We start from the raw sequence: 72,089 nt of genomic DNA on the forward strand, positions 1-72,089 counted from the left end.
GGAAAAAGAGGCAAGGAGATCCTGGGGTTTGCTTGCCAGTAGGTCTAGCCACATTCATAAGCTCTAGGTGAAGAGAAAGACTCTGCCTCAGAAACTACGTGGAGAATGAGAGAGGAAGACATTTGACACCAACATCTGGCTTCTACATATACACATGCACAGGTGCATATGAACCTTCACACACATGCACACACACACACACACACACACGCACACACACAAGACAATCTTTATAAAAGGAATGAAGAAAGAAACCTGCTGTAGGATTTAGGGATGTTTCAGGAAGCTCTAGGTTGGGTGCAATGGGGAAATGACCCCTCAATTGTTAAATAGCTCAATAGATCCCATTTATAATAAGTGGACAGAAACATAAAGCTAACTCTGCAATTGATAAAGAAGTAGCTGTCACTGGTTTTAACCAGAGGACAGACACCAATTTAGATGGCAAAATGATCTTGTGATGACAATCTCAGGATGATGGTGCCTAATGTTCATATTTTGTGAAGTCATTCATTCCAGATAAGGCATTCTGGCCAACCATGAGCAACAGGGCAGTTTGTTAAAGTGGGAACTGCTAGTTCTAGCATTCAAGCCAGTCCTAAGGTGTCAGCAGCTGCTTTGATCTTTAGAATGGATGTTCCTCTCACTTCTGCAGCTACAGGCAGTTGTGTTCTTTCTGTATGTCATGTGAGGTTGGGTATCTGTCCTCAAAATCTCTCTTCTTCAGCCCTTGCTCCTCTGAGGATGCTTGCTTATGTGGAATGCTTGGGCTTTTGTGACAGTTGTCCCGAACTCTCTATGCACCCTTAGCTGTAATCTACAACCGGATCACAAAGAATTGTACAGTTCTACTGCATCAACCCTCACTTCTTCCCTGTCTTCTTTCTTTACAAAGTGATTGCTCAGTCTGCGGTTTGAATTTCTTCCTTGGCTTTCAATGTTTCTACTATTTACCATCTAATTTGCACAAAGTTAGGTTGAATTAGGGTTAGAGTTAGGGGTTAGGGTTAGATTTAGGTTTAGGCTTAGGGTTAGTGTTAGAAGATTTTGTGTTGCCAAAAGAAATTTATGTTTGCAATTTACTAAGCATGTGACCCTGAATCAGAACAAACAGGAAGTGGGGATCAGCAGTGGAAGATAATAAGTGAGGCAGAACCTGGGTTCAGAGCTAAGGGTAAACTGAAAAGAATACTGTATTTCTCATTGTATCTTCTCTTCTTGTTAACTGTGGCTGAGGTCATGTCCCGGGAGTCATTGGAAAAGAGCCAGGGTTTGAATGCGTATAGGAAAAGAGAAATTAATTCCATCCTTACTGAAACATATTATATTATGATGGGGACTGTGTGTTTTTATATGTGTGTGTTTGTATGTACACACATGTGTGGGTGTTCATATGTTTGTGTGTATTCTTGCAGGTGTGTATATTTACATGTGTGTGTGTGTGTGTGTGTGTGAGTGTGTGTGTGTGTGTGTATAGGCCTGATATCAACCTTGCGTGTTCTTTGCCAGAGTCTGTCCACTGTATTTGGAAACCAGGCGTGTTCTTTTCTTGAAACCCTGTAGGATAAGCTATAGGCTGGGCTGGCCGCTGACAAGCTGAGCCCTAGGGATCTGACTGTCTCCATCTGCCCAGGGCTGCTATTAATGCTCCACCAAGCTCAACTCCTTTATTGATCTGGGCATCAAACTCAGGACCTCACACTGCACAGCAAGCTCTTGACCAGATGAGATGTCATCTCAGCCCTGGGCCCTTTTTGATACAGCAGTCATTCTAGCTGAGTACTTTAATGTTTGAAACTGGGACCTTTCCTTCCTCCATAAAACTATGCTCCCAAGATACTTGGAGAAATAACAACCCTCTAATTCTTTCTCATAGCTCAGATTTAATGTAAACATTTCCTTGTTTCTCTCCCCTACTAAACCCACAGCTTTAATCCAAGTATTGCATTTATGATTTAGCTTGTTGGTCCCAAGTCATGGAGTAACCTTTGTTCATTTTCAAATATTAGTATCACAACATGAAAGGATATAAGGAGCAGATTTTTAAGGAAACTAAGGTTGGGTTTACTAGTACTACTAATGTTGGAAAGAAACACCTGAGGGCAGCGTGGGGCATCTCAGAAAGAACTTGAGCTGGGGAGGTAGCTGAGTTACTAAGGCATTTTCCATGAAAAACTGGGGACCTCTCATTGGATCCCCAGCATCCATAGAAGAAGCCTAATGATGCAAGTCCTGTAATCCCAGCACTGGGGAAGAGGGAGATCCTGGGGTTTGCTTGCCAGTAAGTCTAGCCACATTCATAAGCTCTTGGTGAAGAGAAAGACTCTGTCTCTGAAAACTATGTGGAGAATGAGAGAGGAAGACACTTGACATCAACATCTGGCTTCTACATATACACATGCACTGGTACACACGCATGCACAGACAAACACAAAACAATCCTTTTTTTGTACTTTATTTTATATGTATTTTCTTTTTTATTAGATATTTTCTTTATTTACATTTCAAATGGTATCCCATTTCCTGGTTTCCCCTCTGAAAACCCCCTATCCCCTCCCGTCTCCTCTGCTCACCAACACACACTCCTGTTTCTTGTTCTTGGCATTCCCCTCCACTGGGGCACAGAGCCTTCCCAGGAACAAGGGCCTCTCCTCCCATTGGTGACTGACAAGACCATCCTCTGCTACAAATGGGGGCTGGAGTTCCATGTGTACTCTTTGGTTGTTGGTTTAGTCCCTGGGAGCCCCGGGGATACAGGTTGATTCATATTGTTGTTCCTCCTGTGAGGTTGGAAACCCCTTTAGCTCCTTCAGTCCTTTCTCTAACTCCTTGATTAGGAACCCTGTGCTCAGTCCAATGGTCACCTGAGAGCATGTACTTCTGTATTTGTCAGGCACTGTTAGAGCCTCTGTCAGCAAACACTTGTTGGCATCCACAGTAGTGTCTGGTTTTGGTGACTGTATTTGGGATGGATGCCAGGAGGGGCAGTCTCTGAATGGCTTTTCCTTCAATCTCTGTTCTACACTTTGTCTCTGTAACTCCTCCTATGGGTATTTTGTTCCCCCTTCTAAGAACTTTTATATTACTTCTTCTTGAGCTTCATGTGGTCTGTGAATTGTATCTTGGTTATTTTGAGCTTCTGGGCTAATATCCACTTATCAGTGAGTGCATACTATGTGTGTTCTTTTGTGATTGAATTATCTCACTTAGGATGATATTTTCTAGTTCTAATCATTTTCCTAAGAATTTCATAAATTCATTGTTTTTAATAGCTGAGTAAAACTCCACTGTGTTAATGTACCACTTTTTCTCTGTCCATTCCTCCATTGAGGGACATCTGGGTTCTTTCCAGCTTCTGGCTATTATAATTAAGGCTGTTATGAAAATAGTGGAATATGTGTCCTAGTTATATGTTGGAGCATCTTTTGGGTATATGCCCAGTAGTGGTATAGCTGGGTCCTTACATAATACTATTTCCAGTTTTCTGAGAAACTTCCAGAGTGAGTTTCAGAGTGGTTGTACCAGTTTGAAATCCCACTAGCAATGGAGGAGTGTTCCTCTCTCTCTACATCCTCACCAGCATCTGCTGTCACCTGAATTTTGATCTTTGCTGTTCTGTGTGGTGTGAGAATCTCAGGGTTGTTTTGATTTGCATTTACCTGATGACTAAGGATGTTGAACTTTTCTCTAGGTGCTTCTCGGCCATTCGGTATTCCTCAGTTGAGAATTCTTTGTTTAGCTCTGTACCCCACTTTTAATAGGGTTATTTGGTTCTCTGACATATAACTTCTTGAGTTCTGTCTATATATTGAAGCCCTCTATCAGATGTAGAGTTGGTAAAGATATTTTCCCAATCTATTGGTTGCTGTTTTGTCCTATTGACAGTGTCATTTGCCTTACAAAAGCTTCGCAATTGTATGAGGTCCCAATTGTCAATTTCTAATCTTAAAGCATAAGCTATGGATGTTCTGTTCAAAAATGTTCCCATGTTCCCATGTGCTCGAGGCTCTTCCCTACTTCTTTTCTATCAGTTTCAGTGTATCTAGTTTTATGAGGAGGTCCTTGATCCACTTGGAATTGAGCTTCGTAGCAGTAGATAAGAATGCATTGATTTTCTTTCTTCTACATGCTAACTGCCAGTTGAGCCAGCACCATTTGTTGAAAATGCTGTATTTTCCACGGGATGGTCTAGCTCCTTTGTCAAAAATCGTGTGACCATAGGTGTGTGGGTTCATTTCTGGGTCTTCAATTCTATTCTATTGATCTATCTTCCTGTCAATGTACCAATACCTTGCAGGTTTTTTTTTTATAATCACAATTGCTGTGTAGTGCAGCTTGAGGTCAGAGATGTTGATTCCCACATAAGTTCTCTTATTGTTGAGAAAAGTTTTTGCCATCCTAGGTTTTTGTTATTATAGATGAATTTTCAAATTGCTCTTTCTAACTCGATGAAGAATTCAGTTGGAATTTTGATGGGTATGCATTGAATTTATAGATTGCTTTTGGCAAGACGTTCATTTTTACTATATTAATCCTGATCATGATCCAGTTCATGATCATGGGAGAACTTTCCATCTTCTGAGATCTTTGACTTCTTTCTTCAGAGACTTGAAGTTCTTCTCATACAGATCTTTCACTTGCTTAGTTAGAGTCACACCAAGTTATTTTATATTTTGTGCCTATTATGAAAGGGTGTTGTTTCTCAACTTTCTTTCTCAGCCTGTTTATTCTTGGAATAGAGAAAGGCCACTGATTTGTTTGAGTTAATTTTATATCCAGCCACTTTGCTGAAGTTGTATATCAGGTTTAGAAGCTCTGTGGTGGAATTCTTGGGGTTAATTAAGTACACTCTCATATCATCTGCAAATAGTGATAGTTTGACTTCTTCCTTTACAATTTGCATCACTTTGACCTCCTTTTGTTGTCTAATTGACCTGGCAAGGACTTCAAGTACTATATTGAATAGGTAAGGAGAGAGAGGGGACCCTTGTCTCATCTCTGATTTCAGTAGGTTTGCCTGAAGTCTCTCTCCATTTAGTTTAATGTTGTCTACTGTTTTGCTGTATATTGCTTTTACTATGTTTAGATACGGGCCTTGAATTCCTGATCTTTCTAAGACTTTTATCATGAAGGGGTGTTGGACTTTGGAAATCCTTTCTTGGCATCTAATGAAATGATCATGTGTATTTTTTTCCTTTGAGTTTGTTTATATAGTGGATTACATTGATGGGTTTCCATAAATGAACCATCCCTGCATCCCTGTGATGAAGTCTACTTGATCCTGATGTTTGATGATTTTGAATTGTTTTTGGATTAGTTTTTCGAGAATTTTATTGGGTAGTTTTTGTATCGATATTCCTAAGGAACATTGGCCTGAATTTCTCTTTCTTTGTTGGTTCTTTGTGTGGTTTAAATATGAAAATAATTGTGGCTCTATGGAACAAATTGGGTAGTGTTCCTTCTGTTTCTATTTTTAGGACTACTTTAAGGAGTATTGGTATTAGGTCTTCTTTGAAGGTCTGATAGAACTCTGCACCAAATCCATCTCATCCTGGGCTTTTTTAAGGTGGAAGACAATTAGTGGCTGCTTCTATTTCTTTAGGGAATTGAACTGTATAAGATCCTGATTTAACTTTGGTACTTGGTATCTGTCTAGAAAATTGTCCATTTCATCCAGATTTGCCAGTTTTGTTGAGTATAGGTTTTTATTTTTTTAAAGTAAGACATAATGGTTTTTTGTTTTGTTTTATTTTGTTTTTTTGTATTTCTTCAGTTTCAGTTGTTATGTCTCCCTTTTCATTTCTGATTTTGTTAATTAGGATACTGTCTCTGTGCCCTCTAGTTATTCTAGATAAGTGTTTATCTATCATCTTGTTTTCTCAAGGAACCAACTCTAGGTTTGGTTGACTCTTTGACTAGTTCTTTTTGTTTCTACTCATTTGATTTTATCCCTGAGTTTGATTATTTCCTGCTGTCTTCTCTCTTGTGTGTATTCGCTTCTTTTTGTTCTAGATCTTTCAGATGTACTGTCAATCTGGAAGTGTATGCTCTCTCCAGTTTCTTTTTGGAGGTACTCAGAGCTATGAGTTTACCTCGTAGGGTAGGACTGCTTTCATTGTGTCCCATAAGTTTGGTTATGTTGTGGCTTCATTTTCATTAAACCTAAAAATCTCTAATTTCTTTCTTTGTTTCTTCCATGACCAAGTTATCATTGAGTAGAGTGTTGGTCAGCTTCCATGTGTATGTATGCTTTCCATTGTTGATGTTGGTATTTAAGACCAGCCTTAGTACATGGTGATCTGATAGGATGGATAGGATTATTTAAATCTTCTTGTAGATGTTGAGGCCTGTTATTTGACTGGATATATGGTTAGTTTTGGAGAAGGTACTGTGAGGTGTTGAGAAGAAGGTATATTCTTTAGCTTTAGGATAAAATGATCAACAGATATATGTTAAATCAATTTGTTTTATAACATCTGTTAGTTTTACTGTGTCACTGTCTAGTTTCTGTTTCCAGGATCTGTCCATGATGAGAGTGGGGTATTAAAGTCTCCCACTATTATTGTGTGAGTTGCAATGTGTGCTTTGAACTTTAGTAAAGTTTCTTTTATGAATGTGGGTGGCCTTGCATTAGGAGCATAAAAGTTCAGAATTGGGACTTTTCTTGGTAGATTTTTTTTTCTTTGATGAATATGAAGTGCCCTTCCTTATCTTTTTTGATAACTTTAGGATGAAAGTCAATTTTATTTGATATTAGAATGGCTACTCCACCTTATTTTTTTTTGGGGGGGGGGTGGACCATTTGCTTGAAGAATTGTTTTCCAGCCTTTTACTCTGAGGAAGTGTCTGTGTTTGTCACTGATGTGTGTTTTCTGTATGGAGCAAAAGGTTTGGTCCTTTTTAAATATCCAGTCTGTTAGTCTATGTCTTTTTATTGGGGGAATTGAGTCCATTGATATTAAGATGTATTAAGGAATAGTAACTGTTGCTTCATGTTATTTTTGTTGTTAGAGTTGGAATTATGTTAAGATGGCCTTCTAATTTTTTGGTTTGTTAAAAGATTACTGTCTTGAGTTTTCTAGGGTTTAGTTTCACTCCTTTTGTTGTAGTTTTACATTTATTATCCTTTGGTGAGCTGGTTTTCTTGAAAGATATTTTGTAAATTTTTTTTTATATCATGGAATATATTGGTCTCTCTAAGGTAATTGAGTGTTTTGCTGGGCATAGAAGCCTGGGCTGGCATTTGTGTTCTCTTAGGGTCTGTATGATATATTTCCAGGATCTTCTGGCTCTTATACTCTCTGGTGAGAAGTCTGGTGAAATGCTGAATGGTCTGACTTCATGTGGTACTTGACCTTTTTCCCTTACTGCTTTTAATATTCTTTCTTTGTTTTGTGCATTAGGTGTTTAGATTATTATATGACAGGAGGAATTTCTTTTCTGGTCTAATCTATTTGGTGTTCTCTCTGCTTCCTGTGTGTTCATGGGCCTCTTTTTTTTTTTTTTTTTTTTTATTTTAGGTCAGGAATGTTTTCTTTTCTAATTTTGTTGAAAATATTTACTGGCCCTTTAAGTTGGGAATTTTTGCTCTTTTCTATACCTGTTATCCTTAGGTTTGTTCTTCTCATTGTGTTCTGGATTGCTTGGATGTTTTGAGTTAGGAAGTTTTTGCATTTTGCACTTTCTTTGACTGTTGTGTCAATGTTTTCTATGGTATCTTCTGTACCTGAAATTCTCTCTTCAATTTCTTGTATTCTTTTGCTGATGCTTGAATCTATGACTTCTGATCTCTTTCCTAGGATTTATATCTCTGAAGTTTTCTCCCATTGTGATTTCTTTATTGTTTCTACTTCCATTTTTAGATCCTGGATAGTTTTGTTCAATTCCTTCACCTGTTTGGTTGTGTTTTCTTGTAATTTTTTAATGGATTTTTGTGTTTTCTCTTTAAAACCCTCTCCCTTTTAAATCTGTTTTCCTGTATTTTTTCAAGGGAGTTATTAATATCTTTCTTAAAATCTTCTATCAGCATCATGAGATGTGATTTTAAATCCAAAACTTGCTTTTCCAGTTGTTGGGGGTATCAAGGACTTGCAGTGGTGGGATAACTGGATTCTGATGATGCCAAGTATCATTGGTTACTGTATGTAAGGTTCTTGCCCCTGCCTTTTGCCATCTGGTTACCTCTGGTGTTAAATGGCCTTGTAGTCTCTGGCTCGAGCTTGTCCCTTCTGTGCATCTGTAAGCCTGTGCCTATACTCCTTGGAGAACGCTCTATCCTGGATGAACTTGTGTACAGAGGGCTGTGGAACAGCCCAAGCTCCGGGAGTAGATGGTGACTGAAGGGATCCTGTCCCAGCTGCTCCACTGTTTCTGTGCCCTGCACACCCTTGCTGGTCATTCCCTGGAGTGTTAATGGAGAGAAAGTGTCTACTTCACCTCCCAGCCCTCGAGTGAAAGCACTCCTGGGAGAACAGTTCTTTCCTGTGCTGGCCTTTGCACAGCTGATAATCTTTATAAAAGGAATGAAATAAGGAACTCCTATAGGGTTAAGGAATGTCTCAATAAGCTCTAGGTTGGGTGTAATTGGGAAATTACACTTCAGTGATTAAATAGCCCATTATATCCTATTTATAATAAGTGGACACAAACATAAAGCTAACTCTGCTATTGGTAAAGAAGTAGCTGTCACTGATTTTAGCCAGAGGACAGACACCATTTTAGATGGCAGAATTATCTTGTGTTTCCAATCTCAGGAGGATGGTGCCTAATGTTGATATTTTGTGAGGTTATTTATTCCTGATAAGACATTTGGGCCAACCATGAGCATCAAGCCAGCTTTTGCAAGTTGAAACTCCTAGATCTAGCAGTCAGACCAGTCCTTAGGTGTCAACAGCTGCTTTGATATTTAGAATGGTTGGTCCTGTCACAGCAGCTACAGGTATTTGTGTTCTTTCTGTATGTCATGTAAGGTTGGGCATCTGTCTTCAAATTACCTGCTTCAGCCCTTGTTATCTGAGGGTACATGCTCATGTGGCATCCTTGGGCTTTTGTGACAGTTTTCCCCAACCCTCTATGTTCCCTAGCTGTAATGTATTCAGAGATCACAAAGAATTGTACAGTTCTACAGTGTCAACCGTCACATCTTCCCTGTCTTCTTACTTTACAAAGGGATTGCTTGGTCTGAGATTTTGAATTCCTTCCTTGACTTTGAATGTTTTCACTATTTCAAATCTTATTTCTACAAAGTGTTTGGTGTTGAAAGCGAGAGGATTTAGCTTGAACTCAACCTGCAGTGTTGGTATGGAATAACCAAAATTTTTTGTACCTTTCTCTGGGTTGTGTTCTTTTGAGGTATGGTAGCATGGTCAAGCCTTTTTTTGTCTTCTACAGAGTCTTGGATTGGAACTACTTCTTAACTATATAAGGATTCCCATTGATAGCTTATTTTGTGAACACTTATTTTGTCGATTAATTTTTTTGTCAATTCTAAAAATGAAAAGCTAGGCATGGAAGTCCATGGATGTAGTTGAAGCCACTTAGGAGGCTTTGGTCAGAGAATGATTTGGACCCACAAATCAGGGCAATTGTGGGGAGGGAGCTATTTCATCATAATTAGTTAGGGTTCTCAATAGTGTTTTGCCATCTTTTAGCAAACTACAGGAAGAACTCCTTTCATGTGTCCTGAGTTGAACCAATTTAATCTATTGATCTAGGGTCCAGGGTATTCTATGGAAAGCTAGAAACCTTTTTCTTTTTATCCAATGTTACTCTAATTACCAAACCTACCCCCTCACTATGTCCTGAAAGTTATTGAGCAGGCATAGCCTTAGAAATATGTGTCTCTCCTTTGCTGTGTTGAAAGAGAAACTATGGATGTAGGAGTCATACAGCAAGTGTCATGCTCCCGAGGTCCTCATAAATCACTAAATCAGGAGAGCTAAAGAGCAGGCAGTACACATCAGGGCTTGGGATTTCTGCAGGGGAGCCAAAATCCAGAAACTCAGGTTACATTTGGGGTCATAAGGAAGGATCTTGGTTACAGGACCCAGGAGGTCCCCTCATTCACTCACTATCAGCCCCACATTTTTTCTGGACATAGAGACATATATTTAAGTGCAAGGGTAATCATTTATTGAACAGGAAGAGGAAGAAATTCATGAAAAATTGTCATGGGTATATCAAAGAGAAATTTAAAGAAGTCTTTGATTCTTGATGAGGTATCCTAGGTAACATGTGGATAGACTGGAATTGGACTTCTCAGTGAGACAGGATGGAATGCAGATCACAGAATTTATACTGGGGATGCTGTATGGATAGGAAGGGATGATGGTGGAGTCCTGGTGAGAAGTCTCCACTCAACACTGTAAGCCAGGAAGAAAGAATATAGAAACTCATTAAACACTTCTTGGATTGACTTCGGGACAGTGAGACATTCTATTATATAGAACAAAGGGGATGAAGAAATGGATCTTCCCTTGCAATCTAACTGGAATTATTGGCCAGAACACAGGGATGAAAGTCAGAATAAATGACCGTAATGGAAGATCTGAGGCTTGTTTCCACCACCTTTGTTATAAGAAGCTCTGAAGAATGTTAGGTAAATTGTAGAATAATGATAAAAGCCTTGGCTACTTTTAAAGACTTCACACATTATATGAGTGATGTCTTGTACTACATGAGAAAGGAGGGCCATAGCAATTTGCTCTCCAACCTGTTCGAGAAGTAGTGATCAGGGACCTCCACTCCCAGGTAAGAAGCCAAGGTTGTACAGAGTTCAGATTAAGATGTTATTATCTCGAGTGGGATGGGGGGGGGGGTCCACAGACACTAAAGAACAGTTATACCACAACCTTCCATTCTGTGTCTTAATGATATTGAACCCATCGCTGAGCCATTTTTATACAACCATACATCAAATATGTAAAACTCAAATCCTTGTTTCATTGCCTAAGTCTTGGGTCACATTACTTCCAAGCTCAAAGTAGGACTAGATCACAAATCCAGACAATTCAAAGCCAATCTTCAAGCTTTCCTAGAAGATTCTTTATCGAACTATTTTTTAATGTAATTTGGGTGCACAACATTAATACTTTGGGAAGGGCCTCTCCATGACGACCAACCCCCTCCTTGCTCTCTTTGGATATTGCCCACCTGGAGGCTCAGGCCATTCTTCATTCTCGGGCCTGGAGGCAGCGATCTGTAGTGTGAGAACAAGAACATGTTCAGGTACCAGGTCCACTTTATTTCCCCAAGAATAAGGATAGGACTCACCAGCATTCAAAAATGACTGGTAGCCAACTAGGTTTGTTTCCTCTATGATAAATATTCAGGATGAGAAAAATAACTGAATCCTGACTTACTGGCATTGGATAGGTCAATGATATTTTCTCTAAGGATTCCATGCTCCTCACATAGTTGTGCAAACCTTTCCTTGATGTCTGAACTCAAATCTGGTTCTCGGCCTGTGAGAAGAGCAATAGTGAGTGTAGCAGTTATATTGTGTGCATTGACCACAGCCTGAGTGAGTGGACAGGGACTTCCCCATAAGGATGGGAGTATGTTTGCCAACACAATTGACAGGCATTGGTATGATCTATCCTTTGGATTTGGCATCCATAGAATATCCTTCAGTCACACTGAGAGATTTCAGAATGCTTCCATTACTATGCTCAAGGGTTGATGGGGAGAGCATCAATCATCAGGAGGTTACAAAGAGGTAGGCCCAAGCTGGGAAGACCATATTAAAGCTAGAGTTTTTTGTTCTTTTCCCATCCGAGGATCAGTTTCTGTGTGAAAATACTTTACCATAGAGCCCCATCAGCTGGAAGGTTTCCCCATCCTTTTCGTTAATGAGATGAGCCATAAGAAAGTTATCATAGTCTGTCTTAGGTATAGTAAATGTATTGAATCCATCATCTGTGGAAGAAATGGAACACAGCTCAGAAATTTTTTGTTCTGCAGGAAATTTTGGATACCCTTTTCTTGTTCTACCCCAACATAAAATAAGTAAAATACATATCGTGGAAGAGATGGGTGAAGTGTCAGAGCCTTTCTGTCTTCAGTTTTCTGAACTTAAAGAAGTAACTCCTAAGAAAAGGGACTCTGAGAGGTCCACACCACTAGTAAACAGTCAGCCATAGCAGCACCACTCTCTCATCATCTCCTAGGCTTACCTCCCTCCCTCAGCAGCTTCAAGCAACATGTTTCTATCTTTTATAAGTTTGTTGTATCAAACATCCACTGCTACACCCTAAGCGATTAACACCAGTGCTAGCCTCCAGGCAGTATCAGATAGATTCCATCTCCCCCTACTTATCCTACTTTCCTGCCACAGGGTGTTAGCTATAAGATGGCACCAGTTTTACTAGTAGGTGCAATTTCCTGAGTTCAAACTCCAGCAAAACACACACAACAATAACAACAACAACAACAACAACAGCAACAAACACACACACACACACACACACACACACACACACAGACACACACACTAAAGGTGTTAAGTTTTACTAATCATCTTGTGGATAGATATATAGATTTTATGTACTCACACGTCACAGAATATTTACCAGCCTTTTCTGTTTTGTCAGCAACCATAGATAATTCCGAGCACTCTTCATCTCTTCTGTAAAACAGAGTGAGCTGGTTCGTAAGGGATTTTGATCTGGATGGATTCTGGACCCTGTACTCTGTACCTATCTCCAGTTTCTGATTCCATTTAACTTTTGACTGTTTTTGTAAAATTAGCAAAAGGCGTTTATTTACATTAATTCCTTAGTATTTCATGCTTTAGCAATCACAAATTTGCCTAGTATTTAAAAAAAAAGAAAACAACAATCACTTCTCATCCTTATTACAACTGCAACTACCTCCAAGTTTCACCAGTGCCGGGCTTCAGCCAGCGGTGTAGATTATCAGCCAGATTTCCACCATCTGCCTCAAATTAGCACTCTGTAATGTTGCCTGATGTGGTTCCCAGTACCACAGAGGAGAATTATTATTATCGCCTTTACTGCAGGAAAACGGAAGTACAAAGGGGTGGATTTATTTGGCTAACAACTAGAAAGAAAAATTTAATTCATGATCACATAATCTTAAGTTGTGATAAACTGGCTCAATAATGTGGTTTCAGAAGTGTCTCTGACCTTTCCTTAAGGAACTCCTAGTGAATTAATTCCTGTCACCAACTCTTGTCTCTGACTTTTGAAAAATCCCTGGTTATGAGATCTTGGTTCAGTGTCAGATGGAGCGTTCTGGTTTAGGATACAGACTTAGTATGTGTGTACAAATGTGCATACTGAGAGGCATCTCTTCCCCCAGTCCCGAGTGTTTGTAGGCGTGAGACCATACCAGGTTTCATTTCCTCTTTCTCAGCTAAGAGCATCTCACTTACACAGTATGGACTTTAAGAACTAAGGAATTCTCCAAGACATGGATTTGCTCCAGAAAAAGTCTAAAGTTGCCATGTTCTTCTATCTTTTCTCTTTTGTCAGAGGCCAGGATAATAGTATGCCATTCCCCATTAATCTGTAATAGATAAGCAAACGGTTAAGGGAGAAGAAGCAGGGATACCACATGCACATGTGTCCACTTGAACTCCATCCTATGGGTTAGGGCCTGAGCATACACAAGGGTAGATCTCATGCCAGTTGTCACAATACTTAGCATACTGCCCCTGCCTCTCAGTGAGACTAGAGGTCCCCCAACATTTTCAGTTATGAAGAGCTGGTCTTACTTCAAGGTCTGGATCCATTCATTTGTCTAAGAGATTGGGGCACTATACCCATCCCCTCAAAGGACCTACTTGGCTTCAAGAGTTCCCCAAAGCACATTCTGAGTCAGAAGCTACTATTCAGTGATCATACCTTTTCTACATTAAAGTTCCTTCCCGTAGAACTAGCTTCTTCTGCATGGACACAGACTAGGGTCAGTCCCAAACACAGCAGCAACAGCATCTTCATTTTGGTAGGGAATAGGATTGTCTGTCTGTCAGGACCACGTCTTTCTTGTGATCGTGGCTACACTCCACTCCCCAGCCCCTTTGCTTGTCCTTATATACTCTCTGGTTTCAGCGGGTTTTTTTTTTTGTTATTGTTGTTTGTTTTGTTTTTTTTTTCCCTCTTCCCGTATGGGTCTCCTCTACCTCTGTCAGGGTTTGTGGAATGTTTTCTCATTTATTGATTAGAGGCCAAGAATTCTTCCTTGCCCTTTGCAAACTTGGCAATTTCATAACCTATGGATTGATTTAGTAATCTTATGTTTCTCAAAACATATTCCCAATAAAACAGTGGGTGTTCAAGAGAATTGCCAACTGGAATCAGATGCAACTTTGGATCTGGTTTGGAATCAGAAAGCCAGTTTTGGAGGGAGTACAGACTGAACTGGAAGGACAAGTATGCATAGAATCTTTGCTTTAAGATGAGTATGGAAGAACTTGAGTTACCCAATTTTTGCAAAAGATTCATTTATATTTCATGTGTATGAGCACTGGTTTTTCATGTGTACCTGAGTACCATGTCCAGACCTGGTGCAGCAGAGGTCAGATGAAGGAGTCAGATTCTTTGAAACTTGTTTTTACTGAGAACCCAGGTTCAATTACCAGCACTCCCATGGCATCCCAAAACACACTCTAACTTCAGGAACAGGAAATCACATACTTTCAACCCTTGTGACCTCCTCTACAAATGTGGTGCATACAAACTCATTCAGTCACATGCAAATAAAATAGTAAATCTTAATTTAAAAAATTATCAAGAAAAGTCTTCCAAGGCTAAGCTGATAGCTGCCTGAAAGGCTTCAACCTTTGTACAGATAGCACTGACCTCAGAATCCAAAGTGGTGTCAGTAGCCAGGTTTCATCAACTGTTTACTTTTGAGAACATTGGACTTCACCTGACAAGACATAATAAAATAAAAATAAAAGACTTCAAGAAGGAGGCAAGTACGTGATATGCTTTGTTTCAACTTTGCTTCAGCTTTATATGGTATGTACTATTTTATTCTTCGTACCATAGTATTAGTTAAGACTCACAAAGATGATGTAACCGTATAATGTCATTTAGTCAATCAACGTGAGAACTTAGATTTATTCCAAGACTCTCTAACTCAGGAGCCTTTTTTCTTATTGACTCTACTACACAGGTCACAATATTTTTACCATGAATGGGGAATGGTTAAACAGTCAAAGGAGAAATAAACAGTGTTGGAGAGTTATAAACAAGTCAGACTGGCAGGTAGTAGCAAAGAAAGTGCACATGTGTTTCTTTAAAATATGGAGGAGTTGGTGTGGACCGAGAATGAATGAGGTATGACAACTGACTCTCTCTAGGTCTACAAGTGTTTGGAGTAAGCTCTTCTAGGGGATTATCACATTTTTCCTTCCTCCTCCTCCTCCTCCTCCTCCTCCTCCTTCTCCTCCCCATCCTCATCTACCTCCTCCTTCTCCTCTTCCCACATTCTTCTTTTTGGTTGATTATGGTGTCTGCACACATGTGCACATGCTTGTACCTTTGCTAGTATATGCAGAAGTCAGCACAGGACACCAGTCGTCTCCCTTTATGTCTTTTTACTTCATCCCCTTGAGACAGGGTCTCCCTCTGAATCTGCAATTAGTGTATTTCAGATAGGCTGGCTGGCTACTAAGTCCCAGGAATCCTCAATTCTCAGCCATCTACCCACTTCTGGGGTTAAAAGCAGCCATGACCAGCTTTTTAATGTGAGCTCTGTGCTGGACTTGAGCTTACACTGAGGGTCTGAATGGTCTTAGATCTTTGACTATCCTCCTGCTCCAGCTTCCTGAACTCTGGGATTATGGGTTGTAGCACCTCATTTGGCTATGGACTATTGTTTTTCTAGTAATGAACTAGAAGTTGCTTCTACAGCAGAAAGCAACAATGAGTTCACCCAACTCCCGGCTTCATCTCAGGCACATTCCCTGTCACTAAGCATGTTAACACTCCTTAGCATGTGTAGACTGTTTATGTGACTGAAAACCTGAAGTAGTCAAGAAATGACTAGACAAAGTATGTGGGTAAGGGGTTTAAGACTTTACATGAAACCAACTTACATCCCAGTTGTAACTAGCTAGCATTTCTGAAACTAATAGGAAAATGATTAATCACTTTGACCTTTGTTTCACCCTCAAGTAATTGAACAAATAACTCTTTCAGAAAGCTTGTGGACACATACAAGCCACTTATATGATGCCAGGGTATATTTGTGGCCAAAAAGAACATCAATAAAAACAGGCTTATTTGATTCATGTCCCAGAGAGGAAATATTCTGTTGTCTCTCTAGCAGCCAAAGTGATAGTGCATACAGCTGACCCTGGCTCAACATCAGTTCTGGAACACCTGCTGTGTCAGTGTCAGAGTGATCCCCACCAACCCCCAGCCTTGAGCTGGCTGAACAAGTTTGCAATACTGGAGTCTCCTGTCTTGCTTTAATACAATTATATCATCTGTCAGACAACTGAGAACTGCCAACACTCAGAGCTGCTGAAGAGCCTACTTTGCAACTCAATCCAAATGAAACAAGCAACAGAACTCAGCTGAAACAAAGGGATGGGACTTTGGGTTTTCCCATATATATCCAGTGCCATACATTAAAGATTGAGCCTTAATTAGAGAACTTTGTCTTGGCTTGTTATTTCTCTTGCTGTCCTTCCCATCCATCCCCAGTTTTCCTTTCAGGAACCCAGTAACCTGTGTCTGCTGTTGGCCACAGGTGACACTGGATTCAGAGACCTGAATATGGAAAAACCGACTGAGGGAAACTGCCGTGGTGGAGCACTACAAAAAATGGAAGATGGTATTCTGCATGGTAAGCAACATACAGCATTAATGTTAGTGCTATAAGTTTTATCTTTTGAAGGCTGTTGATTGCAAGGGTGTAAAAAGGATACAGGCTAGACTGAGTAAGATTGGACCCAACAGTGATATCAGTTAGGGGTTGACAGTGGAAAATGGGTCTGAAAAATTCTAAAAAGGCATTTTTCTCAGTCAAGAACTGCATCAGAGAAGAGGAGTAGGCTAAAAATAATAAAATAACATAAAATAAAAGTTGAAAAAACTATACACACAAAAAAGAGAAATGCTAGATATACAAATGACATTAGAGAGAGAGAGAGAGAGAGAGAGAGAGAGAGAGAGAGAGAGAGAGAAGGAAAATGGATTTTAGAACTCTCCCAGGGACAGAAGGACATCAGGAGATGTCCTACAGGAGACATCCTTAGTTCTGGTTATACCAAGTTTTCTATCCTCTCTGTATTTTCTGTGTTTCTTCCAACAATCTCTCCACATGTCAACTCATGACTGCTTTTGTTTTGGTGTCTGAATGACTGTTGTTCTTTTTTGTTTGTTTGTTTGTTTGTTTGTTTTTTCAAGACAGGGTTTTCTTGTATAGTCCTGGCTGTCCTGGAACTCACTTTGTAGACCAGAATGGCCTTGAACTTAGAAATATGCCTGCCTCGCCTCCCGAATGCATGACTGTTGTTCTATGTTTTCTGTTGGAAGGAAAAAAATGGTTTAAACTTTATCTGCTGGATCTCCATCTCTTGATTCAGTTTCAGTTTGCACAGTGGTGGCTGATTTAAGTTGCCAGGAGTCAAGTGCAGCAGGAGAAGGCCTGCTGGAAAGCTGTTTTTTAGAGGGGCCAGCAGCTTCTTAGTTCTAAGGCAAAGAAGCTGATAGGTTTTTTCCCGAGAAAAAATCTCTGCAATTATGATTACTTGGTTCAGCATATGACAATGTGCTTTTTCTCTTGAAATTATTCCAAGAAAAGTAAAAATTCTTTGATTGGTACAAATGTATAAGATTCACGAAGCTGCTTCATTTGTTTTCTGATTGGTCTTAATGGTATAAATATACTCTGCATGTCTTGGTTATAGAGTATTGGCTTATAAGTTATTGGGTATGATTTAAAAAGTGTAACACTGGTAACAAGTAAGTTAGCTTAAAACTGGTAACTCAGGGTTGTAGTCATTTTAAACAACATGTGGCATGAACCAGCCCAGGAAATCAGGCCTCTTAAGATACTTCTAAATCGGGATAATATTTTATGTAACTCTTATCCAAGAAACTAGACTCATAAGAGATAAGATTTAAAACAATGTCTCTTCAAAGAAGTATTAAAAGTTGAAATGTCATGCATTCATATATAAGAATTGTTAGCCAAACTTTGTAACATGAAAGTAATCCTTTTGGTATTAATTTTAAAGAGAATGGATTGCTTCTAGTTGGGGTTTGCTTTCCAAAATTTATGGTTATGCTCTAATATTGAAAAGAACTTAAAAAATTATGGTTATAATTGCCAGTGTTCTATTGGCTGCACTTTGCAGTTTGATTGGAAGCTGAGGATTCTTAACTCACCCATATTTTTTAATTAGGATTGATGCAAGAGTAATAAAAGTTAAAAACAGCTGTGGCCAGTATGAACCTGCTGCTCCTTTTACACAGCTTTATTGGATACAGTGGTAGAAGCAAAATTTAAGTCCCCAAGATTGGAAAGGAGATCTAAGTGATAATTTATTTGGTATCAAACAGGTTCCTGATTAACATTTTCATGATTTTGTGGATATGTTACTAAAAACAGCTAGCAGGATTTTTAGAGAGTCTCAATTCAAGCAGGGGTTCCTTTTTTTTCTTCTTCTCACAATTGTCTTATGAGAATGCTAATGCAGCTCTCTGTGGATATTCAGCCACATGAAACAAAGACAGACTTATCTGGATATATTTTTCCTTGTACAGAAAATTGGAGCCTCATATCATCAGTGTTTGCTTATTATTGTTGTCCTGCAGGGGATTATAGTACTCACAAGCAATGTTTTCACAACACTAAGATTATAAGGAATGTTTTAAGTATAAATCATCTTAGGAAAGACTGTCCAAAACTTTGAAGCACAAACAGACAGTAGAATTGCTCCCCTGGAATCTTTTGCTGCAGGAGGGGTAGTCATTGGGCCAGACCTCAGGAAAAAGGCTCAGATTAAGAAATATTTTCATTTGAGTTAATGCAAATCTCAGAGCAGCCTTAGCGAGGATTGTGTGGCCTTTCTTTTTTTTTTTTCTTTCTTTCTTTCTTTCTTTCTTTCTTTCTTTCTCTCTCTCTCTCTCTCTCTCTCTCTCTCTCTCTCTCTCTCTCTTTATCTTTTTGCAAACCCTCCCCAGGGAAGTTGTTGGGGCCTCACCTCTCCTTGCCTTTAGGGAATGATTTTTAAACCTAAAGGGCATCATTACAGGCCTATCCAGGTGTTATTCAAAATAAAGTTTAAACTTAAGATTTATAAAAGGTTAATGAGGCTGTGGAACTACTAAGGGCATTACAATCTGCATTGCCTACTCCATATAGTATTATTATGGTTTTGGAAGTTTGTGTTTTCCTTGCAACCTGATGATTTTAAAGGATTTGCTTCTAGTGAGCTTGTGATCATTGGAAAGTTTTGCCTCTAGGTATGCCTAATAGCCTTACATTATGTAAATTAAAAAATAATAAATTTTTTGTCTCTGGTTCAATACAAGAAGCTAGAACTTTAAATCTTTGAGTTTATATTGTTTATTATGTGGAGAGTATTATATTAACTATTCCATCTTAAGGGAAATTTACTGTAAACCTTTGCTCTTACACAATGAGCTTGAAAAATTTTGGAGTAGTTGTCACTCCAGAAAAGATTCAAAAGGCAATATCTTTTTCAATATTTGGGCTCTCAGTTATATCCTAGAAAACTATGGTAGAGAAAATTCAAGAAAGAAAAGATGATTTGCTTCCTTCAAATTATTTTCAAAAGGTACCAGGAGATGTTAATTTGCTAAGACCTCACTTTAGGCTTACCACAGGAGGGCTTAAGCCTTTGTTGGATGTTATCAAGGGAGATGCAAATTAACTGGTGATAAAAAAAAAGCTATTCAGAAAATTGAGGAAGCTTTTGTAATCAATTGTAATTAACTGTAATCAATGGTAGTCGAATGATAACTGCTTATTTTAGTTATTGTTACTCAGTGAGCCCACAGCAATTCTTTGGAAATGAAGTATTAATGTGAAATCATCTTTCTTCATCTCCAAGTATTGTTTTAACATCCTGTAATGAAGCTGTCATGGTGTTAATAAAATATTGTAGCATAGAATCATGAAGGTAGTTTAGAAAAAAAAATCTTAAAAACCTGACAAGACATCTATAACTTGTTTCAAATAGCAATTAAATTGTTTTCGCAGAATATTGATATTTGGCCTATTGCATAGTAAACTTTTGGGTAAATTGATAATCATTATCCAAAGACAAGTTAAAATTTACTTCTATGCATGCTTTTGTATTTCCTGTAAATTGATGTATGCATCCCATAAAGAAAACACCTACTGTATTTATGAACTGTCCATCTATGGGAGAGAAGTATATGTGATTGGATCACATGTTTATTCTTTTGAGGTTCCTCCTGCTTCAGGACAGATAATTGAATGTGTGCTGTAGCCAGTGTTTTGAAATGTTGGAAAAAAAAAACCCAAGCTTTAATTTGTATACTGATACCATATATATATATATATATATATATATATATATATATATATATATATATATATATTGGCTAATAGTTGCTTGAAAGAGTTTCTTTTTTAGATACTGCTAATTCTCAAATTTTGCAACTGTTTCTGCACATACATCGCAAGGGAAAATATTGCTCCTTTAAAGGACTCATTGCACCTTTAAGAACTCATTGTGGACTGCCCGGAACAGACCCCTTAAGGCAATGGCACAGCAGATTTTTATCCCAGGAAGATTATAGACCTTAAACAAGAAGAGTTGGTCATATTATCTTGTTTTTTTTTTTGTTTGTTTGTTTACATCCTCAAAGTAGTAATGCCTTGATATAATAATTTGGTATTTTTAGAGAATGCACATGTCAAATTGTAAAGACTTGTTCTTAGAAACCTCAATTTTTATCTGTTCCACCGAATGGTATTAAAATCTCAATGACTTTTACTTAATCAATTATTGCAAACTGATACTCATATTTCTGATCTTAGAAAAATAAAATATTTACATGTGACTATTGACACCTGTTCAGGCTTTATGGTTGCAATTTCTTTAACAAGAGAAGCAAATATTAATGTAATTAGTCATTGCCTACATTAACTTTTTTTAATGCTTGGTGTTCCAAATCAGATTAAAACACAAAATGGAACTGGCTATTACATTCAAGCATTTGAGATGTTTTGTTAACAATTTAGTATTACCCATGATACTGGGATTTTATATAATTCTCAAAGACAAGGCATTGTTGAACTTTCAAACAATATGTTCTTAAAAAACAAAAAACGGGAATTGTGGCTGGGTGTGGTGGCACATGCCCTTAATCCCAGTGCTCAGGAGGCAGAGAGGCAGGCAGATTTCTGATTTCGAGTTCAGTCTGGACTACAAAGTGAGTTCCAGGACAGCCAGGGCTAAACAGAGAAACCCTGTCTCAAAAAACAAAGAGACAAACAAACAAACAAATAAACAAACAAACAAGAGAGGGGGAATTATATCCCCGTGCACATTATTTAAATTATGCATTTTATTTTTAAAATTTTATATTTTGGATGCCAAGGAACCTTTTGCTGAGTGTCTACAGCATCCTATGGCTAGGCATACTTATGCCTAGGTGAGATGGAAAGATCTACTTATCAGTATAAGGCATGATCCTGATCAGATATTTAATATGAGCAAGAGGGCATGTTTGTATTTATTCTGCCAAATGCTTCATGATCATGCTTGCTGCCAGAGTGATTAGTGTGGCAAGAGGACACAAAAGGATAATATTGACCTGTGAGCTTGCTGAGTGCCCTGACAATGTAACAGGAAAGCTGTAGTGGGTGTATGTTTTTGACCAACCTTAGCTTGAGTATGTTTCAGAATACACAATCTGCCTGGCTTCAAGTTTTTACACCTGGTGGGACAAAGAACATAGAGACTGTGGAAACTGACTTAGAAAAATTAATCGAAAGGAGGAGTTATGATTTTTCTCTTTCCTTTAATGTGACCAGTTATTCTGATGCAATGAAAGACTGGCCTAGAAATAAATCCAATTTTGGATATTCTAATTATGAAGATTGCTAAAAAAATCTTTATCATCCAGCTTACCTGACTCTTACAACAATTTACCTGAGGAGGAACAGTTTTTTTATTTTTTATTTTTTTTTTTCTGTTGCTTCTCAAAGCCACCTCCCTCACACTAGGAGGCCAGACCCTGGGAAGGATCTTTGCTAATTTGAACTGAATTGAGAGCCTGGGACATCCCCACAGAGAACTTTAGTTCTGTTCCTTTTAATTTTTCCTTTGTATTTTAAGCAGGTTGGTTATTTGCATACATTCTCACCTTCAGCAAAGCTCACATATGGCAGTTATTCATCGCTATGAAGAGATGCATTGAGAGCATATTGTGGCTTTGATCTGAATGGGAAAAAGGCGTGCTATGAGGTCCAGTAGCCAAGATGGGCCACTGATGAGTCTATGACTCTTATCAACCTAAGACAGAGGCATGTGCCAAAAGGCCATGTTTGTTCATTATAAACACTGAAAAGCCATGCTTGTGTAAATAAACACAAATTGCACGTGTACTCCAGGGAGGATCAAAAGGAGTCTAGACATTCAGAATCAAGGCAGGCACAGCCACCAGCCACCATTTTTCCCACACAGGGCCATGGAGCATAAGTAAATTCTATGCTCCAGTTAAGCTAATTTTTAATCAAGAAAAATGGAGGAACTGGACCCCCTAAGTCTATGCCACTGGAGCCAGGCATCTGGCTCTATACATTTACATGTTTCTGCTAGAGAACTGAGATCTGCTTGACCACTGAGCAGCTGAAGAGCCTACTTTGCAACTCAATCCAGCTGAAAGAAACAACAGAACTTAGCCAAAACCAAGGGACAGGTATTGGGTTTTCCCATATATATTCAGGGACTTACATTAAAGACTGAGTCTTGATCTGAGAACTTTGTCTTGGCTCATTATTTCTCTAGCCATCCTTCCCATCCATCCACAGCTTTCCTTTCAGGAACCAAGGAACCTGTAGCCACTTGTGGCTACATCAGAGGATGCTTGGAGTAACTGGAATCTACCTGCTTAGCTCCCCAAACCTATCATGGTCCCCTGGATGCCAGAGGTAGAGACAGAATTAGGGGGCAAACAGATTATTGGCCAGTAACTCATGAAGGATGAAGGGAGATAGAGGGCAGCAGAATCAACAAAGGGAAGTGGTCCTGTGTTAGTCAGAAATGCTATGACATAGTTTTGTTCATTCATGGGGGAAGGATGGCGTACCCCAAATAGGCCAGCATCTCAGCTCAAAGACCAGAGAGTCTGCTGAAGAGGTTAACAGCTGGGACTGCTAGCTGTTCCCACCCCTCACAACCAAGCAGTCTTTTCTTCAAGGTTGGGGGTGGACTCCAAACTATACTGACTCTTGATTCTGGCATTCCAATCTGCTACTGAACACAGATAGTCTTTTCCTAAGAGGTCTTGAGTCCTCTCCTCAATAGGTATCTGTCATAGGGACATTGCAATACAAAGTTATTTAACTTAGGGAAATCTGTCATCTGAGGTCAAGAACAGTGTTTACACGAAAGGTCAGCACATGGCAGGCACAGAGTTAGCTATCAGTCACTAAACGTTGAACAAGGGAAAGCAGGATGACAACAGAGAGGGAGAGGCTGGAGAGATGACTCCTGGATAAGAGCACTTGCCTGTTCTTTCAGAGGTCCTGGGTTAAATATCAACCACTGACATGGTAGCTCACAGGAATCCATAACTGTAGTATCAGGGGTTCTGACACCCTAGGTGTGCACTGCAGGCATGTGATGCACAGACACATGTGCAAGCAAAACACTCACAAACATGAAATAATCTATTAAAATATGAAAGCATTAACCAGACCACCAGGAAGTAGGCAGAGGGCTATCTAGGGCATGGAGAGTGTCCACACATGCAAAGGCCATGACAAATAGGAGCACAAGTAGTTCAGAGAGCCAAAGGAAACCTTGCAGGAGCACAGCAAGCATAGAAGTTATGAAGTGAGTCAAGGCTAGAAAGGGGGTTGTGTCAGTTTGCAGGGTGTGACTTTACGAAATCATGCAGTATGGGTGACTTCAACAGCAAGAATTGAACGCTCTCATTTCTGGCAGCTAGAACTCTGAGAGCAAGGTGTTCAATGGGGCTAGACTCCTATCTCCAAACTTAGATTCTTCTACTGAAGTTATTTTATATAGTCTGAGCTCTTTCTCCATAGGAAGCTGTTCTTGGTCCTTTTGTGTTAGACAGTTGTTCTCAGCTTATATGGCATCACATATTTTTCCTATTTTATTTTCTTTCTAAATGCCTTCATTACTTTTTACCCAATCCAAATCAAATGTAAATGCCTCTGTGGTATTGTGTTAGGTGGGGTTTTTTAGAGGAATAAAACCTACAGCATGTATGTGATTTGTTTGTTAGAATGGCTTACAGACTGTGTAGTTCAGCTAATCTACTAACAGAAATTCCAGGGATTCCTTAATTGTTCATTCCTCAAGGTTGGATGTCTTAGCTTTTTTTCAGCCACCTCCATGAACAGCCAGGGCCACACAGACAGGCAGACAGACAGACAGGCCTGTGTAGCCAGGCCTGAAGCACAAGGAGCCACCTCCATGCACAGCCAGGGCCACAGAGACAGACAGCCAGACAGCCAGACACTGAGATCTTAAATAAAGACAGTTAAAGCTCCTAGGATGCTTTGCTGGCTGTGTGTGTGTGTGTGTGTGTGTGTGTGTGTGTGTGTGTGTGTCTGTGTGCAGAGGCAGAGGCATAGAGATTTCTGAGTTCTAGCACAGCCTGGGTCACACAGTGAGCTCCAGGACAGACAGACAGACAGACAGCACTGTGTAGCCAGGCTTGGAGTTCAAGGAGCCACAGCCATGCACAACCAGGGCCATAAAGACAGCCAGCAAGACAGCCAAATAGCCAGACACCCAGACAGCCAGGCTCATGTAGCCAGGCCTGGAACATAAGGAGCCATCTCCATGCACAGCCAGGGCTACACAGACAGACAGATAGACACTGAGATCTGAAATAAATACATTTAAAGCTCCCAAGATGCTTTTCTGGCTCTGTGTTTGTATGTGTGTGTGTGTGTGTGTGTGTGTGTGTGTGTCTGTGTGTGTGTGTGTGTGTGTGTGTGTGTCTGTGTGCAGAGGCAGAGGCAGAGGCAGAGGCAGAGGCAGAGGCAGAGGCAGAGGCAGAGGCAGAGGCAGAGGCAGAGGCAGAGGCAGAGGCAGAGGCAGAGGCAGAGGCAGAGGCAGAGGCAGAGGCAGAGGCAGGGCGATTTCTTAGTTCAGAGACATCATGGTGCACACAGTGAGGGTCATAGGAAGTGTTTATGGGGGGAGGGGTTTCATGGCAATAGTGTGTTGTGTGAAACAGCTACACGAATCTTATACATTTATACCAATTAAAGAATTTTTACTTTTCTAGGTATAATTTCAAGAGAAAAAGCAATTTGTCATTTGCTGAACCCAGTAATCATAATTGCAGAGTTTTTTTTTTTTTTTTTTTTTTTTAGGAAAAAAAACCAAACCTATCAGCTTATTTGCCTTAGAACTAAAAAGCAGCTGGCCCCTCTAAAAAACAGCTTTCAGCAGGGCCTCTCCTCCTGCACTTGACTCCTGGCTAAGGGTGCTGGGCAACTTAAATCAGCCACCACTGTGCAACTGAGACTGAATCAAGGATGGATAGCCAGCAGATAATGTTTTAACCATGTTTTTCTTTTCAACATGAAACACAGAACGACAGTCATTCAGACAACAAAACAAAAACAGACATGAGTTGACATGTGGACAGATTGGTGCACCAAACACAGACAATACAGAGAGGGTAGAAAACTTGATGTAACCAGAACTAAGGATGTCTACTGTTGGGACCAGAAAGCAGAAGCAGGATATCTCTTGATGTCCTTCTATCCCTGGGAGAGCTTAAAATCCACTTTCCTTCTCTCTCTCTCTCTCTCTCTCTCTCTCTCTCTCTCTCTCTCTCTCTCTTTTTCTCTTTTTCTCTCTCTCTCTGTCTGTCTCTCTCATGTCATTTGTATATCTTGCATCTCCCTTTTGTGTGTATTCAGTATTTATTTTATTTTATTTGTTTTAATTAGGTTTTATTTTATTTTATTATTTTAATCCCTACTCCTCTTCCCTGATGTAGCTTTTGACTGTGGACAAATGTCTGTTTAGACATTTCCAGTCACATTTTCCACTGTCAACCCCTAACTGATATCAGTGTTGGGACAACTCTTACTCAGTCTAGCCTATATCCTTTTTGCAACCTTGCAGTCAACAGCCTTCAAAAGATAATACTTATAGCACTAACATTAATGCAGTATGTTGCTTCCCATGCAGGATACCATCTTCCATTTTCTGTGCAGCCCCACCAAGTCTGTGTCCCTCAATCAGTCTTTCCGTATTTAGGTCCCTTGTTCAGGCGCCAACTGCACTGACAACAGTCACAGGTTACTGGGTGCCTGAAAGGAAAACTTGTGGTGGATTGGAAGTTCAGTGAGAGAAATAACAAGCCAAGACAAAGTTCTCTGATCAAGGATCAATCTTTAATGTAGGGCACTGAATATATATGTGAAAACCCAAGGACCTATCCCTTTGTTTAGGCTGGGTTCTGTTGCTTGTTTCAGTTAGATTGAGTTGCAAAGTAGCTCTTCAGCAGCTCAGCGGGTGGGCAGTTTTCAGTTGTCTGACAGGAAGATATAATTGTAGCAAAGCAAGACATGTAGCTCCAGTGTCAGAGACTTGTTCAGCCAGCTCAATGCTGGGGGTGGGGGATGTCAGGGGTCAGACACTGACACTGACACAGCAGGTGTTTCAGAACTGTTGTTGAGCCAGGGTCAGCAGTATGAACTCTCACTCTGGCTGCTAGAGAGACTACAGAATATTATCTCTCTGGGACAGGAATCAAATAAGCCTGCTTTCATAGATGTTCTTCTTGAACCCAAATATACCCTGGCATCATATAAGTGGCTTGAATGTGTCCATAGGCTTTCTGAATGAGCTATTTGTTCAATTAGTTGAGGGTAAGACACAGGTTAAAGTGATTAAATCATTTTCCTATTAGTCAGTTTCAGAAATACTAGCTAGTTACAACTGGGATGTATGTTGGTTACATGTAAAGTCCTTAAACTCCTTACCCACACACTTTTTCTAGTCATTTCTTGACTACTTCAGGTTTTCAGTCAAGAGTGTTAACATGCTTAGTGACAGGGTAGGTGCCTGAGCTGAAGTTGGGAGTGGAGGGAACTCATTGTTGCCTTCTGCTGTAGAAGCAACTTCTAGTTCATTACTAGAAAAACAATAGTCCATAGCCAGATGAGGTGCTACAACCCATAATCCCAGAGTGCAGGAGGGTGGAGCAGAAGGATAGCCAGAGATAGAAGACCATTCCAATCTCAGTGTAAGCTCCAAGCCCACCTCAGCTCACATTAAAAAGCTGGTCATGTCTGCTTTTAACCCCAACACTAGGTAGATGGCAGAGAGTGGAGCATTGCTGAGACCTAGTGGATAGGTAGCCTATCTGAAACACACTAATTCCCAGATTTAGAGGGAGACCCTGTCTCAAGGGGATGAAGTAAAAAGAGATAGAGGGATATATTGGTTTACTGTTCTGACTTCTGCATATACTAGCAAAGGCATAAGCATGTGAACAGGTGGGCAGACAACATAATCAACAACAACAACAAAAAAGAATGAGGGAAAGAAGAGAAGAAGGAGGAGAAAATGGTAAGGAAAAGAAGGAGGAGGAGAAGGAGGAGAAGTAAGAGGAGGGAAGATCCTGATATTCCCCTAGTATCCACCAAACACTTGTAGACCAAGAGAGAGACAGTTGTCATGCCTCATTCAGTCTTGGACCACACCAACGCCTCCATATTTTAAAGAAACACATGTGCAGTTTCTTTGCTAGTACCGGCCAGTCCAAAATGTCTGAAGCTGTACAGCAGTGTTTATTCTTCTTTCTCCTATTAATCATCCCCCTTTCATGGTAAAAACATCCAGATCTGTATAGTGGCATCAATAAGAACAAAGGCTCCTGAGTTAGAGAGTCTTGGGTTTAAATCTAAGTTCTCACATTGACTGACTATATAACCTTATACAGTTACTTAATCTTTCTGAGTCTTAACTAATACTATGGTAAGAAAAATAAAATAGTACATACCATATAAAGCTGATGTAAAGTTGAAATGAAGCGTATCGAGTACTTGCCTCCTTCTTGAATTCTTTATATTCCCACATCAAACATTCGTTTATGTTTCTAATTCCAGGGTAAATGAAATGTCTACTGATACAAAATATGTTCCCATTGTAAGTGTATATTTATGGAAATATGATTTTTGGCATGATTTCTACTTGGACATCCATCAGCAAATATGACTTTGAACAATATTTGTATTTTTCATTAATGGTGAGATTATGTCTTGTCAGTTGAAGTCCAATGTTCTCAAAAGTAAACAGTTGATGAAACCTGGCTACTGATACCACTTTGGATTCTGAGGTCAGTGCTACCTGTACAAAGGTTGAAGCCTTTTTGGCAGCTATCCCCATAGCCTTGGAAGACTTTTCTTGATAAGTTTTTTAAGTTAACATTTACTGTTTTTATGTGTATGTGCCTGAATGAGTTCATATGCACCACTTGTGTACAGGAGGCAACAGGGATCAAAAGAAAGTGTATGGTTTCCTGTTACTGAAGATAGAGTCAGTTTTAGAATGCCAGGTAAGTGAGGTAATTGAACCTGTGTCCTCAGCAAAAACAAGTTTCAAAGAATCTGATTCCTTCTTTGACCTCCACTGCACCAGGCCTGTGCATGGTACTCAGGTACACATGCAAAACCAATGCTCATACACATGAAATATGAATGAATCTTTTTCAAAAGTTGAGTAACTCAACTTCTTCCATACTCACCTTAAAGCAAATATTCTATACATACTTGTCCTTCCAGTTCATTTCCCATCCCCTCCAAAACTGTCTTTCTGATTCCAAGCCAGATCCAAAGGTGCCTCTAGTTCCAGATCACAGTTCCCTTGAACACCCACTGTTTTCTTGGAAATATGTTTTGAGAAATGTAAGACTACTAAATCAATCCATAGGTGATGATATTGCCAAGTTTGAAAATGGCAGGAACAATCCTTGGCCTCTCATCAATAAATGAGAAAATATTCCACAAAGCCTGACAGAGGTAGAGTCGACCCATACAGGAAGAAAAAAAAAAAAAACCCACTGAACCCAGAGAGTATATAAGGACAAGCAAAGGAGCTGGGGAGTAGAGTGTAGGCAACATCACCAGAAAGACGTGGTCCTGACACACAGATAATTCTATTTCAGACCAAATGAAGCAGCAGCTGCTGCTGCTGCTGCTGCTGCTGTGTTTGGGACTAACCCTAGTCTGTGTCCATGCAGAAGAAGCTAGGTCTATGTGAAGGAACTTTAATATCGAAAAAGTACGATCAGTGAATTGTATGTATGATCAGAATGTGCTTTGTGGAAATGTTTTAGCCAAGTGGGTCCTTTGAGGGAATGGTTATTGTGCCACAATGTATTAGACAAATGAATGGCTCCAGACCTTGAAGTAAGACCAGCTACTCAGATCTAACAATGTTTGGGGACCTCTGTTCTCACTGAGAGGTAGGGACAGTATGCTAAGCATTGTGGCAACTGGCATGAAATATACCCCTGTGTATGCTCAGGCCCTAATGCATAGGCTGGAGTTCAAGTGGAAACATGCATGTGGTATCCCTGCTTCTTCTTCCTTAACCATTTGCTTATCTAGTACAGATTAATGGGGAATGGTACACTATTATCCTGGCTTCTGACAAAAGAGAAAAGATAGAAGAACATGGCAGCATGAGACTTTTTGTGGAGCACATTCATGTCTTGGAGAATTCCTTAGCTTTTAAACTCCATACTGTGTAAGTGAGATGCTCCTAGCTGAGAAACATGAAAGGAAAACCTGGTATGGTCTCATGCCTACAAACACTTGGGATTGGGGGAAGAGAGGCCTCTCAGTATGCACATGTGTACACACATACTAAGTCTGTATACAAATCTAGAATGCTTCGTGTGACACTGATCCAGGATCTCATAACAGGTTGTTTTTCAAAAGTCAGAGACAGGAGTTGGTGACAGGAATTAATTCACTATGAGTTCTATAATGGGAGATCAGAGATACTTCTGAAGCCACATTAATGAGACAGTACATCACAAGTTAAGATTATGTGATTATGAATTAAGTTTTTATTAGTAGTTGTTAGCCAAATAAATCCACCCCTTTGTACTTCCGTTTTCCTGTAGTAAAGGCGATAATAATAATTCTCCTGTGTGGTACTGGGAACCACATCAGGCTCCATTACAGAGTGCTAATTTGAGGCAGATGGTGGAAATCTGGCTGGTAATCTAGACCACTGGCTGAAGTCCAGCATTGGTGAAACTTAGAAGTAGTTGCAGTTGTTCTAAGGATGAGAAGTGATTGTCGTTTTCTAGTTTTAAAATAATAGGCAATTTGTGATTGCTAAAGCATCAGATATAAAGGAAATAATGTAAATAAAATCCTTTAGCTAATTTTTCCAAAATAGTCAAAAGTTAAATGGGATCAGAAACTGGAGATATGTATTGTGTAGTGGGGCATGAGGCCAGCCAGTTCAAAATATCTTACTCACCAGTTCACTCTGTTTTACAGTATAGATTAAGAGTGCTCCAAAGTATTTTTAGTTGGTGACAATACAGAAAAGGCTGGTAATATTCTGTGACATGTGTGTATATAAAATGTCTATCCACAAGATGATTAGTAAACCTTAATACCTTTAGTGTGTGTGTGTGTTGCTTTAGTCTGAACTCAGGAACTTGAACCTACTAGTCAAATTAGCACCATCTAATAGCTAACACCCTGTGGCCTGCAAGTGGGATAAGTAGGGGGATATAGAATCTATTTGATACTGCCTGGTGGCTAGCACTGTTGCGCATCGCTCAGGGTTTAGCAGCAGATAATTTGATAAAACAAACTTATGAAAGATATAAACATGTTGCTTGAAGCTGCTGAGGGAGGTAGGTAAGCCTAGGAGAGGATGAGAGAGTGGTGCTCCTGTGGCTTACTGTTCACTAGTGGTCTGGACCTCTCAGAGTCCCTTTTCTTAGATATTACTTCTTGAAGTTCAGAAAGCTAAACACAGAAAGGAACAGACAGTTTACCAATCTCTTCTAGGATATGTAATTTAATGATTTTGTGTTTGGGGTAGAACAAGAAGAGTGTATCCATCATTTCCTGCAGAACAAAGAATTTCTGAGCCATGTCCCATTTCCTCCAGAGATGATGGATTCAATACATTTACTATACTGAAGACAGAATATGATAATTATATTATGTTTCATCTCATTAATGAAATGAATGTGGAAACCTTCCAGCTGATGTTGCTTTATGGTAAAGTATTTTCACACAGACACTGATCTTGGAGTGGAAAAGAAGAAAGAACCTCTAGCTTTAATATGGTCTTCCCAGCTTGGTCCTGCCTCTTTCTCATGTCCTTAAGATTGATGCTCACCTCAATCATCCCTCAAGCATAGTGATGGAAGCACTCTGAAATCTCTCAGTGTGACAGAAGGATATTCTATGGATACCAAATACAGGATAGATCATACCAATGCCTGTCAATCATGTTGCCAACCATTTCCACATCCTTAGGGAAAGTCCCTGTCCCCTCACTCAGGCTGTGGTCAATGCACAAAATACAGCTGCTACACTCACTATTGCTCTTCTCACAGACCTAGAACCAGATTTGAGTTCAGACATCAAGGAAGAGTTTGCAAAACTATTTGAGGAGCATGGAATCATTAGAGAAAATAGCATTGACCTATCTAATGCCAGTAAGTCAGGATTCATTTATTTTTCTCATTGTGAATATTTTATCATAGAGGAAACAAACTCAGTTTGCTACCAGACATTTTTGAAAGCTGGAGAGTCCTATCCTTTCTCTTGGGGAAATAAAGTGGACCTGGTACCTGAACATGTTCTTGTTCTCACACTACAGATCACTGTCTCCAGGCCCTAGAATGAAGATTGGCCTGAGCCTCCAGGTGGGCAATATCCAATGAGAGCAAAGAGGGGGTTGGTGTTCATAGAGAGGCCCTTCCAAAAGTATTAGCATTGTGCACTCAAATTACAATAAAAATAGTTTGATAAGGAAACATTGAAGAAAGCTTGTAAATTGGCTTTGAATTGTCTGGATTTGTGTCCTAGTCCTCCTTTGAGCTTTGAAGTAAAGTGACTCAAGCACTTAGGCAAGAAAAGAAGGATTTGACTTTTGAATGGTTGATGTATGCTTGTTTTAAACAGGCTCAGCAATGGGTTCAATATCATTAAAAGACAGAGTAGCCCGATGTGGTATACCTGCTCTTCAGTGGTCCTCCTCCATCCCACTCGAGATAATAACATCTTAATCTGAACTACATACAACCTTGGCTTCTTACCTGGGACTGGGTGTACCTGATCACCACTTCTCAACCAGTCTGGAGAGCAGACTCCTCTGGCCCTCCCTTCTCATCTAGTCCAAGACTTCACTCATATAATGTGTGAAGTCTTTAATGTAGCCAAGGCTTTTATCATTATTCCACAATTTACCTAACCTTCTTCAGAGCTTCTTATGACAAAGGTTGTGGAAATAAGTCTCTTATTCCATTATGGTCATTTATTCTGACTTTCATCCATTGTGTTCTGGCAAATAATTCCAGTTAGATTGCAAGGGAAGATCCATTTCTTCATCCCCTTTTTCCTAGATAATAGAATGTCTCTCTGTCCAGAGGTCAATCTAAAAAGTACTTAATGAGTTTCTGTATTATTTCTTCCTTGATTACACAGTGTTGAGTGGCGACTTCTCACCAGGACTCCAGCATCATCCCTTCCTATCCATACAGCATCCTGTGACAAGTTCTGTGATCTGCTTTCCATCATGTCTCACAGAGAATTGCAATCCCTGTCTCTCCAGCATGCTACTAGGATAACTCATCAAGAATCAAAGTCTTTCTTTAAATTTCTCTTTGATACACCCATGACAATTATCCTTGAATTTCTTCTTCTTCCTGATCAAAAAATGATTACACTTGCATTTAAATATATGTCTCTGTGTCCAGAAAAAATGTCGGGCTGACAATGGGTGAATATGTGGACCTCCTGAGTTCTGATCCTTCCTTCTGGTCCAGAATGTAACCTGAGTTTCAGGATTTTGCCTCCAGTGCAACAATTCCATGCCCTGATGAGTACTGCCTGCTTTTTAGTTCTCCTGCTTTAGTTCTGTCTGAGGACCATGGAAGCATGACACTTCCTGCATGATTCTTCCAAGCATAGTCTTTTTTCTAACAGAGCTTAGGAGAGACATGGATTTCTAAGGCTATGCCTGCTAAGTATGTTTCATGACATGGTGAGTGGGTGTGCTACAGTGGGAGAGGTTTGGTAATTACAGTCCCATTGGATTCAGAGAAAAAGCATACTCTGGCCCCTAGATCAAGAGATTAAATTGGTTCAACTCAGGACACATGAAAGGAGTTCTTGCTGTAGTTTGCTAAAAGATGGCAAAACACTATTGAGAAACCTAGGCTTTTATGATGAAATACCTCCCTTCCCCCAAATGACCTGACTTTGGGTCCAAGTCATTCTTTGACCAAAGCCTCCTAAGTGGCTTCAAGTACATCTATGGACTACCATGCCCAGATTTCATTTTTAGTCTTGGAAAATTTGAGACAAAAAAAAATTGTTCGCAAACCAAGCTATCATTGGAAATCCTTATATAATTAAGTAACAGTTCCAAATAAAGACTCTGTTGAATACATAAAAGGCTTGACAATGCTACCATACCTCAAAAGACAACAACCCAGAGAAAGGTACAGAAACTATTTAGTTATTCCCCGGTCAACATGAGTGCTTGAGGTCACCCTAAATCCTCTCCCTTTCAACACCCAACTCTTTGTAGAAATGAGACGTGAATTAGTGAAAACATTCAAAGCCAAGGAAGAAATTTGCAACCTCAGACAGAGCAATCCTATTGTAAAGGAAGAAGACAGGGAAGAGGTGAGGGTTGATACAGTAGAACTTTACAATGCTTTGTGATCTGGGAGTAGATTACAGCTAAGGGAACATAGAGGGTTGGGGACAACTGTTACAAAGGTAAAAGAATGCCACTTTAGCATGTACACTAAGAGGAACAAGGGCTGAAACACAGTGATTATGTAAGGAAAGATCCCCACCCTTACATGACATCTACCAAGAAGACAACTATCTGTACCTGCAGAAGTGACACGACCAACCATTCTAAAGTTCAAAGAAGCTGGTGACATGTAAGGACTGGCCTGACTGGTAGATCTAGGAGTTTTCACTTGCAAAAGCTGGCTTGATGCTCATGGTTGGCCCTAATGTCTTATCAGGAATAAATAACCTCACAAAATATCAACATTAGTCACCATCCTCTTGAGATTGCAAACACAGGATCATTTTGCCATCTAAAATGGTGTCTCTCTTCTGGCTAAAATCAGTGACAGGTATTTCTTTACAAATTGCAGAGTTAGGTTTATGTTTCTGTCCACATATTATAAATAGGATATAATGGGCTATTTAATCACTGAGGTGTAATTCCCCAGCTGCACCCAACTTAGAGCTTCCTGAGACATCCCTGAACCCTATAGGAGTTCCTTGCTTCATTCCTTTTATAAAGAGTGTCAGGTGTGCACAGGCCCAGACAGCAAAGAGCTGTTCTCTCAGAAGTGCTTTTACTCCTGGGCTGGGAGGTGAGAAGAGAGAATTTCAGGTACAGAGATACCATAGAAAACATTGACACAATAGTCAAAGGACATGCTAAATGCAAAAGATTCTATCTCAAAACATCCAGGAAATCCAAGACAGAATGAAAAGACCAAAACTATGAATAATAAAATTGGAAGAAAGCAAAAATTACCAACTTAAAGGGCCAGTAAATATTTTCAAGAAAATTATAAAAGAAGACTTCCCTAACCCAAAAAATAAAAAAGATGCCCATGAATAAACAGGAAGCAGACAGAACACCAAATAGATTAGATCAGAAAAGAAATTCCTCCTGTCACATAATAATCAAAACAGCAAATGCACAAAACAAAGAAAGAATATTAAAATAGTAAGGGAAAAAGGTCAAGTACCACATAAAGGCAGACCTATCAGAATTACAGCAGGCTATCAGAATTACACCAGACTTCTCTCCAGAGACTATAAAAGCCTGAAGATCCTGGTAAGACATAATACAGATCCTAAGAGAACACAAATGCCAACCCAGGCTACTAGGCCCAGCAAAACTCCCAATTACCACAGATAGAGAGACCAAGATATTCCATGATAAAAACAAATTTACACAATATCTTTCAACAAATCCAGCTCTTCAAAGGATAAATAAGTGGAAAACTAAAACAAAAAAGCAAACTATACCCTAGAAACGTCAAGAAAGGAATCTTTTAACAAACCAGAAGGAAGATAGCCATCTTAACATAATTCCACCTCTAACAACAAAAATAACAGTAATAATAGTCTTTATTACCTCTTAATATCAATGGACTAAATTCCTCAATAAAAAGATATAGACTAACAGACTGGATACTTATAAAGGACCCAACATTTTGCTGCATAGAGAAAAATCCCACATCAGTGACAAACACAGACACTATCTCAGAGTAAAAGGCTGGAAAACAATTCTCCAAGCAAATGGTCCCAAAAAGAAAAAGCTGGAGTAGCCATTCTAACATCAAATAGAATTGGCTTTCTTCCTAAAGTTATCAAAAAAGATAAGGAAGGACATTTCATATTCATCAAAGAAAAAATCTGCCAAGAAACGTCTCAATTCTGAACATCTATGCTCCTAATGCAACGCCACCCACATTCATAAAAGAAACTTTACTAAACCTCAAAGCACACATTGCAACTCACATAATAAGAGTGGGAGACTTTAATGCCCCACTCTCATCAATGGACAGATCTTGGAAATAGATACTAAAGAGAGACACAGTGAAACTAACAGAAGTGATAAACCGAATTGAACCTGGAGAGAGCAGACACTTCCAGCTTAACAATACACCTGAAATATCTAGAACAAAAAGAAGCAAATACACCCAAGAGGGTAGACAGGAGGAAATAATTAAAGTCAGGGTTAAAATCAACCAAGTAGAAACAAAAAGAACTATTCAAAAGTCAACCAAACCTAGAGTTGGTTCCTTTAGAAAATCAACATGATAGATAAACCCTTAGCCAGACTAACTAGAGGGCACAGAGACAGTACCTTAATTAACAAAACCAGAAATCAAAAGGGAGGCATAACAACTGAAACTGAAGTAATCCAAAAAAATCCTCAGATCCTACTTAAAAAAAAAAAGAAACAAAAAACAAAAAACCTATACTCAACAAAACTGGCAAATCTTGGTCAAATGGACAATTTCCTAGACAGATACCGTATATCAAAGTTAAATCAGGATCAGATAAATGATCTAAACAGTCCCATATGCCCTAAAGAAATAGAAGCAGTCATTAATTGTCTCCCAACCAAAAGAAGCCCAGGACCAGACTGGATTGGTGGAGAGTTCTATCAGACCTTCAAAGAAAACCTGATATCAATACTCCTTAAAGTATTCCAAAAAATAGAAACAGAATGAACGCTACTCAATTTGTTTCATAGAGCCACAATTACCTTGATATTCAAACCATACAATGATCCAACAAAGAGAGGGAAATTCAGGCCAATGTTCCTTATAAATATCGATGCAGAAAATACTCAATGAAATTCTCAAAAACCTAATCCAAGAACACATCAAAATCATCAACAATCAGGAGCAACTACGCTTCATCCCAGGGATGCAGGGATGGTTCACTATATGGAAATCTATGACATATTCTATTATCTAAACAAAGTCAAAGGAAAAAACTACACATGATCATTTCATTAGATGCTGAGAAAGCATTTGACAAAGTCTAACACCCCCTCATGATAAAAGTCTTAGAAAGATCAGGAATTCAAGGCCCATACCTAAACATATTAAAAGCAGTATACAGCAAACTAGTAGCCAAAATTTAATAAATGGAGAGAGACTTGATGTGATCCCACTGAACTCAGAGAGGAGACAAGTCTCCCCTCTCTCTCCCTACCTATTCAATATGGTGTTCCAAATTCCTAGAATGGGAAATTAGACAACAAAAGGAGGTTAAAGGGATGCAAATTGGAAAGGAAGATGTCAATATATCAGTATTTACAGATAATAAAATAGTATGCTTAAGTGCCCCCCCCCAAAACCCCACAAGAGTTCTCCTATAGCTGATAAACAACTTCAGCAAAGTTGGTGGATACAAAATTGACTCAAAGAAATCAGTGGCCTTTCTCTACTGAAAGGATAAACAGCCTGAGAAAGAAAGTAGAAAAACAACACCCTTAACAATAGTCACAAAATATAAAATACCTTGGTGTGACTCTTACTAAGCAAGTGAAAGACCTGTATGACAAGAACTTCAAGTCTCTGAAGAAAGAAATCAAAGATCTCTGAAGATGGAAAGATCTCCCATGCTCATGAATTAGCAGGATTAATATAGTAAAAATGGCCTTCTTGCAAAAAGCAATCTACAGATTCAATGCAATCCCATCCAAATTCCAACTCAATTCTTCATAGAGTTAGAAACAGTAAGTTTCAAATTCATCTGTAAAAACCTGAGAAAACTTCTATGGGAATGAACATCTCTGACCTCAAGGTTTACTACAGAGCAATTGTGATTAAAACTGCATGATATTATTACAGTGACAAGCAGGTAGATGAATAGAATAGAATTGAAGACCCAGAAATGAATCCACACATCTATGGTCACTTGATCTAGACAAAGGAGCTAAACCACCCAGTGGAAAAGTCAGCATTTTCAACAAATTGTGCTGGTACAACTGGCAGTTAGCATGAAGAAGAATGCAAATCAATGCATTCTTATCTACTTCTACAAAGCTCAAGTCCAAGTGGATCCAGGACTTCCACAAAAACTAGATACACTGAAACTAATAGAAAAGAAGTGGGGAAGAGCTTCAAAGCACATGGTCACTCGGGAAAATTTCCTGACCAGTACACCAGTAGCTTATGCTTTAAGATCAAAAATTGACAAATAGACCTCATACACTTGCAAAGCTTTTGAAAGGCAAATGACATTGTCAATCGGACAAAAAAAGCAACCAATAGATTGGGGAAAGATCTTTATCAACCCTACATCTGATAGAGGGCTAATATTCAATATATACACAGAACTTAAGAAGTTAGATGCCAGAGAACCAAATAACCCTATTAAAAATGGGGTACAGAGCTAAACAAAGAATTCTCATGTGAGGAATTCCTAATGACTGAGGAGCAACTAAAGAAATGTTCAACATCCTTAGTCATCAGGGAAATACAAATCAAAACAACCCTGAGATTCTCACACCACTCAGAATAGTGAAGATCAAAATTTCAGGTGCCAGCAGATGCTGGTGAGGATGTAGAGAAAGAGCAACACTCCTCCACTGCTGGTGGGATTGCAAGCTGGTACAACCACTCTGGAACTCACTCTGGAAGTTTCTCAGAAAACTGGACATAGCATTACCTGAGGACCCAGCTAAACCACTACTGGGCACCTACCCAAAAGATTCTCCAACATAAAACTAGGACGCATGTTCCACTACATTCATAACAGTCTTTTTTTATAAAAGCCAGAAGCTGGAAAGAACCCAGTTGTCCCTCAACAGAGGAATGAATACAGAAAATATGGTACATTAACACAGTGGAGTACTACTCAGCTATTAAAAACAATGAATATATAATTCTTAGGAAAATGGTTGGAACTAGAAAATATCATCCTAAGTGAGGTAATTCAATCACAAAAGAACACACATAGTATGCACTCACTGATAAGTGGATATTAGCCCAGAAGCTCAAAATATCCAAGTTACAATTCACAGACCACATGAAGCTCAAGAAGAAGTAAGACTAAAGTGTGGATACTTTGGCCTTTCTTAGAAGGAGGAACAAAATACCCATAGGAAGTGTTACAGAGACAAAGTGTAGAACAGAGATTGAAGGAAAGGCCATTCAGATGCTGCCTCTCCTGGCATCCATCCCAAATACAGTCACCAAATCCAGACACTACTGTGGATGCCAACAAGTGTTTGCTGACAGAGGCTCTAACAGTGCCTGACAAATACAGAATTAGGTGCTCTCAGTCAACCATTGGACTGAGCACAGTGTCCCGAATGGAGGAGTTAGAGAAAGTACCAAGGGAGCTGAAGGGGTTTGCAACCTCACAGGAGGAACAACAATATGAAACAATGTGTACCCCAGAGGTCATAGGAACTAAACCACCAACCAAAGTGTACACATGGAGGGACCCATGGTTCCAGCTCATATGTAGCAGAGGATGGTCTCGCCAGTCACCAATGGGAGGAGAGGCCTTTGGTCCTGTGAAGGCTCTGTGTCCCATTGTAGGGGATTCTCAGGGAAAGAAACAGGAGTGTGTGGTTTGGTGAGCAGGCGTGAGGGGAGAGGATAGGGGGATTTCAGAATTGAAACCAGGAAATGGGATACCATTTGAAATATAAATAAAGAAAATATCTAATAAAAAAGAATATACATACAAAATAATGTACAGAAAAAGATTGTCATATGCTTGTGTGTGTGCACGCCTGTGTATGTAGGTTCATATGCACCTGTGCATGTGTATATGTAGAAGCCAGATGTTGATGTCAAGTGTCTTCCTCTCTCATTCTCCCCCTAGTTTTCTGAGACAGAGTCTTTCTCTTCACCAAGAGCTTATGAATGTGGCTAGACCTACTGGCAAGCAAACCCCAGGATCTCCCTGTTCCCCAGTGCTGGGATTACAGGACTTGTGTCACTAGGCTTCTTCTGTGGATGCTGTGGATCCAAAGAGAAGACCCCAGGCTTTCATGGAAAACATGTTAGCAACTCAGTTACATTCCCAGCTCAGGTTCTTTCTGAGAGGTCCCAGGCTGCCCTCAGGTAGTACTGGTTCCAACATCAGTAGTACTAGTAAACCCAACCTTACTTTACTTACAAATCTGCTCCTCGTGGCCTTCCAAGGAGTGATAAGAAACTTTGAAGATAAACAAAGATTACTCCATGACTTGGGAGCAACAACCTAAGCCACAAATACTATACTTGCTTTGAGGCTGTAGGTTTAGTAGGGGAGAGAAACAAGGAAGTGTTTACATTAAATCTGAGCTATGAGAGCGAATAAAAGGGTTGTTATATCTCCAAGTCTCTTGGGAGCATAGGGAGGAAGGAAAGGTCCCAGTTTCAAACATTAAAGTATTCAGTTAGACTACTGCTGTATAAAAAAGGACCCAGGGCTGGGATGACAACTCAACTTGTCAAGAGATTGCTGTGCAGTGTGAGGTCCTGAGTTTGATCCCCAGATCAAAAAAGGAGTTGAGCTTGGTGGAGCACAGTGGAACATAGTGTCTCATGATTGTAATAGCAGTACTGGGCAGATGGAGACAGGCAGAACCCTAGGGCTCAGCTTGCCAGCTGGACAGCCCAGCCTCTTGCTTATCCTCCTGGGTTCCAGGCAAAGGACACACCTGGTTTCCAAATACAGTGGACAGACTCTGGCAAAGAACATTAAAGGGTCATATCAGGCCTACACACACACACACACACACACACACACACACACACACACACACACACACACACACACAAGCACACACCCACAGTCACAATCATAATCTAATATTGCTCAGTGAGGATGAAATTAATTTCTCTTCTCCTATACACATTCAAACCCTGGTTCTTTTTCCAATGATCCTAGGACATGACCTCAACCACAATGAAAAGCATGAGAAGATACAATGAAAGATACACTGTTCTTTTTAGTTCACCCGTGGCTCTGAATCCAGGTTCTGCTTCATTTACTATCTCATTTATTATCTTCCATAGCTGATCCCCACTTCCTGTTTGCTCCTATTCAGGGTCACATGCTTAGTAAAGGGCAGACATGAATTTCTTTTGGCAACACAAATTCTTCTAACACTAATCCTAAGCCTAAACCTAAATTTAACCATACCCCCTAACTCTCACCCTAACCCAACATATCTTTGTGGAAATTAGATGGGAAATAGTGAAAAAATTCAAAGCCAAGGAAGAAATTAGAAACCTCAGACAGAGCAATTCCTTTGTAAAGGAAGAAGACATGGAACAGGTGAGGGTTGATACCGTAAAACTGTACAATTCTTTGTGATCTGGGTGTAGATTACAGCTAAGGGAGCATAAAGGGTTGGTGACAACTGTCACAAAGACCCAAGGATGCCACATGAGCATGAACCCTCAGAGAAGCACGGGCTGAAGCAGAGTGATATTGAGGACAGATTCCCAACCTTACATGACATACAGAAAAAACACAACTGCCTGTGGGTTCAGAAGTGACAGGAACACCCATTCTAAATATCAAAGCTGCTGCTGACACCTTGGGGCTGGCCTGAGTGCTAGAACTAGCAGTTCCCACTTGCACAAACTGGCCTGATGCACATGGTTGGCCAGAATGCCTTATCTGGAATGAATGACCTCACAAAATATGAACATTAGACACCATCATCCTGAGATTGTCATCACAAGATCATTTTGCCATCTAAAATGGTGCCTGTCCTCTGGTTAAAACCAGTGACAGCTACTTCATTACCAGTTGCAGAGTTAGCTTTATGTTTGTGTCCACTTATTATCAATGGGATCTATTGGGCTATTTAATAATTGAGGGGTCATTTCCCCATTGCAACCAACATAGAGCTTCCTGAGACCTCCCTAAATCCTAAAGAAGGTTCCTTTCTTCATTCCTTTTATAAAGATTGGCTTGTGTTTGTGTGTATGTGTGTGTGTGTGTATGTGTGTGTATGAGTGTGTATGTATGTGTGTGTGTGTGTGTGTGTGTGTGTGTGTGCATGAGTGTGCAGGTTCTTGTGCACCTGTGTATGTGAATATGTGAAAGCCAGATGTTGATGTCAAGTGTCTTCCTCTCTTATTCTCCCCCTAGTTTTCTGAGACAGAGTCTTTCTCTTCACCAAGAGCTTATGAATGTGGCTAGACCTACTACTGGCAATCAAACCCCAGGATCTCCCAGCCTCTGCCTCCCCAGAGCTGGAATTATAGGACATACATCACTAGGTCTCTTTTGTGGATCATGGCATCCAAAGAGCTTTTCATGTTTCATGGAAAATACCTTAGTAAGTCAGCTACCTTCACAGCTCAGGTTCTTTCTGAGATGCACCAGGCTGCCTTGAGAGGGTTCTTCCCAACTTCAGTAGTACTAGTAAACCCAAAAATGCAGTGCTTGCTTTGGGGCTGTGTATTTGGTAGGGGACAGAACCAAGGAAATGTTTACATTTTAATCTGAGCTATGAGAGAGGATAAGAGAGTCTTTATTTCTCTAAGTCTCTTGGGACCTTAGTTTTAGGGAGGAAGGAATGGTCCCAGTTTCAAACATTAAAGTATTCAGCTCGACTGACTGCTGTATCAAAAAGGGCCCAGGGCTGGGACTACAACTCAACTGGTCAAGAGCTTGCTGTGCAGTGTGAGGTACTGAGTTTGATCTCCAGAATCCACATAAATCACAAGAGTTGAGCTTTTTGAAGCACAGTAGAGCATAGTCTAAATCCTATATAAATCCTAATCTTGCTCTTCTAGTGTGTTGGTGTATCTCGAACTTGCTGTTGTGGGATAACTGGATTAGATATTGAAACTTTATAACTTTAACTTCTTAAAAGACAAAGAAGAGGAAAATTGTATCCCCGTACATACTATTTAGTGCATTCCTATGCACACTATTTAAATCATACCTTTATTTTCAAATTTTGAAATTTAAATGGCAAAGAATTTAATAAATGCTTTATAGTATCTTAAAAGGATCTATTTATTGGCTTATAGATTGATCCTAAACAGCTACCTTATTAGGGAAGGGAAAATCAGGTTCTCTCCACAGAAAGCCATGATGGTTAATTTGTGTGACAAGCTGGCAGGTAAGTTGACTCAGTGCCCTGATTGAAATGACTAAGAAACTAAATTAGATTCATGTTTTAGATCACTCCTTGCTTACCATTTTTCCAGTTTAGACTAGCTTCAAGCCTTTTAACTTTATGGCAAAAGAACATCAGAGACTTGTTATTCTGACTTAGTAAGATTAGTCATTTAATAGAGTCATAATGATTTTTCTTTTTCTTCAGTGTGACCAGTCTTTCTAACTCAATCTTAGACTGGTCTAATATTTAGTCCAACATTAGAGATTCCTATTTTAGATAACTATATTCTTAATTACCTAGCAAAGTTAATTCAGAACACATCCCCCACTTCCAGAGAGTCTCTGACCTTTTTACTATTCTAAAACCAGCCCAGAGACTGAGCTTGAGCCTTGCTAATTTGCAACTGAATAAAGTACCTGAACTTCCCCAAAAGAAGCTTTGTGATGTTACTCTTCTATGTTTAAGATTTTGTCTTTCAAGCAGGTCAATCAACACCTTCAGCCAGACTGCAGTGGGCATGCATCCCTGCACCCTAGAGCATGCTAGAGGCAGCTGTTATTTTCATTCTAAAGAGGTATTCTGGCTTTAGGTCTGATTTGAGATTTAGGTTTACTATTAGGGCTAAAAAGGCAGAAATTTCAAATATTAGAAGAGATTGGTTTTTATTCTGATAGATGGGCTTAGTCCCTTAGCTGGTCTCTGGTTTTCCACCCTTGCAGTTTTTGCAAGGTACCCTTAGTTCCTCAGGCTGTGGGAATAACAGAGATGAGGAGGGTGGCCTCCAGCTCCTAGTATAGCCTAAGAGCCACAAATTGTGGTATTACTAGTGACATAATTCTTGTCGAGGCCTTGCTAAATATGAGGTTGACAATTCTCCTTTAGGAGCTGCACAGTACTCAGAACTGTGCATACTTATTCTTGATCATATGAATATAGTACGGGTACTGCTTGGGTGCAGAAATTTACTCTAGGTGAAGGTCCAGCTTGACCATTTCTGGGTTCCCTGTGAGATACACCTGGTTTGGATGGAGGTTGGTATCAAGTTCCAGTTACAACCAAAATATCTTTCTAAGGCTCTGCCTCCCCTCCCCAAAAGATACCAAGAGCCACAAGTGTGGGTCATGACAGCACCCACGGGAGGAATCGGGTCAATTTCCCCCCAAGCCATGGTTAAAGTCCACTCATCTATGGATGAGAAAATAATTTGAACACCTCAGTTAAGCATGACCTTATTAAACTTAATTAATGGGGGGGGGGTGGGAGGTTGGAGACTGTACCATCAGAAGGGCAAGCCCTTCACAGCTTCCTACCCTAAAAAGGCAATTGGCCTTGTACTAGGGAGCCTGCTGTCACCCCCTCCTCCCTGTTCCCCAACTGTCATCCAAGAATGTGGAGGAAATATCCAAGAACTCTCCTTCAGTGTTATTCATAATAAAGTGCTTTTCAATTTTGTACAGTCAGCCTTCCCCTGGGTTCCAACGCCCTGCATCTGACTATATAAAATTCAACTAAGAAGTTACCTATTCAGTACTAATTAGCATTATAAAGTCAGAGCCTACAGCTCAGGGCTAATCTGCTAGTTGTTTACTAGGGCAGAAAGGACAGTCTTATCCAGATATGGTTTACCAGAAGAAAAATTAAGAAATCCCACTGAGACAGGTTTCTTCCTTAGGCCCTAAAATTCAGGCAGAACTATAGAGCATAAATAAATTTTATGCCTCAGCTCAGTCTTTTCTTTTTTATATTAACAACAGGGAGGAGATGTAGCCTCCCCTCCCCAGCCTGAAAACTCTTTGCTCAGGTTTTCAGTATTAGAGAGCATTGGGGCAGAGCTTGCCACCCTATCATCCTGCCACTGCCACTGCTGCTGCCTGGCAACTAGCTGTTCTGGACCTATCACGTGTTCACCTGCAAGTTTACTCCAAGATGATTTAGTGGGATTTGGTTCCCTTCCCCTGCTTCATAACTGAGTGTCAGAAATAGTAAAATTGAACCTTGAACAGAGCCTTGTCTTGGTTTTGTCTTTCTCTCATGCCGCCTATTCCCCCCCTCTTCTCTTCCAGGTTTCTAAGATGCCTTTCCAGACTAAAACCCAGACATGTGAGCCGCTGGCCGGACACAACACCAAGTAGCTTTGGTTTCTGCTTTAACGTGTTGCACTTGCCAAGAGCCATCTGGTTATCTCTGGTGTTAGCTGTTCTTGCTGTCTTTGACTGTTGCTTGTCCCTCCTGCATGTCTCTGTGTTAATACTCCTGGGAGACCAGTTCTCTCCAGAAGGAATTTGGGTATAGAAAACTGTGACACAGGTTCAGCTTGTGAGTGCAGACAGAAACCAGAAGGATCCTGTCCTCCACTGTTCCATGGTTCCTGTGTCCTGTTGGCTCTGGGTGGGTCCTTCTTGGACCAGGAATTTGAGTAAAACTGTTGGTCTTACCTGTGCTCACAGGTGTGTCAGTCCTCCTGGGAGACCAGGTTTCTCCTGGAAGGATTTGGGTATGGAGAGCGGTGGCACAGGGTGAGCTCTGGAGCCTTGTTTTGTTTTGGATGGGAGACTTTTAATGACTGATTCTATTTCCTAGGGCTTATAGGGTTATTTAAATACTTTACCTAATCTTGATTTAACTTTGATAAGTGATATCTATCTAGAAATTTATACATTTCAGTTAGATTTTTCAATTTTATGGAGTACAGGCTTTGTAGGTCAGGCTGAGTGATTCCTTGAATTTCTTCAGTGTATGTTGTTTTGTCTCCCTTTTTATTTCTGACTTTGTTAATGTGGATACTGTCTCTTTGCTTCTTAGGTGGTTAGGCTAAGAATTTGTTTATTTTGTTGAATTTTCCAAAGAACCAGCTTTTGTTTTCCTTGATTCTTTGTATTCTTTTCTTTGTTTCTAATTTATTGATTTCAGCCCTGTTTGATAATCTCTTACCAACTACTCCCTTTGGGTATGCTTGCTTTTCCTTTTTCCACGGAACTTTCAGGTGTACTTTCAAATTGCTAATATGAGAATTCTTTTCTTTATTTCTTCCTTGACTCAAGGATCATTGAGTAGAGAATTTTTCAGTTTCCATGAGTTTGTGGGCTTTCTGTTGTTTCTGTGGTTGAAGTCTAGATTTAATGCATGATAGTCTGATAGGATACTAGGAGTTATTTCAATGTTCTTGTATCTGTTGAGATACAAGACCAACTGCTTTGTGATTAACTATGTGGTCAGTTTTGGAAAAGATTCAATGAGATGCTAAGAAGAAGGTTTTTTTGTGTGTGTTTTGGTGAGATGTTCTCTAGATATGTGTTAGGTCCATTTGATTCATAGCTTCTGTTAGTTTCATTAATTCTCTGCTTACTTTCTATCTCAATGACCTATCCATTGTTGAGAGTGGGAACCTCCACCTGTTTGATTGTATCTTCCTGTATTTCTTTAAGGGATTTATTCATTTTTTTCTTTAAAGGCCTCTATTATCTTCATAAGATTGAGTGAATGTCATTTTCTTGTGCTTTACTTGTGTTAGGATATCCAGGGTTTCTGTAGTAAGATAGCTATGCACTGAAGATGGCGTATTTCATTTGGTCTTGTTGGCTATGTTCTTATGCTGGCCTTTAGTCATCTGGTTGTCCCTGGATTTTATAGGTGTAACAGGTATCAGGAGATTTGGCCTAACCTGGATATTCCTGGTGCAGCAGGCCTCTGGTGGGCAGCCTTGGGCTGGACAATGGATCTCATGTGGCAGGCTCAGAGCAGCTGGTTGTGCCCCAGGTGACATAGAGGGCAGGAGATTTGGGGCAGGAGATAGGGTCTATCCTGTATACTCCAAGTACATCAGGTCTGTGTGAGGCCAGTGGAGCAGTGGCTGGACAATGGAGCTGGGGTTGAGGGTGGGCAGCACACAGCTCGAGGCAACTGGGTATGCACCAGAGGAGTTCACCTTGTATTTTGTTAATAATGTGTTTGTACAGATTTTCATGTTTTGTTTCATTGTCATATAATATCAGAACAATTAAAAATTATCAGTGGTTGTCATATTTAAATTTTGAGATATTAAAGAATGTCCCTTGAGTGGACATATTAAAATTTATAATGCATTTATGGTTGTATGAGGGATATTTATATCATGTTGTACACAATTATGACTCTGTAAATATATAATGCTTTTGAGATTGTCCATGGGATAGGTATATAGGTATAATTATGACCTGGCTATTACTTCCATTTGGAAGATAAGCATGAAAAAGGGATATATGAATGTATGTCTAGATGACAAGGGGTGGGCTTGTAATGGCTATTCTTGTTGTTAACCTCATCTGGAATCAACTAAAACTTTAGCAGGTCAGTACACCTTTGAGAGATAATAAATCTATCTCTTTGAGAAATAAAATTCAATTGAAGATGGAAAGACACACCTTTAATCCAGATTTTTTGAGGATCGAAGATACACCTAAAACTGGGTCATACCTTGTTTTGCTAGCCTATATAAAAGACATGCAAGAAGGAAGTTCCCTCTAGAGAGCTTCCCCTTACTCTTGCTAGCAAGTCTATTCCTTCATGAGCATTAGGACCTATTTTTTTTCTTATTAGATATTTTCTTCATTTACATTTCAAATGCTTTCCCAAAAGTCGCCTATACCCTCTTCATGCCCTGCTCCTCAAACTACCCACTTCTGCATGCTGGCACGGCATTCCCCTGTACTGGGACATCTGATCTTCACAAAACCAAGGGCCTCTCTTCTTATTGATGGCCAACTAGGTCATCCTCTGCTACATATGCAACTAGAGACATAGATCTGGGAGGTACTAGTTAGCTAATATTTTTGATCCTCCTACAGGGTTGCAGACCCCATTAGCCCCTTGGTTACTTTCTCTAGATCCTTAATTAGGGGCCCCATGTTCCTTCCAATAGGGCCTACTTCTTTGGAATTCAGACATATACTGAAAAACAGCTAAGACTTCCAACCTTGAGGACTGAAAAATTAATGAATTCTTGGTATTTCTGTTAGTAGATTAGCTGAACTATATAGTCTGTAAGCCATTCTAATAAACAATTCACACACATGCTGTAAGGTTTTCTCTTCTAGAGAACCCCACCTAACACAATACCACAGAGGAATTTACATTTAATTTGGAATGGGTAAGAAGTAATGAAGGCATTTGGAAAGGAACTGGAATAGGAAAAATGTGTGATGCCGCATAAGATGAGACAAAATGTCTAACCCAAAAGGACCAATAACAGTTTCCTATGGAGAAAGAGCTCAGACTATCTAAGGTAACTTCAGTAGAAGAATCTAAGCTTGGAGATAGGGGTTTAGCCTGCTGGCCGTGAGTGGTAACTTGGTTATCGTGACACCATAGGTTCAATCCTTAGCAGTTGAAGAACAAAAGAATATAACTCACAGATTAAAAGACTAGTAACCAAAGGTTTTCATTGTAAGGTTAGCTTGAAACATTTGTAATGAAAAATGAGATTAATCTTTTAAAGTAGATTAACAATGGATCCTTTGGAGCTGGAGTTACAGATGGTTGTGGGCCACCATGTGGGTGCCATAAACCAAACCTAAGTCCTCGGAAGGAACAGCCTGTGCTTTTAACTGATGATGCATCTCTCCAGTCCCCTGATTTGTTATTTATTTTTATTTGCTATTTATACGTTTTTAGATTTATTTTATGTGTATAAGTGTTTTGGCTGCATGTATGTCTATCACATACATGACTCATCCCTGAGGAGTCAGAAAAAGGTGCCAGATCTTCTGGAACTGGAGGTGTAGATTGTTGTGAGCTATCACGTGTATGCTGGAAAATGAATTCAGGTCGTATGTGAGGGCCTCAAGTGCTCTTAACACTGAGCTACCTCTCCAGACTCAATTTTTCTATTTTTAAAAGGGACTATAATGAGCACATGTTCTGTGCTATAACTCTCCAGCTACTCTCTTCAAATTATACATACAAATGTAATATACATACAAATGTAATATGTATACATAGAGCACAAACCTAACAGGCACAAACAGAGGACGCCCCTGCAGTGGGGCTGTAGGAGACAGCGCAACACTCAGCTTGGCCAGTAGAGGGCAACCGTGCCTTTGCTACACTTGCAGTGTGAGTGCTCAACCAATTTCTTAAGCTTCATCATAGTCCAGGTGTCTACTGTGGTTAAGTTCTTACTCTTTCAGACATAGATGAGCTTGACAGAGCTACACATGCATAGTTACAACAGCCATGGTGTGGTTGCTGGGTCTGTCCCATTATCTCCAGAGTTTCAGTCCTTATTTTGTCAGTTGTATTTGACAGGCACCCTTCATGTTTTTATATACCTAATTAAAATTTTACTGCCTAGTGGATGGATTAAACTGCATGAAACTAAGCTGAGTACCACAACCAGGTAGCATGGAATGTCAGACACATTGGTAATTCTCTGCACTACAGAGCTTATTTAGTCTTTCTGTTATATACAAACAAATGTCTGACACTAGATTTATAGTGTATTTGAATCTTGGATTTGTTTGATTCTTTTTAAATATCCATTTCAAGCAGGTCCATTCCCTGTAGTCATTACAAAACTACTTAAATTTTCTTTGCATCTAAATAAAATCAAAGTGATCATCTCTTAAGAAAACCAATTGTCAAGCTTACAATGAAATTAATTCTGAATTGCTATTTATCAAGTTAATTACAAGGAACAAAGTCAGTGATTCCCTTATTATCCACATAGAAGCATATAATAAGTCCATTTTTAGCATTTATTTTGCTGTGTATTTAAACATTAATTTTAGTGTGTGTGTGTGTGTGTGTGTGTGTGTGTGTATGCATGTGTGTGTGTTTGTATGTGTGTTTGCAGGTGCATGCATAGTCATGACAGGGGTACTTGGCTGACAGCTGATAGCTGCTTGACATGGCTGCTGGAAACTTCTGTTCATCTGGTCCTCTGGAAGCATTGTCTGGAGATACAATTAGTGACTGAGGTGCCTCTCCAGCCCTAAGCACTTCTTTAGGCATTCACTTTTAAAGTTTTCACATCTGTGGCTAAAGCATTTTTAGGTTCTGTAATTTAAAACCACTAATCATGCTTCAGATAAAAAAAAATTTACTCCTATTATCCGTAGGTTTGATCTTCTCATTGTGTCCTGGATTTCCTGGATGTTTTGAGTTTGGATCTTTTTGCATTTTTCTATTTCTTTGATAGTTGTGTCCTATGGAATCTTCTGTACCTGAGATTCTCTCTTCCATCTCTTTTATTCTGTTGCTGATGCTCACATCTATGGTTCCTGATTTCTTTCCTAGGGTTTCCATCTCCAGAGTTGTCTCCCTTTGGGTTTTCTTCATTGTTTCTACTTCCATTTTTAGATCTTGGATGGTTTTGTTCAATTTCATCGCCTGTTTGGTGGTGTTTTCCTGTAATTCTTTAAGGTATTTTTGTGTTTCTTCTACTTGTTTAGCAGTGGTGTTCTCCTGTAATTCCTTGAGGGACTTTTGTACTTCCTTTTTTAAGGGCTTCTACCTCTTTAGCACTGTTCTCCTGTATTTCTTTAAGTGAGTTATTAATGCCCTTCTTTAAATCTTCTACCACCATTATGAGATATGATTTTAAATACATGTCTTGCTTTTTGGGTGTGCTGGGGTATCCAGGACTCGTGGTGGGCGTACTGGGTTTTGATGATTCCCAGTGTTCTTGGTTTCTGTTAGTAAGATTCTTACCTTTGCCTTTTGCCATCTGGAAATCTGGTGTTAATGATCAAGCTGTCTCTGGTTGGAGCTTGATCCTCCTGTGATTCTGTTAGCCTCTGTCAGCACTCCTGGGAGTCCAACTCTCACCTGAGTTCCAGTGGTCAGAGCACTCTCTGTAGGCAAACTCTCCTCTTGCAGGGCAGGTGTCCAGCAGTCTGGAACGCTGATACTCCTCCTGAGTTCTGGGGTCAGAACCCTCCCTGTAGGCCAACTCTCCTCTGGCAAGGAATGTGCCCAGGGGTCTGGGTCTCAGCTCTGCCTCCTAGCTGAGGATGAAGGCCTGAGGGGACCCTTACCAAGAAGCTCTGTTGCCTCTATTGGCCATGTGCTCTCAGTTGATCAGGAGTTCCTGGGTGTCCTAGGGGTCCTGTGGTGTGGAGTGTCCTCTGGTGTCCTAGATGCCCTTGGCTGGGTTCACTCTGTAGATGGCGGGGCTGGCCCTGACCTGAATGGATCCCAGCCTCTGGTCGGGCGGGGTTCTTTTGCCCCTGTTCCTGTAGGCACAAGACCCTCCACGATTCTTTGGAGCTGATATTGTGTTCCACTCACCCGTTTTCCCGAAGTGATCCTGATGTCCTGCAGCATGGAGAGCACTCTGGAGCCCTTAGCAGCCTCTGCTGGGCTTAGAAGGAATATTGCTGGGAGTGGCCTCAACCAGAACAGATCCCCGCCTCTGGTCTGGCAGGGTTACTCCGTCCCTGTTCTTGCTGGTACAGACCCACTGTGATTCTTTGGAGCTGAGGTTGTATTCCACTCACCCGTAATCGGGAGGTGATCCTGAGGTTCTGAGGTGTGGAGAGCACTCTGGAGCCCTTAGCAGCCTCTGCTGGGCTCAGAAGGAAGATGGCTGGAGTGGATAAGAATGGATTGATTTGCATTCTTCTACATGCTAACTGCCAGTTGAACCAGAACCATTTGTTGAAAATGCTGTCTTTTCCACTGGATGGTTTATCTCCTTTGTCAAAGATCACGTGACCATAGATGTGTGGGTGCATTTCTGGAATGATAAACGTAATCCACTACATAAACAAACTCAAAGACAAAAATCACATGAACATCTCGTTAGATGCTGAGAAAGCATTTGACAAAATCCAACACTCTTTCATGATAAAAGTCTTAGAAAGATCAGGAATTCAAGGCCCATGCCTAAACATGATAAAAGCAATCTAAAGCAAACCAGTAGTCAACATCAAAGTCAATGGTGAGAAGCTGGAAGCAATCCCACTAATACCAGGGACTAGACAAGTCTGCCCACTTTCTCCCTACCTATTCAACATTGTACTTGACGTCCTAGCCAGAGCAATTCGTCAACAAAAGGAGATCAAGGGGATACAAATTTGAAAGGAAGAAGTGAAAATATCACTTTTTGCAGATGATATGATAGTATATATAAGTGACCCTAAAACTTCCACCAGAGAACTCCTAAACCTGATAAACATCTTCAGTGCAGTGGCTGGATATAAAATTAACTCAAACAAGTCAGTGACCTTTCTGTACACAAAGGATAAACAGGCTGAGAAATATATTATGGAAACAACACCCTTCACAATAGTCACAAATAATATAAAATTGAAGATGTCAGAAGATGGAAAGATCTCCCATGCTCATGGATTGACAGGATAAATACAGTAAAAATGGCTATCCTGCCGAAAGCAATGTACAGATTCAATGCAATCCCCATGAAAATTCCAACTCAATTCTTCAACGAATTAGAAAGGGCAATTTGCAAATTCATCTGGAATAACAAAAAGCATAGGATAGCAAAAACTATTCTTAACAATAAAATAATCTCTGGGGGGAATCACCATGCCTGACTTCAAGCTGTACTACAGAGCTATTGTGATAAAAACTGCATGATACTGGTACAGAGATAAATAGGTAGATCAATGGATGAGATCTGAAGACCCAGAAATGAACCCACACACCTATGGTCACCTGATCTTTGACAAGGGAGCTAAAACCATCCCGTGGAAAAACGACATCATTTTCAACAAATAGTGCTGGCACAACTAGCAGTTATCATGTAGAAGAATTCAAATTGATCCATTCTTATCACCTTGTACAGAGCTCAAGTCTAAGTGGATCAAAGACCTCCACATACAACCAGAGACACTGAAATTTATAGAGGAGCAAGTGGGGAAATGCCTCAAAGATATGGGCACAGGAGAAAAATTCCTAAACAGAACAGCAATGGCTTTCGCTGTAAGATCAAGAATTGACAAATGGGACCTCATAAAATTGCAAAGCTTCTGTAGGGCAATAGATACTGTCAATAAGACAAAAAGGCCACCAACAAATTGGGTAAAGATCTTTACTCATCCTAAATCTGATAGGGGACTAATATCCAATATATACAAAGAGCATAAGAAGCTGAACTCCAGAAATTCAAATAACCATATTAAAATGGGGTACAGAGCTAAACAAAGCATTCTCAACCGAGGAATACCAAAGGACTGAGAAGCACTAGAAAAAATGTTTAACATCCTTAATCATCAGGGAAATGCAAATCAAAACCACCCTGAGATTCCACCTCACACCAGTCAGAATGGCTAAGATCAAAAATTTTGTTGACAGCAGATGCTGGCAAGGATGTGGAGAGAGAGGAACACTCCTCCATTGATGATAGGATTGCAAGCTGGTACAACCACTATGGAAATCTGTCTGGCAGTTCCTCAGAAAATTGGACATAGTATTACCAGAGGATCCTGCAATACCTCTCCTGGGCATATATCCAGAAGATGTTTTAAGTGGTAAGAAGGACAGATGCTTCACTATGTTCATAGCAGCCTTATTTATAATAGCCATAAGCTGGAAAGTACCCAGATGCCCCCCTACCCCCCCAACAGAGGAATGGATACAGAAAATGTGGTATATTTACACAATGGTGTACTACTCAGCTATTAAAAAGAATGAATCTATGAAATTTCTAGGCAAATGGATGGACCTGGAGGTTATCATTCTGAGTGAGGTAACCGAATTACAAAAGAACTCGCATGATATGTATTCACTGATAAGGGAACATTAGCCCAGGAACTTACAATACCCAAGATATAAGTTGCAAAACAGATGAAACTCATGAAGAATGATGATCAAAGTGTGTTCACGTCGCCCCTTCTTAGAATTGGGAACAAAACACCCATGGAAGGAATTACAGAGACAAAGTTTGGAGCTGAGAGGAAAGAATGGACCATCTAGAGACTGCCGCACCCAGGGATCTCTCCCATAATCTGCCTCCAACACTGACACCATTGCATATGCCAGCAAGATTTTGCTGAAAGAACCCTGATATAGCTGTCTCTTGTGAGGCTATGCAGGTGCCTGGGAAACACAGAAGTCGATGCTCACATTCACTATTGGATGGAACACAGGGCCCCCAATGGAGGAGCTAGAGAAAGTACCCAAGGAGCTAAAGGGGTCTGCAACCCTATAGGTGAAACAAGAATATGAACTAACCAGTACCCCCAGAGCTCCTGTCTCTAGCTGTATATGTAGCAGAAGAAGGCCTAGTCGGCCATCATTGGGAAGAGAGGCCCCTTGGTCTTGCAAACTTTATATGCCTCAGTACAGGGGAACACCAGGGCCAAGAAGTGGGAGTTGGTGGGTAGTGCAGTGGGAGAGGGTAATGGGGGGACTTTTGGGATAGCATTTGAAATATACAATAGAAAATACCTAATTAAAAAAAATTCAGGTGACAGCAGATGCTGGCGAGGATGTGGAGAAAGAGGAACACTCCTTCACTGCTGGTGGGATTGCAAGCTTGTACAACCACTCTGGAAATCAGTCTGGTGGCTTCTCAGAAAACTGGACATAGTACTACCAGTAGATCCAGCAATTCCTCTCCTGGGCATATACCCAGAAGATGTTCCAACTGGTAATAAGGACACATGCTCCACTATGTTCAAATCAGCCCTATTTATAATAGCCAGAAGCTGGAAAGAACCCAGATGTCCCTCAACAAAGAAATGGATACAGAAAATGTGGTACATTTACACAATGGAGTACTACTCAGCTATTTAAAACAATGAATTTATGAAATTCTTGAGAAAATGAAAGTATCTGGAGGATATCATTCTGAGAGACGTAACCCAATCATAAAAGAAGGCACTAGATATGCACTCACTGATAAGTGGATATTAGCCCAGAATCATAGAACACCCAAGATACAACTTCTAAAACACAAGAAAATCAAGAAGGAAGACCAACTCGTGGATACTTCATACCTCCCTAGAATAGGGAATAAAATATCCATGGAAGGAGTTGCAGAGACAAAGTTTAGAGCTAAGATGAAAGGATGGACCATCCAGAGACTGCCCCACCTGTGGGTCCATATCCCATACTCAGGCACCAAACGCAGCCATTATTGCATATGCCTGCAAGATTTGCTGAAAGGACCCTGGATATATTTGGCTCCTATGAGGCTTTGCCAGTGCCTGGCAAATACAGAAGTGGATGCTCACAGTCATCTATAGGATGGAACACAGGGCTCCCATTGTAGGAGCTAGAGAAAGTACCCAAGAGCTGAAGTTGTTTGCAACATTATAGACCTAACAACAATATGAACTAATTAGTACCCCCAGAACTTGTGTCTCTATCTGCATATGTAGCAGAAGATGGCCTAGTTGGCCATCATTGGGAAGAGAGGCCTCTTGGTATTGCAAACTTTTTATGCCCTAATGTGAGGAGCAGGTGTGGCAGCAGTCCCAAGAAGGTGCCAGGGACTGCAGCTAAGTCTTATGACTTGCACCTGACTTCCTCATACACCTGAAAAAAAGCCACAGCCATCATGAGAGCTGCGCAGGTGCACCAGGATACTGGTGAATTCATTTTGGTGCAGACATGCCCCTGCCGCCCTGATTAGCTGAAGCTGCATGCCTGGTGAGGTGACATGGCCTGCCATGAGTGGATGAGGGCTGAGAGTATATAAGAGTGAGAGGCTCGGGTCAGAGAGAGAGAAAGAAGGAAGAAAGAAAAAGATGAGAGAGAAAGTTGAAGCGAGAGAGATTAAGACTGAAGTTTGCTGAATAAAGTGGTATTAGAAGGACTGGTGGTCGTGTTGTTCTTGCTGATCGAGAGCAGATGCTACAATTGGTGGCTCGTACGGGAAATCGACTCCTCCACCAACGAGTTCAGAACTTTTAGCAGTCAGTGTTTGCCGGCAGGGTAAGTTCACGGTAAGTGAAACTTAAGACCCCAGGAGTTTTGGAAGGACCTCGGATAAAAATAGAGGTAAAAATAAAGTTGCCAGGAAGCAAGCACAAAGTAACGATAAGGTTCCCGGTTTTGGGACAAGTTAAGGTTCCCGGTTTTGGGACAAGTTAAGGTTCTCGGCTTTGGGATAAGTTAAGGTTCCTGGCTTTGGGACAAGTTAAGGTTCCCGGCTTTGGAACAAGTTAAGGTTCACGGGTTTGGAACAAGTTGCACCAAGCACCATTGGGAATTGAGGTTTGCAGAGGATCAGAGGGTTTTACCAAAAGGGGCTTTGCCGGTCTGTAAGTTAGTGAGAAATTGCATAGAAGATAGAAAAAGATGTGGCGCAGAACTCCAGAGAGGTAATGAGGTGCTGAATCAGGTGAGAGAGGAGCGCTCTCAATTGGTTTGGGAGAGTGGGTCTGTTTGTGTTTCCCCAGGATCACTGACAACCGCTGTGGGTCCCAGAACGGGCTGATCAGAGCAATTCAGGGCAAGCAGAACGATGAGGACGTGGATGTTCCTGTGGCTGAGAATGCTCCTGCTAGTGAGAACTGAAGAGCTAAGTTGGGGAATTATGTCTGTGTTCCTGAGGCCCATGCCATTGACGCATTCAAGTGTTTTCTCAATTCTTTACATCTAATGCTTCGCTACTACAATTGCCTTTTTTCTATGCTGCTTTAGCTAAAGGGATTGTTGCGTTTTCAGATGATTCAAAATATTTCACAGATGAGTGATTGTGTTCAGCTGTATCTACTAAAGCTAATGCTACCTGGATTCGAGGTGTGGCCTGCCAGTATATCCAAGGGCAATGGCACTATACCCTCCCAACCTAGATGGGCCCCCCTTCCTTTTTGTCCCTTCCACCTTGGGCAGTGCCCCTTATATGTATGGTTGTTATGTGGGGTGAATGGTAGTTGCACTGATCTTTCCCCCTTAAGCCAGGTGGCGGGAGGGGCCTGGGATAATGCAAATTTTATTGGAATGGTTCTAATGTGTTTGAAACTTCTGTATTTCAATTTGCTGGAGGAAGGAATGTTTCTTTTCAGGCCACACCTGTTTGTATGTGGCCTCCTTTTGTGTTTATTGTTTATAAGAATAATGTTAATTGTAGTAGTGATATTTGTTATATCATATGGCTGTTGTGACTAGGATGTCTTGCTTTGTACCTTTGCCTGTTCAAGTTACTTTGTTTACAAACTGCCTATCCCTTGCCTCAGGGCTGATGGGAGCCCTGGGATGTATGCTTGTAATAGTGTGTGTGTTGTGTGTTTGGTGCATGTGTCAGGTGCAGCGTGTGCAGGCCCGCACTTTCGCCACGGTAGTGCAGGCTTTTGCCGCAGTGGAGGAGGGACAATCTCCTCAGATTCGGTTTGCCTCTCTAATGAAATAATGCTGCGTTATGCCATAGGTTGCGAGGCTAAGCACTGTACAGAGGATAGCTTGCTGTTGGCATCCTGTGGAAGGCACATCTGATTGCATGAAGGTTCAGTGTCCTAGTTCCCTTCCCCCAGGAAAAATGACACGGGAGCTGGCCAAGACCTCTCTGGGTGATGAGCCCAAGGAATGGTTTTGTGTAGGGCCCCCATGCTTGCACACTGGGGATCAGACCTCTACCTTCACCCATGAGGCTTGCTTGCAGCAATCAAGATCTGGCCATAGATTAATCAGCATCCTGGCCTTATGATGCACCTGCTGCATGCAAACAGGACAATCTCCCCAAGTGTGGCTTGGCATGATAGAGAAGTAGTCAGTGACAGATAAGACTCCCTGGGCATGTCACCAACCTAAGACACGGATCAAACCAATGCTGTTTGTCTCCCAAGGACGGGTAAGGGGCATTGCTGCAGGGGGCAATATAAGACAGACATTCTCTCTGCCAAAAAAGAAAAAAGGGGGAAATGTGAGGAGTGGGTGTGGCAGCAGTCCCAAGAAGGCACCAGGGACTGCAGCTAAGTATTATGACTTGCACCTGACTTTCTCATACACCTGAAAGTAAGCTACAACCATTGTGAGACCTGTGCAGGTACACCAGGATACTGGCGAATCTGTTTTTGTGGAGACATGCCCCTGCTTCCCTGATTAGTTGAAGCTGCTTGCCTGGTGAGGTGATGTGGCCTGCCATGAGTGGATGAGGGCTGAGAGTATATAAGAGTGAGAGGCCCGGGTCAGAGAGATAGAAAGAAGGAAGAATGAAAAAGATGAGAGAGAAAGTTGAAGTGAGAGAGATTAAGACTGAAGTGGTCCTGTCGTTCTTGGTGGTCAAGAGCAGACTCAACACCTCAGTACAGGGGAAACCAGGGCCAAGAAGTGGGAGTGAGGGTGGGGGGGAGGGTATAGGGGACTTTTGGGATAGCATTTGAAATGTAAATAAAGAAAATATCCATTAAAAACAAGAAGTATGGGGCTGGTGAGATGGCTCAGCAGGTAAGAGCACCCGACTGCTCTTCCAAAGGTCCAGAGTTCAAATCCCAGCAACCACATGGTGGCTCACAACCATCCGTAACGAGATCTGACTCCCCCTTCTGGAGTGTCTGAAGACAGCTACAGTGTACTTACATATAATAAATAATAAAAATAAAATCTTAAAAAAAAAGAAGTATAAAAAAAGAAACTAAAAAAGAGTTTACATCCATAGAAGAATCCCCAACATTGAGGTGAACTTTATAAACTGCCAGCACAGTCGTTTTACACCTATAAAATGGCAGTTATATATGGTTCCATTCAATGCATGTCACGGGGGAAGTCCTGAGCCTAATATATTAAGCTATTTGCAGCATGACACACAGAAAATTATGAGTAATGAAGAAAGAGGAAGGAAAGAAAGACAGAAGCCAGATGTGCCTACATCACAAAAGTTCAAAACAGCATCTTTATGTGTGTATCATAGGGCAACTCTCATGCATCCAGCATCTGTATATATCAGTCAACAGCAGTTCAGATGCCTTCATACCCACTTGTACGGAGGGATACAGACATCAGGTTCCAAAGCATTGCCCAGAGGCGTTATTTTTATTGTTTCTCATGTAGAGTTTTTTTTCCTTTTGTCTCCCCCCGAGTATTTGTAACTTTCCTGGGCCATTTTTATTTTTGTTTTTGTTTCAACTTGACACAGGCTAGAGTTATTTGGAAAGAGGGACCCTCAAGTGTGAAAATGCCTCTATGAAACTGATTCACGAGGGCCCAGCAAACAGTAAAGAACATCCCTCCATGGCCTCTGCATCAGCTCCTGCTTCCTGACCTGCCTGAGTTCCAGTCCTGACTTCCTTCAGTGATGAACAACAGTATGGAAGTGTAAGCCGAATAAACCCTCTCCTCCACAACTTGCTTCTTGGTCATGATGTTTGTACAGGAATAGAAACCCTGACTAAGACAATGTGTATGTTAGAAACTGAATATAGGTCGTCTCTGAGGGCATTAAGTGCTCTTATCACTGAGTTATCTCTCCAGACTCAACTTTACTATTTTTAAAAGGAATATAATGAACACATGTTCTGTGCTGTAACTCTCCAGCTACTGGCTTCAAATAATACATACAAATGTAATATGTATACACAGAGCACAAACCTAAGGAGACCTAACAAGGCACAAAAGAAAAGAAGCCCCAGGAGTGTGGCTGTAGGAGACAGAGCAAAACTAAGCTTGGCCAGTAGGGGGCAACTGTGCCCCTAGCTGCACTTGCACTGTGAATGCTCAACACCAATTTCTTGAGCTTCATCAGAGTCCAGGTGTTTACTGTGGTGAAGTTCTTCCTCTTTCAGGCATAGATGAGCTTAACAGAGCTACGCATGCGTATTTACAACGGCCATGGCGTGGTTGCTGTGTCTGTCCTATTATCTCCAGAGTTTCAGTCCTTATTTTGTCAGTTGTATTTGACAGGCACCCTTCATGTTTTTATATATCTAATTAAATTTTCCTGCCTACTGTATGGATTAAACTGCATGAAACTAAGCTGAGCACCATAACCAATTAGCATGGAATGTCAGACACATTGGAACTTCTCTGCACTACAAAGCTTATTTAGTTATTTTGTTATTTATAAACAAATATCTGATACTGGATTTATAGTTTATTTGAACATTGGATTTGTTTGATTTTTTAAAAATATCTATGTCAAGCAGGTCCATTCCCTATAGTCATTCAAAAACTATTTATATTTTCTTTGCATCTAAATAAAATCAAAGTGGTCATCTCTTCAGAAAACCAATTGTCAAACTTACAAAGAAATTAATTCTGAATTGCTGTTTACCAAATTAATTACAAGGTATAAAGCGAGTGATTGCCGTATCATCCACATAGAAGCATACAATAAGACCATTTTTAGCTTTTCTTTTGCTGTTTTTTGAAAAGATTAATTTTAATGTGTGTGTGTGGGTGTTTGTGTACAGGTGCACACTGACAGGGGCACTTGGCTGACAGACACTTGTGAGCTTCGTTACATGGATGCTGGAAACTTCCATTCATCTGGTCCTCTGGAAGCATTGTCTAGAATTAGTATTAATGACTGAGGCGCCTCTCCAGCCTTAAGCACATCTTTGGGCATTCAGTTTTAAGGTTTTCACATCTCTGTCTACAGTATTTTTACCTTCTGAAAATTAAAACCACTAGTCATGTTTCAGATAAAAAAGAATTTACATCCACAGAAGGATCACCACCATTGAGGTGAACTGTATCAACTGCCAGCACAGTCATTTTACACCTATAAAATGGCAGTTATATATGGTTCCATTTAATGCATGTCAAGGGGGAAGTCCTGCACATAATTTATAAAGCTATTTGCAACATGACACACCCGGGAAATTATGAGTAATGAAGAAAGAAGAAGAAAAGAAAGACAGAAGCCAGACGTGCCTACATCACAAAAGTTCAAAACAGCATCTTTATGTGTGTATCATAGGGCAACTCTCATGTATCCAGCATCTGTATCTATCAGTCAACAGTACATCAGATGTCTTCATACCAACTTGGACATATGGATACAGACATCAGGCTTCAAAACATTGGCCAGAGGCATTAATTTCATTGTTTCTCATGTAGAATTGGTTTTTGTTTGGTTAAGTATTTTTGTTTTGTCTTTTTCTTATCTCATTAGCTTTCCTGGTCATTGTTTTTATTTTTGTTTATGTTTCAACTTAACACATGCTAGAGTTGTATGGAAAGAGGCACCTTCAAGTGAGAAAATGCCTCTATAAAACTGATTCAGGAGGGCCCAACTACGTATGGAATTTCCACCCTGGGCAGGGGGTAATAAGTTATATAAGAAGGTAGGATCACAATCCACAGGGAATGAGTGAGGAAGCAACATTCCCCTAGGGACTCTGCTTCAGTAATTGCCTCTGAGTTCTCACATAGAGTTACCCCCCTCCTTTTGCCCCGCACACCCAGCTCCCCTCATAATGGACTGTAAGCGAAAATAAACCCTTTCCTCCTCAGGTTGCTTTTGGTCATGATAGCAATCACAATAACTCTAACATTTATCTATCTAAAGGTACAGAAAATACCAATTTGTTCTTGGAAGTTTGCATTTGCAAAGCACCATGTAGTTTCTCTATAAATGTCTCTCTTATTCCAGCTATCTTGAGAGTAAGCTTAGAAGATCTATTGCCAGTGCGTTCCAGTCACTTTCCTCATGATCTACTAGCCTGGAGGTTCTCATCCTTCCCAATGCTATGATCCTTTAATACAGCTTCTTCAGGTTGTGGTGACCTCCAACCATATAATAATTTCCTAGGTAGTTCATAATGGTTATTTTCCTTCTGTTATGAATTTTTTAATTAGGTATTTTCTTCATTTACATTTCAAATGCTATCCCAAAAGTCCCCCCTCCCTCACCCCCCCCATTTCCCCTTCCACTCCCACTTCTTGGCCCTGACGTTCCCCTGTACTGAGCCATATAAAGTTTGCAAGACCAATGGGCCTCTCTTCCTAATGATGGCCAACTAGGACATCTTCTGCTACATATGCAGCTAGAGACACAAGCTCCAGGAGGTACTGGTTAGTTCATGCTGTTGTTCCACCTATAGGGTTGCAGACCCCTTTAGCTCCTTGGGTACTTTCTCTGCTCCTCCATTGGGGGCCCTGTGTTCCATCCAATAGCTGACTGTGAGCATCGACTTCTGTTTTTGCTAGGCCCCGGCATAGCCTCATAAGAGACAGCTATATCAGGGTCCTTTCAGCAAAATCTTGCTGGTGTATACAATGGTGCCAGTGTTTGGAGGCTGATCATGGGATGGATGCCCGGGTGTGGCAGTCTCTAGATGGTCCATCCTTTCATCTCAGCTCCAAACTTTGTCTCTATAACTCCTTCCATGGCGTTTTGTTCCCAATTCTAAGAAGCGGCAAAGTGTCCACCCTTATTTGGTCTTTGTTCTTCTTGAGATTCATGTGTTTTACAAATTGTATCTTGTATCTTGGGTATTCTAAGTTTCTGGGCTAATATCCACTTATCAGTGAGTACATATCATGTGTGTTCTTTTGTGATTGTGTTACCCGACTCAGGATGATACCCTCCAGGTCCATCCATTTGTCTAGGAATGTCATTCTTTTTAATAGCTGAGTAGTACTCCATTGTGTAAATGTACCACATTTCCTGTATTCATTTCTCTGTTGAGGGACATCTGGGTTCTTTCCAGGTTTTGCCTATTATAAATAAGGCTGCTAAGAACATAGTGGAGCATGTGTCCTTCTTACCAGTTGGAACATCTTCTGGATATATGCCCAGGAGAGGTATTGAGGAATCCTCTGGTAGTACTATGTCCAATTTTTTGAGGAATCTCCAGACTGACTTCCAGAGTGGTTGTACAAGCTTGCAATCCCACCAACAATGGAGGAGTGTTCCTATTTCTCCACATCTTTGCCAGCATCTGCTGTCACCTGAATTTTTGATCTTAGCCATTCTGACTGGTGTGAATCTCAGTCAGATATTGGAATCTGGTGGAATCTCAGGGTTGTTTTGATTTGCATTTCCCTGATGATTCAGGATGTTGAACATTTTTTTCTAGTGCTTCTCAGCCATTCAGTATTCCTCAGATGAGAATTCTTTGCTTATCTCTGAATCCCATTTTTATTTATTTTTTATTATTATTATTAAATTTTAAATTTTTTATTACGTATTTTCCTCAATTACATTTCCAATGCTATCCCAAAAGTCCCCCATACCCTCCCCCCCCACTCCTCTACCCACCCATTCCCACTTTTTTGTCCTGGCGTTCCCCTGTACTGGGGCATACAAAGTTTGCATGTCCAATGGGCCTCTCTTTCCAGTGATGGGCGACTAGGTCATCTTTTGATACATATGCAGCTAGAGTCAAGAGCTCTTGGGTACTGGTTAGTTCATAATGTTGTTGCACCTACAGGGTTGCAGATCTCTTTAGCTCCTTGGGTACTTTCTCTAGCTCCTCCATTGGGGGCTCTGTGATCCATCCAATATCTGACTGTGAGCATCCACTTATGTGTTTGCTAGGCCTAGGCGTAGTCTCAGAAGAGACAGCTATATCAGGGTCCTTTCAGCAAACTCTTGCTAGTGTATGCAATGGTTGTGGAGAGCCGCAATACATTTACAATCATAAGATGGTACCAGCTTCCGCATTGCCTTATGCCACCTAAACAAAGATCAAGCTATGTGCGTATGTGCAAGGAGTGAAAGCACGCCAAGTCCCAAGCCCACCCCCGGGGTGTATGAGATGGTGGGTAAAGCAACCATTCAGGCATGGACATGCCACACCAGGGGGTATTTAAGCAGTGCCTTTCTGAGGCTTCTTTGTCTTCCTCATCAATATGTAATAAAGTTTGGCTGCAGAAGGATTCTTGTGTCCTGTGTGCGTTCTTGCTAGCGAGAACAATTGCTCGGGACATAATGGCGCCAAAACCCAGGAACACCTCACCATCGCTGGGTGCCAAGGGGGCCCCCCACTCGTGGGGAGGGATCCAGAACTGCAGGACTTGAAGGTAAGCTCTGAGAGACATGTGAAGCATGTCAGAAACAGAGCGGGGTAAAAGATTAAGAGCTCAGAGAAAATAATTAAGAAATAAGGCCCTTCCAAAGACCTTGGATCCGAGGAAGTGAGAGAATTGGGGAAAGGACGCCCCTGAGAGAGGATAAGGAAAAGAAGGAGAAAGCCCCCAAAAAGACAAGAGTAGCTGGACACAAAAGTCAGCTCGCTGCTCGGTCTCCTGACCCTCGACTTCTGGGTCCTAGTGCACCTCTGCCCTATGCGGAGAGGTACCATTCAGAGCCCCTCGAGCGAGCTGCCACTCCTGCGGACATGGGGGAAGAGTGCTGAAAAGAGGGTGGACGGACCTGGGTCTCCCAGCCCCTCCTCGACCTCGCAATGGCTACCAGGCCCACCGACCCCTTGGGGGTGGTGGGGACAAAAGAAGAAATAGCTGTAATGTGGGGGAGGGAGCAGCGAAAGCTTCACACATCCTTTATTACATTTTACGCTAGCAGCGAGTGCGGGCGGCCTCTGAGACAGGACTGACGGGAGGGAAGTGCTCGTTTGGCTTCCTAGAGCAGCCACACTTCATTTGGCTCCTCTCAGAGTCTGCGCACGCTGCTGCCTCCAAAGGCTCGAGCCGAGCCAGGCGGGCGGTTAGTGCAGCAAGCACCGGGGGTCTGTCAAGTGGTTAAGTCGCAGCCTCTGCCACCTTCCCCCTTCCCTGCCAGTGTTTGTGGTTATTAACTGCTTTCACTGTGGGGCGTGTGGGCTGGGCGCGCGGGTGGGTCCGGCAGCAGCCTGGGCGCACTTTAAGATATCTGTGTTCCTTTGAGACACCAAATTATATTCTCTGTCTGTCTATTGTCTATTTGTTGGTGCACCAAACTGTCCTTAGGTCTTTCAATTCATGTTTGTTTTTGTTTTGTTGTATGAATGATGATTGTCCTGTGTTTCATGTTGAAAAATAAAGCTTTATCTGCTGGCACTCTCAATTTATACAGCAAAAAGCCCTGTGGCTGGGAGTCAGCTACAGCTCTTAAAGGGGCAGGCAGCCTTTTGCTTGTAACAGAAATTTAGCTTAAAATTGGGAACTCGGGTTGGAGTCATTCTAAACAACAAGAAACAGGTCATGTGCATTAACAGTGTACAAAGGTTAGAAAGAATAGGTTTAAAAAGAAATTACCAGACATTTGCTCAAAATGTGGGAAATGAAGACATTGGGTAAATAAATGCAGATCAACCAGAGTGGTAACAGGAAGGCCAATACCTCAGTTTAAAGTGCAACAGCCAAAAAACCCAAATGTATGGAGCACTTCAGACCACAGTGTCCATGAGGCCACCCAAAGACCTAGGAGAGAAGTCCCTTACAGTGGGCCTACTAGTAGTTGGGTAGGTCCTCTTCTGCCTTGAAATACATCCCAGAGTTATAGACTCAGATTATGAGGAACAAGTTAAGATTATGTGTTCTGCACCCCGAGGTATTGTGGAGATTTGGATAATCGTCCCACTTTACAATTACAAATAAAAAGAAAAACCTTTCAAGGTATATAGATACAGGAGCTAATAAAAGCATTGTATCCAGTATGTGGTGGCCTGTTAATCAATCATCACATAGCTTACAAGGATTAGGATATGAGGCTACCCCAACTATAAGTGCAACATCCTTACAATGAAAAGATATAGAAGAAAGGACAGGGCTTTTTCAATTTTATACTGACTAATGATTACTCTCAGAAAAGCTAGGAAATGATGAAAGAAATGGGATATATATCTGGACTAGGTCTTAGAAACAACTTACAAGGTAGAGTTTCTCCAGTTAAAGCCACAGAAAAAGCAGATAAAAAAGGGCTGGGTTTTTTCTAGGGGCCACTGAAAAGCCTTTGTCCATTCCGTGGCGTGCCTCAGTGACCTTTACCCTCTGAGAAGTTAAAAGCAGCTAAGAATTAGTACAAAAACAATTAGACCTGGGACATGTGGAACCCACGCAATCACCCTGGAATACCCCTATTTTGTTGTAAAAAAGAAGTCAGGTAAATAGAGATTGTTACTTGACCTAAGAGCTATTAATGCACAAATGTAAGTTATGGACTCCCCCTACTCTCAGCTCTACCTAAGGATTGGAGAATTATAGTGGTGGATGTTGAGGATTGTTTCTTTTCCATTCCATTAAGTGGAAAAGATGAACCTAAATTTCCATTTACCTTGCCTTCTATTAATCATATGAAGCCTAATTAAAGGTATCAATGGTGAGTATTGCCCCAAGGAATGGCGGGTGGCGCTGCCATATGTCAGTTATATGTGGGAAAGGCTTTGCAGCCAGTTGGAGATGGTTTCCCCTCTTTAAAGATATGAATGATATTGTAATTTGTGGACCTAAAGAAGAAAGTATACAGCAAGCTTATGGTTTGCTTAATGTAACTTTAAAAAATAATGGCTTGATTATTGCACCAGAAAAGTACAGCAGTCTAATGTTAGTCATTTTTTTAGGAGCCACCATTACTTTAAGGTGTGTCAACCCACAAAAGATTAGTATAAGAAAAGATCATCTAAAGACATTAAATGATTTTCAAAAATTATTAGGAGATATAAATTGGATTAGACCTTATTTAAAGATCACTACTTCAGAATTAAAATCTTTATTTCAAATTTTAGAAGAATCACATATTACCTCATTGAGACAATTAACACCTGAGGCTTCTGATGTTCTTAGGAAGGTAGAAAAAGTGATCCAAACAGCACAGTTACATCGTATAAATGAGCAAGAACCTTTGTGCCTATGCATATTACACACCATCAATTTGCCAACTGCTGTGTTATGGCAAGATGGTCCTTTAGTATGGACACATCCACATATATCCCCTAATAAGACTATAGAGCATTATCCCACCATGGTAGCAAATATGGCTCACAAAGGTATAAAAACTTCAATTACTCACTTTGGAAAAAATGCCTGATAGCATAATTGTTCCTTATACTGTCGCACAAATGCAAATATTGTGTGCTACTATAGATGAATGGGCCATTTTTAGATGCTGTTACTCTGGTTTAATTAATAGTCATTATCCTAAACATCCTTTATTACATTTTATGCTATTGCATCCAGTGATTTTTCCAAAGGTGACAGATAATACCCCTATAAAGAGAGCTATTGATATTTATACAGATAGATCCAAAACAGGAATTAGAAGTTATGTGATTAATGGAAAAGCTGTAAGGTCGCAATTTACATCAAGAGCCCCTCAACTGATGGAATGTTTGCTAGTTTTAGAAGTTTTTAAAAGGTTCCTTATGCCCATAAATATTATCTCTGATTCTGTTTGTGTAGTTAATGCTGTATTAGCATTAGAGACTGCCAGAAAATTTTAAGCAGTCTAGTTCAGTATCTGAATTTTGATGAAAATAAAAGATTGTATTTTAATGCGTGAGCATCCCTTTTATGTTCAACATATTAGAGCACATACATCTTTACCTAAACCTATGGTTAAGAGAAATACAATTGCTGATTCAGCCACCAGAGATATGGATTTCCTATCACAAAGTTCTATAAAAGGTGCTAAGAATTTTCATCAACTTTATCACGTCCATGCTTCTACACTGCGACAGAAGTTTAAGCTCACATGAACAGAAGCTCGAGATATTGTCCTACAGTGTGGTAAATGTGTAGAATTTATTAATGCACCTTTCGTGGATGTTAATCCTCGCAGATTGCCACCCCTAGATGTTTGACAGATAGATGTGATGCATATCCCAGGTTTTGGTAAATTACAGTATGTACATGTGTCCATCGATACCAGCTCTGGTGTCCTATATGCCTCTCCCTTGACAGGGAAAAAAACAGTTCATGTCATATCTCTCTGCTTAGAGGCTTGGGTTACATGGGACAAGCCCCTAGTGCTGAAGACAGACAATTTTCCTGCATATACTTCTTCTAAATTTAGTCAATTTTGCAAACAAATGCAAGTAAAACATATTACTGGATTGCCCTATAATCCACAGGGCCAAAGAGCTCATCATACTTTGAAACAATATTTGCAAAAACAAAGAGGGGGAATAAAGGTTATGATACCAAAGATGGCTCTATCCCTTGCAATATTTACTCTTAATTTCTTAAAATTGGATGATGCTGGGAGATCACCAGCTGAAAGGCACGGACAATGGCTTCAATCGCCCAAGGAAATGGTCAAATGGAAAAATGTCCTTGGTAATAAATGGTATGGCCCGGATCCTATCTTAATCAGATCCTGGGGAGCTATTTGTATTTTTTCCACAGGGTGAAGAAAATCTACTTTGGGTCCTGACCCGACTGACAAGGACCATGAGAGAGCAAGATGAACCCCAAGATGATCCTGTTTCTCCCAATGATTGAGACCAGGGTAAGTATACCCTTGTGGGCCATAGTAAGATCATGGCCAGTACCTGTACCGGTACATCCCAATTCTTTTACCTTGCCTTTATTTTTTGCAAAGGAATGTTTTTTGGATGTGCCTTATGCATGACAAATTCCTCAAGAGCCACGGGTGTATAAGAGTACTAGTTTATAAACCTTTTACACCCTGTATATTTTTAAAGAAAAAGATTATCTCTATTTGGGCAGATCCCATTATCCAAAATAAAGTGAGCTCTGGAGTGTTATTTAATGCTTTAACACAAATTGCTCAAGGAGCACAACCAAGATCAGGTGATATTGGAAATAATGTAACTTCACCTATAAACATCACCACTATTATGATAAAGGGAAATGTGATTATTCCCAAAAGATCATGATAGCCTGTTGGCACTGCTGCTGCTATACACAGCATGCCTTAGTGCCAATCAGACCTTGTATTTCGTATAGTTTTTTCACCTTGTCAATCAAATGTTTTTCCTCAGAAAGAATTAGCAAAGGGTTTTGTTTTGTCACCACCATTAGATTATGCTGTAATGTATGATAAAGGAGATGCTACAGGGAAAGAAAATATTTGGCCATATTACCAATGGATTTTAAGTAATGAGGCAGGTGCTAATACCAGTTTGTCAGCCTTTGCACTGATGACTGGAACATTTCATGAGATATTGAATGTTTCTGCCACACTTTTCAATATCTCTACTCATTTAGATAACATGACATCTAATAGAGTTATCAGAAATATGACTACTCCTCCAGTAGAAGTCCGTGTCAATCATCCATTTTTCTTTATTTTGGCTGAATTTCAAAATAATACAGAATGGTTAGATTGTACAAATGTCACTTGTTTTTTGACACAATGCTGGAATGGAACTAATTTCTTAGCCTTAGTGGTACATTTATCAACCTTTGTCCCTGTGTCTGTTGAGGCAGATCCAGAGAAGATCCCAATCATGAGTCTTGTCTGGTGGAAGAGAGATTTTGGAATCACAGCCGCCATTGTTACTGCCATTGCAGTGTCTGCAACATCAGCGCAGAAATTGCTATGGCCTATCAAGTCAATAGTGCTGATACCATAAGTCAGATAACAGAAAATAAGTCTGAGGCATTGCTTACCCTGCAAAGGGTGGATTCTCATATTGCCTCAGGACTAACGTTAGTGAATCAAAGAGTAGATATTTTACAACATAACGTGGAACAGATGATGGATGTCATACAAATGAGTTGTGTGGCATCAACTCTGCATATGTGCATTACTCCTGTTAGGTATATTAATAATTCTTTTATTAAAAGTACAGATTTATCGAATTATCTGAAGGGGAACTGGACGCAGGAGCTGGAAAGTTTGTAGACGAACCTGCAGATACAGATCCTGAACCTTAATGGAACCAGAATGGAACCAGTGACTCTTGGAGACTTCACCTCTTGGCTTACCTCTGCATTTTTCTTACTTCAAAGAATGGGTGGGGGTGGCTCTGTTTGGCGCAGCCCTGTGTTGTGGATTAGTGTTCATGCTATGATTGGTTTGCAAACTCAGATCTCAACATAAACGTGACAAGGTCACGCTCACTCAAGCACTTGTGGCCATTGAACAAAGGGCCTCCCCTGAAATTTGGTTATCTATTCTAAATCATTTTTTGGCTGGCCTCTTTTGTAGAGTTCGCCCTAGGTCATTTAGCAGTTACTGTCACATGGTACTGTGGTATCCAGAGACGGGCAACTTTCCTCATGCACAGACCAACCTAAGACATGGGGCCCAGTGGCCCAGTGGCGATAGGGTTACCCTATGACGGGTAAGGCTGTGACATTAGAGGAACGACCTAAAACAGGAGCCACAGCAGATGGACATAACTGCAGAGGCCTAGACCAGCCTCGTTTTAATAAAATAAAAAGGGGGAGATGTGGAGAGCCGCAATAACATTTACCATCATAAGATGGCACCAGCTTTGCAGTGCCTTATACCACCTAAACAAAGATCAAGCTATGTGCGCATGTGCAAGGAGTGAAAGCACGCCAAGTCATAAGCCCACCCCCGGGGCGTATGAGATCGTGGGTAAAGCAACCATTCAGGCATGGACACGCCACACCAGGGGGAATTTAAGCAGTGGCTTTCTAAGGCTTCTTTATCTTCTTCATCAATATGTAATAAAGTTTGGCTGCAGAAGGATTCTTGTGTCCCGTGTGCATTCTTGCTAGCGAGAACAATAGCTCGGGACAAATGGTGTCATCGTTTGGAGATTGATTATGGGATGGATCCCTGGATATGGCATTCTCTAGATGGACCATCCTTTTGTCTCAGCTCCAAACTCTGTCTCTGTAACTCCTTCCATGGGTGATTGTTCCCAATTCTAAGAAGGGGCAAAGTGTCCACACTTTGGTCTTCTGAACAACATTTTGAATTGGGCTATTTATATTCCTGGATCCAGCTTCTTGAGCTCTTTGTAGATATTGCATATTTTTCCCCTATCAGATTTAGGATTGGTAAAAATCCTTCCCCAATCTGTTGGTGGCCTTTTTGTCTTATTGACAGTGTCTTTTGCCTTACAGAAGCTTTGCAATTTTATGAGGTCTCATTTGTCAATTATCGATTTTACAGCACAAGCCATTGCTGTTCTGTTTAGGAATTTTCCCCCCTGTGCCCCTATCTTCGGGACTTTTCCCTACCTCCTTCTCTGTTAATTTCAGTGACTCTGGTGTTATGGGGAGGTCTTTGATCCACTTAGACTTGAGCTTTGTACAAGGAGATAAGAATGGATCAGTTCGCATTCTTCTACATGATAACCACCAGTTATGCCAGCACCATTTGTTGTAAATGCTGTCTTTTTTCCACTGGATGGTTTTAGCTCTCTTGTCAAAGATCAAGTGACAATAGGTGTGTAGATTCATTTCTGGGTCTTCAATTCTCATCCATTGATCTACCTGTCTGTCACTGTACCAGTACCATGACTTTTTATCACAATTGCTCTGTAGTACAGCTTAATGCCACTCATGTTGATTCTACCAGAGGTTCTTTCATAGTTGAGAATAGTTTTTGCTATCCTAGGCTTTTTATTTTTCCAGAATAATTTGCAAATTGCCCTTTCTATATCAGTTAATAATTCAGTTGGAAGTTTGATGGGGATTAAATTGAATCTGTAGATTGCTTTCGGCAGTATAGCCATTTTTACTATATTAATCCTTCCAATCCGTGAGCATGGGAGATCTTTCCATCTTCTGACATCTTCTTCAATTTCTTTCTTCAGAGACTTGAAGTTCTTATCATACAGGTGTTTCACTTTCTCAGTTAAAGTCACACCAAGGTTTTCTATATTATTTGTGAATGTTGTGAAGGATGTTGTTTCCCTAATTTCTTTCTCACTCGGTTTATTATTTGTGTAGAGAAAGGCCATTGATTTTTTTGAGTTAAATTTATATCCAGCTACATCACTGAAGCTGTTTATCAGGTTTAGGAGTTCTCTGGTGGAATTTTTAGGGTCACTTATATATACTATCATAGCATCTGCAAATAGTGATATTTTGACTTCTTCCTTTCCAATTTGTATCCCCTTGATGTCCTTTTATTGTCGAATTGCTCTGGCTAGAACTTCAAGTACTATATTGAATAGGTAGGGAGAAATTGGGCAGCTGTGTCTTCTGTTCTGTTGTTATGTTTCCTTTTTCATTTTTGATTTTGTTAATTAGGATACTGTCCCTGTGCCCTCTAGTTAGTCTTGCTAAGGGTTTATCTATCTTGTTGATTTTCTTAAAGAACCAGCTCCTGGTTTGGTTGATTCTTTGAATAGTTCTTTTTGTTTCCACTTGG

The 72,089-nt window shown here is 40.5% G+C and overlaps 1 protein-coding gene and 1 pseudogene across 2 annotated transcripts; one reads left to right on the forward strand and one right to left on the reverse strand.

Annotated features, from left to right (window-relative positions):
- Window positions 1-10,108: 10,108 nt before the first annotated feature.
- Mup13 (major urinary protein 13) lies at window positions 10,109-14,053 on the reverse strand. Of its 2 annotated transcripts, none has more exons than XM_030252989.1 (7): window positions 13,866-14,053; window positions 13,394-13,527; window positions 12,552-12,625; window positions 11,806-11,916; window positions 11,361-11,462; window positions 11,152-11,238; window positions 10,109-10,361 (listed from the first exon to the last, which is right to left on the reverse strand). In XM_030252989.1, exons 1-7 carry the CDS (start codon window positions 13,959-13,961, stop codon window positions 10,258-10,260), a joined length of 708 nt encoding a protein of 235 aa, XP_030108849.1. In that variant the 5' UTR covers window positions 13,962-14,053; the 3' UTR covers window positions 10,109-10,257. The 2 variants fall into 2 exon arrangements, with proteins under 2 accessions (XP_030108849.1, NP_001334063.1); NM_001347134.1 differs by having other exon boundaries at window positions 11,152-11,197; window positions 13,866-14,028.
- An 833-nt stretch (window positions 14,054-14,886) lies between these two features.
- On the forward strand, window positions 14,887-33,143 carry Mup-ps10 (annotated as a pseudogene).
- Window positions 33,144-72,089: the final 38,946 nt, after the last annotated feature.

This window comes from Mus musculus, chromosome 4 (assembly GCF_000001635.26).
Source record: "Mus musculus strain C57BL/6J chromosome 4, GRCm38.p6 C57BL/6J".
Taxonomy (NCBI): Eukaryota; Metazoa; Chordata; class Mammalia; order Rodentia; family Muridae; genus Mus; species Mus musculus.

What these genes read in the sequence shown, in the direction of transcription:
- Mup13 (XM_030252989.1), bottom strand. Translation starts at nt 13,961, where the DNA reads ATGAAGATGCTGTTGCTGCTGTGTTTGGGACTGACCCTAGTCTGTGTC. An exon ending in GGAACTTTAATGTAGAAAAG is followed by an intron (nt 13,528 to 13,865) that starts GTATGATCACTG and finishes TATCTATTACAG; the next exon opens with ATTAATGGGGAATGGCATAC. An exon ending in CCAGCTGATGGGGCTCTATG is followed by an intron (nt 11,463 to 11,805) that starts GTAAAGTATTTT and finishes CTCTTCTCACAG; the next exon opens with GCCGAGAACCAGATTTGAGT.